A 69,570-nucleotide genomic window follows, 5' to 3' on the forward strand; every position below is an offset into this window, starting at 1 on the left:
GCATGAGCATGATTGGTGAGCTAACCTTCTTCCTAGGGCAAAAAGCTAATCAACTCAAAGGATGACATTCAAATTCATCAACAAAAAAATAAATCAAAGAGCTACTCAAGAAATATGTGATGGAATCAAGCAAACCTCTCCCTACGCCCATTTCTACTACCACCAAGCTAGATGCTAACTCGCTGGTGAAAAGGTCGATAAGACCATGTACAAGGGTATGGTAGGTTCGCAAATGTACTTAACTATATCTCGTCCTGACATTGTTTTTCAGTTAGTTCTTGTGCACAATCACAGACAGACCCTCGAGCTTCACATCTAGATAATGTCAAGCGAATATTTTTCCATCTCAAAGGGATTGACTATATGTTCTTATGGTATTCCAATGGTGGTGAGCTATCTATTTTCGGATACACCGATGAAGATTATGCTGGATATTTGGTCAATTGGGAAAACTCAAGTGGCATGGCACAATTCTTAGGCCCTTGCTTAGTCTCATGGGGATACAAGAAGTAAAACCCATTGCAGTTTCCACAACTGAGGCTGAGTATATCACTACAACTGCTTGTTGTTCACAACTCCTATGGCTTAAGAAGAAGCTAGTCAATTATGGCATCTCGGTAGGTACACTTCAGATCAAATGGGACAACGCTAGCACTATCAACATCTCGAAGAATCCAGTGCATCACTCTAGGACAAAGCACATTGCTGTGTAACATCACTTCTTACGAGATCATGTCGAGTGAAAGCATATTGAGCAAGTTCATGTACCTACAGAAGAGCAAATAGCTAATATCTTTACTAAGGCACTTAACATATTAACCTTTTTACACCTTAGACTTCAGCTAAGTTTTATTCTTCTCAATTACACCATTTCTTCATGCGTTGTAAGCTTTCCCCTCCATTGAGTATGAATTAGAATGCTTTATCTACTTTGGGAACTTTAGCTTAAGTTGTGCTTCATACTTATTCTTGCTTACATGCATTATATACTCCAAAATGTCGACCTAGCTATACTTGTATATTGAATGTAAACTCATACAAGCGACAAATCAACGCTCCCGTCCAAAAAAAATGTCGGCCCTAGCGCCTTTGCCCTAGGCGGTCTCCGTCGGCCTTCTGCCGTCTCAACTCCTCGTTGTTCCCTACCGTTTTTCACCAGCGTCATCCTCCAGAGTTCGTCATCCTGATTGTCAATAATCTCCTCTCGGTTTCCGGCTCCTCTGTTTTCCAATAGCCGGTGTTGGTTCTACTTTTCGTTTCCTTCTTCCTCGATCCGCCAAGTCACAGTCCACTGTCCCTCCTCCGTCGGATTCCTCACGAGTCTGACGTCAAAAGTACGGACACTAGCATTGCGGTGTCGCTGTACCAGGAGGGCGGTATTCTCTTGGTTGGATTCGAGGCGGAGTCCGGTGCTTGGTCGGAGTGTTTTCGTCAGTAAAGTTTCCGTCTTTCTGGTGTTTTTCGTTCCTACATTGCGAATTGAGGGCTCTGGTGGCGGCGGCTGCCACTAGGGTTCGGTGTGCCTGGTTACGTAACGGCCACTCTATGGGCAAGAATAAACGTAAAGGAAAATACTCGGCGTCTCCGGGTTTGTCGTCGGGTTCGTTGAGGGTTCAGCCGGTAAAGACGACGCCGTTGGTGCGACCTCAGCATAATTTGGCTACTGCGGTGGCTTCATCTTCGGCATCTCAGGCTCCGGTTCAGGTTGATGAGCACGCAGGTTTATTTGAGGATCATGGTACGGATGAACTCTGCGACCATGAGTTGTATACGGAAAATTTCCCCAACTGCTGGATCCATCACGACCTGCTGGTACGAGTGACGTCAATGCTAGTGACACTAAGCAAGAGGCTGCCAATCCTGCGTGTTCGGTTACTGTGGGTGAATTGTTGGGATTACACGTCTCGTCGGGTACTCCGCCTTTGTCTTCCAAACCGACTAATTATGCTCCTCCTTTGGTTATTGCTCGTCCTCCTGCAAAGACAGCGCCTTCTTTGACTGCTCCTGTGAGTGTTGTTCCGAATGCTTGGGCCCAGAAATCGAAGAAGATCTTCATGAATTCTGGTTTGGGAGGTAAGCTCTCTTTAATTCCTCCTACCTCGAATCGTGTTGCTATTAGCGTTTTGGATGGTTTGCCTATCGAGAGAGTATGGGGTTGGTCGTTACTTGGTTAGTATGTTGGTTATAATCCTGGTCATCAGATGTTGCTTGAATTGATGCATAGCTGGGGTGTGAAGCCTAAGTATAAGGTTGAGGAAGGATGGTAGATCTTCTCATTTGAGTCTGAGATGGATAGAGATACGGTACTACGTGGGGGACCATATTTCATGTTTGGTAGGCCTATCATCTTGAAGATGATCCCAGAAAAGTTCACGTTTAATCGACGTGACATTACTACTATTCCACTATGGGTTTGGATCTTTGGTTTACCAAAGAACTTTTGGATGAGTGATATTCTTAGTCGGATTGCTTCGCATGTGGGGAAGCCTTTGTTTGTTGATATTGTCACGGACAGCAGGTTGCGGGGGTCTTATGCTCGGGTTCTTGTGGAGGTAAACTTTACTTCTCCTATTTCTAGAGGTGTGACCTTGGATTTTGATGATGGGGAGTCCATTGATGCTACTTTCTTGATTGAAAACGAGCCTAAGTATTGCAAGGACTGTTTTCATTTTGGTCACTCGGATGAGCTATGTCAGTTTAAGGAGAAGCGAGCTGATGTTGGTATGAAGGGCAAGCGTAAGGAACAAGGTCCGAAGGCAGCTACTTTGGCTGTGCTAAAGGATCCTATTCCTGCTTCGGCACCGACCCACCCTTCTGAGACTACCGATCCTTCTGCTAGTGTTGATGTTGTGCCTGAGAGGAGTCAGGTTGGTGTTCAGACTGAAAGTTCTCCTAGTGACCCAGCTGGGGTTCAGTTTGAGGGTGTGGGGCCTGTGGTCCAGTCTAAGCTGCCGCATGATATGAGTCAGGTTGATTGCGATTTGGCCCCTACTGATGCGGGCAAGACTACTGCTGTTGTTGATGGTTAGGTATCAGTTGATGGTTTGGCACCTGGGGTGGACCTTCGGTTGGGGGATGTGACTGCTAAGGAGGCGTGTGGACCGTCTGTATCAGGGGAGGAGAGCCATAGGCTTGAGTCCGTCAATGACACAACGGCACCTACGGACTTGGCAGTTGAGCACTCTGCGGACATCCCACCACCTGCTAGCCCTCATAAGGTGGCTTCTATGGCTTTGAGAGAGTCGAGGTTGTTAGATGTTGATATGACTTCTACTACGGTTGTCGGCAACAGGAAGAGGAATCTTAGACGTCCTAGCAGCGTCCGAAAAGAGGTTTCCCAATGAATGCCTTAGCTTGGAATGTGCGAGGGCTTGTCCAAGACCGGAAACAAAATGGTGTGAAGGAGGTGATTCACAAGTTCTTTGCTAAGGTATGTGGTCTTTTTGAGACTAAGTATGGTAGAGGTGACATTACTACTCTTGTTAGGCGTACGGTTCCTGGTTGGGAGTTCACTATGAATTTTCACCTAGACCAGCGCGGTCGTATTCTTGTTGTCTGGGATCTTAGCTATGTTGATTTGGAGATTCTGACTATGTCTACGCAGCATATTGGGTGTCTTGTTACGTGCAAGACTTCTGGTGTACGATATGGTATTTGCTTTGTGTATGGTCTTCATTCTGTTGTGGCCAGGCGGCCACTTTGGGACTATGTTGATCAGCTGTTTGCGGCACATGATGTTCTCTGGCTGCTCATGGGGGATTTTAACTGTGTCATGAATGCGAACGAGAGATTTCATGGTGAGGTTGTTCGTATACCACTACTAAAAAATAGCGTTTTAGCGTCGAAATTTAGCGACAAACGCGGGTTTGCATGCTAAATATGAGAAAGTCCATAATTAGCGTCGAAATTTAACGACAAACCGATTTTCGAAGCTAATTGTTGGTGGGAATCATGGCGGGAAACTTTAGCGTCGAAATTTTCGACGCTAAAATTAGCGTGCAAATATTTCGACGCGAATATCGTCGCTAAACATTAAAAATCCCGATCGAAGATTAGCGTCGAAATGTTCGACGCAAATTCGACGCTAAATGAGTAGTAGCTGGTGACGTGTATTAGTGAAATTTAGCGTCGAAATTTTCGACGCTAAATTTTGACGGTAATGCTGAATTAAAACACCAGATTCAGTCGACTCCCCAGTTGACAGCAGAGAAGTGCGACGGCGAGAAGTGAAATCGGCGACGGCGGAATAAGAGCGGCGACGCGAGAGCTAGGGCGAACGTGCTAGGGCCGAATCAAAGGGACGACTTCAAGGGTACTTCCTCCTCCTTTCTTCTTCCTTCTTTCTTCTTGTTAACTACAAATTGGGGGAAAATTAGGTTTTGATTGAATTAGTTAGATTCGAAGCTTTATGTTCAAATTAGTCTTCTCCTAGCTTTCTACAACGTCATAGTACTCTTGCATGTTGATTTTGACTATGATTTGGAGTGAATTGATGTTATATGAATTATTAAGGTTGAGAAATTGTGAATTTGTGAATGTTTTGAGAATGTTGTTTGAAGTTGTAAACTTACGAATTTGTCGATTTGTGAAATTGGTGGAAATGTGAATTTGTAGAATCAATTGTGATTGGTTGAATTTGGGAATTTGGAAACTAAATTGAATTTGTGAAATTACGAATTTGTCGATATGTGGATTTGGTGGAAATGTGAATGTGTAGAATCAATTGCGATTGGTTGAATTTGGGAATTTGGAAAATAAATTGAATTTGTGAATTTGCAAATTTGTCGACTATAGGAATTTGCGAATTTGTTTATATGAGTTATTTATTGAATTTATTGGTCCATTAATAGAATCTCTATAGTTATATACAGGTTAAGGGGTAATAAAAAAATTCAAAAAATGAGCTTTGATCATAGTTGGATGTATAATAGAATATTAGGAGATGGCATGCTCTCATTAGAGTTCGTAAGTCATCTTGACAAGTTCGTTGAATTTGCTATGCAACATCCTGAGTGTATGGACGGCGATCGGATGAAGTGTCCATGTAGTAAGACTACATGTCAGAATACGTTTTATCGAAGCGTCGATGAAGTGAAGTTACACGTCATGACTAATGGGTTTGTGCGAGAGTATTTTGTATGGATTCATCATGGTGAGAATGGTGTGCAACAACCGTCTGAAGATTTCGAGTATGGAAATGTGGAATACAATTCAGTTCAGAGAATTATATGTTATTTTTTATGCGTTACTGTAAAATTACAGATGAGAGCACAACCCAGTAGTAGAGGTAGGGGTAGACAGACCCCTCACACCGACGAACCTGTAGAAGAGGTTAACGCAGAAGGAGGGGAAGGTACACAAAACCCTGTCACCGACGTATCTGTTCATGAGGAGCCACGTTCACGAGTACCATGCTAGAGGACGCATATTTATCCTCAGGGGTACGTCAATGTGTAATCTTATTTAACATTAATTAATTATTTGAGCCGACTTATAGTTTTTAATGCACACAGAAACCGTCTTCATGATTCTCGGAATCATGATTCTGGGACGGTATCGAGGCATATGCTTTGAATATTCAGACAACGGTGGTATCTCGAAGGCCACCAATGGAAGGGTCTTAGTCACGACCAAATTGGTTTCTACTTTGAGGAACTGAAGGTAATTATCATATTTTCTATTATATTAATGTCTTGTTATTCTAACTTGTTTGTTTACCTTGTTCAGAAATACTTTTGGTGGGACCAGTGCTTTAGTGACCAATTCATTAGAAGCGTCTTCGAAAAGCATGCTGCTATACGGTATTCAGACACATTAACTAAAATGAGGAAAAATAACAAGAAATGTGCGACCGTTCCCGATACGATTTGGCAAGCCTGGCAGAGACAATGGACAACACCAGAAGCACAACAGCTGTCAATCACCTACCGTGCAAATAGACGAAGCGCTCCAACAGGACAAGATGGTCCAGTGAAGCATACCGGAGGGTCTCGGTCTGCTTATAAGCTCAAAAAAGTTTTGGTATGATTGAAAAATATTCTTACATAGAATCTCTTAAGTTTTATTAGTAATCAATTGTTTTTTGTGATAGGCTAAGGAGCTTGGACGGGAGCCGACTCTCCCTGAGCTTCATGTGCGCATGCACACGAAGAAAGACGATCACGCTCATTTCATTGACAAGAAATCCAAAGATGTTCATGTAAGTCAATTCTAATTTATATTGGTTTTGATTTCCTTGAAGGAAAGACATTTCTATTGTGATTGTGTGTTGCATTTGGGCATTTTGTGTATGTGATAAATGTTATGAATGGTGGGTAGCGTTTACAGGTTTGCAGGTCACTGTTGAAAATTGGGTAATGTTCGTAATATAGGGGAAGTGCTGTCAAATTTTTAAAAAATATTTAATGTACATTTATTTAATGTGCATTTCTTGAATTGCAGGATCGATTTCAGGCTGAGCGTGCTCTTGCTGAACAGTCTCAACGCACTGGCGAGGTCGAGGGTAGCTCAACATCAGTAGCGGTAGACGATAATGAGTTGTTCTTGTCTCTGGATGGAGTGAAGGGGCACCGTATTTACGGGATAGGCACAGCGTCTTCATCATATCAGTTATCCTCTCATCAGCGTCGTCGTGCCTCCACCAGCCACTCACAAGAGAAAGAAGGACAGACAAGCATGGACGAGCGCCTTAAGGAGATGAGGGAGAAGATGAGGGCGGAGGTGCAGGCGGAGGTGCAGGCGACGAGGGAGGCTATGCAGGAGCAGATGAGAGAGTTCCAATCCCGCTATGAAATGCAAGCGGAGGCCCAAGCTAGACTCCAGGCTACACTTCAGGGGCACATAGCGCATTTGATGTCCACATTGCCCCCCGAGCATCGTCCAAGAGATCAGAATGAGGACCATGACGTTCCAGATCAGAGTTACAAGTGATAGATATGGTTCGAACTTGTCGGTTACTCGAAACAATTACTTGTGGGATTATGTTTTTTATTCGAACAACTATTCCTTAATTACTATTCACTTTTATAATGTCTACATCCTTTCAGTATTAAATAGGTTTAACAGGAAAATAAATATATATAAATCTGAATTTGTGAAAAAACCTAAAATTAGCGTCAAAATGGGTCAATTAGCGTCGAAAATTCCGACGCTATTTCGACGCTAAAATTGATTTGCGACAGGGGTGTTACCGACAGACCGTTAGCGTCGAAAATTCGACGCTAACGGTTTTAGCGTCGAAATACGGGAGATTAGCGTCGAAATATTTCGACGCTAATCTCCTGTTTTTTAGTAGTGTACCTAAGTGTAGAGATATGATTGATGCATGTAGGCGACATGGGCTGACAGATGCTCCTACGTCTAGTACTTCACTCTATACCTGGACTAATGGGACTGTCTGGAGTAAGCTTGATAGAGTTCTAGTTCATCCTGGTTGGGTTTCTACTGAGCATTATGTTAGGGTTGAATACCCAGATGTAGGTATCCTTTCGGATCACAAGCCTTGTGTTGTTACTCTCAGACGACCTGAGTTTTGTGGACGTATGTACTTCAAGTTCTTTAGCATGTGGGATGATCATCCGCAGTTTATTGAGGTGGTCTCAAATGGTTGGGTGCATCCTCCTCAGGGCACTTGCCAGTTCAGACTTGCCAAACTCCTCAAGAGCTTGAAGTACCCTCTGAAGTGCCTGAATAAGGCTGAGTTCGTGCTGCTGCGGCTATCTCTACATTTGATGTTGCTTTAGAGGATCTCAGACAGGGTCCGGATGTTCCGGAATTGATTCAGGCTACTTCTGATGCACGTGTGGCTGCTTCTCGGCTCTCTGCTGCTGAAGCTAGTTTTCTTGGGCAGCAGGCGAAAGCCAGATATGTTCTTTTGAGTGATCAGTGTACGAGGTACTTTTATAGCCTGTTGAAGGCTAATGCTCGGAAGAGCTACATTGCTTCAGTGATTGACAGGACTGGTATGCCTACTACTACTATTTCTGCGGTTGCGGTTGAGTTCCTTGCTTTTTACCAGTGGTTATTTGGGACTGCTCCATCTGTGTTTGCCCTTGGTCCTCGACTGTCTGCTGAAGCGAGTGATTCCTTGGGTGTTGAAGTCTCAGTTGATGAGATTAGAGCTGCTCTTTGGTCTATTGGTGATGAGAAGGCCCCGGGCCCTGATGGTTCAATGCGAGGTTCTTCAAGGCCTCATGGGAGATTACTGGGCCTGATGTGTGTGCAGCTGTGAAGGAGTTCTTTATCAGTGGACGACTTCTGAAACAAATCAATCACACTGTTATTTCTCTTGTTCCGAAGGTGGATTCCCCATGCAGAGTTGAGCACTACCGACCGATTGCATGCTGCAATGTTGTCTACAAGCTGATCTCAAAGATCATGACTACTCGGCTTGCCAGAGTTCTTGGTACTCTCATTGACCCAGCCCAAAGCGCTTTTGTGGAGGGGCGGCTGATGCGTGAGAATATTTTTCTCTTCCAAGAATTGCTGAGGAGATACTCAATCACGAAAGATACCAGACGGTGTTTCCTGAATGTAGACATTGCCAAGGCATATGATACTTTGTCTTGGGATTTCCTTTGGTTCACTTTGCGTCATCTGGGTCTGCCTGCTCAGTTTTGTGCATGGACTATGGAGTGTGTCACTACTGCTACTTATTCGATCAAGGTCAACCGTGGTCTTCATGGTTTTTTCCCTGGTCGACGAGGATTACGGCAGGGCGATCCTCTCTCTCCTCTGTTATTTGTGTTGTGTATGGAGATGTTCAGTAGATTGACGCGCAGGGATACTGCTGTTCCAGAGTTTGGTTACCATCAGCACTGCACAGGTATTGAGCTCACTCATTTGATCTTTGCTGATGATGTCGTTTTGTTCTGTTGGGGGGATGCTCCTTTTGTCTCCATCCTCAGTGACTGTCTGAGGAAGTTTGGGGATATGTCTGGCTTATGGGTTAGTGCGGCAAAGTCCTCTATGTTTTTGGCTTCGGTACCGGATGATGAAGTGGGTACTTTACGTGCTATTACGGGTTTTTGCGAGGGTACGTTTCCTTTTAGGTACCTTGGTATCCCGATCAGTTCGCACAACCTTCGGGTTATGGACTATAAGCCACTTCTGGATAGGATCAATGGGTATCTTAGTGCTTGGGAGAGGAGGAGTTTGTCCTTTGCTGGTCGTCGTGAGCTTTTGGCTTCTGTGATTCAGGGTGTTGAGGGTTTCTGGTTGTCTACTCTTCATGTGCCTGCAGGAGTTCTTTCAGCGCTGATCACCCTTTGCAGGAATTTTCTATGGCGTTGGCCGCGAGTTAGCTGGAGTAATGTCTGCTATCCGAGACAGGAGGGGGGTCTGGGCCTGCGGGATTTGGCTGTCTAGAACAGCTGCTTCCTCCTGAAGCATTATTATCATATTTCTGAGGGGCGGGAGAGTCTTTGGGTTCGTTGGATTCACCACAAATTCCTGCGTGCTGATAGCCCAAGCACTTGGGTAGCTCATCGACGAGATTCCTTTCTGATCAAGGGGATTCTGGCAACTAGAGATAGAGTTGTTTAGATGGCTGATAGAGAGTTGGAGGTTGAGGAGACTCTTGATAGTTGGTGTACTGTTGGCAGGTTCCGTGTCTCGGCTGCGTATGATGCGCTCCGGGAGAGGAAACTGAGTGTGGCTTGGAAGGCTGAGGTCTGGCCCAAGCATAACACTCCTAGGCATTCGTTCAATTTGTGGTTGGTTGTGCTCGGACGGTTATCTACCTATGACAGATTGTTCTTTCTTGACGTTGATCTGTGTTGTTGTCTTTGTGAGTCGGCATATGAGTCTCATTCACACCTCTTCTTTGAGTGTTCGGTTGTTCTGAGCGTCTGGCAAGCAGTATGCACCCGGTTTTACATTCCTCACTCTTGCACTTCTATCGATAGTACTATGGTCTGGTTGTGCGCGCATGCACATGGTGGAGGAGTTCTTGCTAGGGCTCAGACCTTTGCGTTTTCGGCGATGGTTTACTTGGTTTGGCAGGCACGGAATGCGCTTGTTTTTTAGCACAACCGGATTCCGGTTGAGGTCATTGTTAGGCAGATTAGCATTCATGTTTTTAGACTTTTTTATGACATGTTTCCTATTACCATGGTTGTTTCAGCACTTGGACACTAGTTTGTTGATTATTTAGCACAGTATGGATAGCCTGTGTGTTATGCCATGTGTTCTCTTGGACTGTCTGTGATTTGAATTCCCCATTTTTGGGGACATACCATTAATATTATTTACATTTTAACAAAAAAAAGAATGTAAACTCATTACTCTCTTCGACATCAATTGCATACTCTTATTTCTACCCAAATAGAGAATGATGATCGTATTCTATCCATATTAAAAGCCCTTAGATATGATCCACTCCTACGGTGTCCTAAGCCAGACCTTAATGTCACTAGTACAAAGTCTTTAAAATACGCATAATAGAAAACGGTAGATAAAAATGTGTTGTCTTATGACTCTAAAAAAACGCGGACAACGGTTTTTTTGATACTCATTGTCTTTGGTGTAGAGTACTCACAACGCTTATTAGAGACCCGTTGTCTTAGATGACTTCTATATATCACACAATGGGTATTCAAGCATTTGTTATCTATCTAGTGGAGTATATGACAACCATCCTAATCAACCATTGTCTATATATAAACATACACAAGTATACATAAACATATGTTATCTATTGATAAACATAGACAACTATACATAAACAACCGTTGTTTATAGATAAATATACACAACTATACATAAACAACCGTTGTTAAATTTAAATCTGAAGCTTGTTTGTTAGATTATGCTTTTCGTTTATGGTAGTCTTATCTATGGTAGCTCTCTTTGATGTTCTATTTTGGCATATGCTGTGAAATTAAGCTTAGCATATGGAAAAACTAGACCAACTAACTCTTTGTTGTATCTGACCTAATGTTTTTTTTAAATTGGCTTCATCAAGGTTGGTTATCTTGGTTTTTAATGATTGATGGCTACCTCTTAGTGCTTATTTGTTCAGTTTTGAGTATAGATTTGTTGTTTCATGGAAGTTCGGGATGAACTAACTGTATTTGATGTTGATCACAATGTTTATAATAGTATAATTGCTGAGAATATCTTATCCATTATGCCAATGATGTAGGCGAACCTTTGTTACAACTCCATGAAAGATGGAAACAGAAATAGCAAGGACAAATATGTAGCAGTTAAAGAATGTGAAAGTATAGTGTAGCAGAGATAAGAAGACACTATTGACAAGACTGAACTCATATCAGACTGTCACACTCTAGAGTTAACTCCCTTTAGATATGCTCATTTTCATCAATTTGATGTACATTTACGAGATTGGAAGAAATCATTTTCTCATCACTACTTCCTTCACAATTAGGACTTAAAGTAGGATCCAAAATCCAAACATGCCTTTTTTTACACAATCCATGTTTAAATACAATCCTTATTGAACAAGAGAAGGATTAATCTGAGGGCTTTCTTTGACAATGTTTATTTAGGGGAATGACGTTGGCACATAGCACAGATCATGAATATACTTCCACACACCTGAGCAGGAGAAAGCAGCATGGGAATCCTTGGAGAAGCAACAACAAATTCTTAACAGGAAGATAGTCATTGAGATTCTTCCTGCTAAAAAGTTCTACAAAGCTGAAGAATATCACCAACAATATCTTGCAAAGGGTGGCTGGTTTGAATCCAAACAATTCACTGAAAAAGGTTTTAATGACCCAGTTCTCTACTATGGCTAGTAAGATTCCCTTCACAACTTTATTTCTTCCATGGATTTGCTCCGCAATATGATGATGCTTGAAACCCTTGTGTATATTGTGTAAATCCTACTTGTTAAGTTGTTGCCACTTGGTGTTACTCTGTAATGTCTTGAATAGATGTTGGTGCCAATAATGTGCTTAATTCCTAAAAACTCAATGAAGATGAAATCTGTTTCATATATAAGAACATGAACTGACATCTTTTTGTAAGCATAAGTTTTTTTGTTGTTTATGTTACATGTGTTTCCCGTTAATTTTAATAGAGCATATCAGTGTGAATTTGAAAGATTATAGCTTGTTTAAAAGCTCTGCTATACTTGTTCTAATTTACTATCTCATTTTAGGGAAGCTGTTTTTCTGTACACAAGTCATTGAAATAGTCTTTTTTATGTTCATGCTCTACCTATCTATATACTACTTGCAAAAAGTTATTCAACTCTGATTTTGAAAACTATTTTTCTACAGTAGGAGAAATCAAATTTTTTACTGATTTGTTTGAAATATAATGGCCTTATCCAATGCGTGGATTATGTTTGCTTGAACCTGTGGATCATGGATAAGCATTTAGTGCATCCTACTTGTTCGTCTATGGTAGAGGCTTTGCAGGTCTATCATCTGAATGGCTTGTGCTATGAAGCCAAGAATAATGCATTTTATCTGTCTCTTTCCCCATATTTGGAGGATTATATGATAACATAAATCGACTAGATTTTATTTTATTTTTTGTGGTTCAATAAATTGACAATTAGTAAAGTTGTTCAATGTTCTGCATCCAACAATCAAAAAGATGCTGACACAAGCCCCTCTTTACTTTCACTATAAAACCTGCTTGTTGCAGTATAAATAGTAAGGTGAAACTTTACTTTCACTTTATCTGCATAAATGGGTACCTATATGTACAATTTTAGTTCCATTTTTCCTGCTGCGTGTTTAAAAATCTATCTCTAAATTCTAGTTAGCTTTGACACATGGGCCAGAGAACATCAAATCTCTTACTCATAGTTTTTTTTGCTGCCTTCATCACAACTGGATACATTAATGGGATATTTTGTGTTGGACTATGCAAAATAAAGAATCTTCAGTTAACTATTTTTCTCCCTCTTACTAATAGCTTTTTTTTAAAATATATCTCTGAATTCTAGTTAGCTTTGACGCATGGGTCAAAGAACGTCAAACCTCAAATGAAGCTGGCAGATGAACGCGGAAATTCCTGTTTTGAGGTACACTTGACTAGATTTCGGCACTTTGTTGCCTTTCTCCATTCTAGCTTTATTTACATTTTTTGTTAGACTTATCTTGCTAAATTGAAGATAGGTTACCATAACTTGTTATAGTCAAATGTGTAAGTATATCCCATGGTAAAAACTATCTTCTAGTATGTTTTTACTTGCATTACTTGGAATACTGGAGCTGTTGTTATATGACGCCATTCTGGGGCATATTTTCTTCTGCATTTGTTGAATGATCTAGTGTTGTGCCTCTACATGTTGCAGCTAGATTTAGAAATTCTAAAAACAAAATGATAAATATGCAAAACTTGTTTTGTTTGTTCAATTATAGGTCTGCTGATTAGAGTAATAAGCATCTGGTCTAGGTTTGTTGGGTTAGCCATTAGCTTATATATATATAATCAGATTTGGCAATTTGTGATTTTTATTCTGATTTGCTGAATTAAGTCATCTTCAGGTCCTGTATGATACTTTTCTCCTGTACGATATGCACGTACTCATACTTGATTGTTGAATGTTCTAAATAAGCATTTGTCATGTTAATGTATAAATCCAATTTCTATCACATAATAGAATAATCTTTTTCCTTTTTGCTCATATATCTCGAGCTAAAGATATACTATATGAACTCTATGTGTGATCTCTGTAACAACATCAAGTTTGGTCACACATTGAAGAATGTTGCATATCACCTTTCTTTTAAAAGATTGAAATTTAGAACGTTATTGCATTGCACTACTAAGTTTTTAAATAATATACTTTATTCTAATTCTCCATTAGTTACATATGGTACTTTATGTGTGATCTTCCCTAAGCGGTTAGAGCTCTTAATTTCAAGTTTGGGTATTCAGATGATTGAAGTTGGCTTGTGTTATATATTTCTATACTAACATGATCACTGAGACTAAATACTATATTAAACTTCTGTAACAGGTTGTTAAGATTTTCATTCAGAAATACTGCACAACTGAAGGAAATCTGTCCTCCCATCACTGCTAAACAACCCCATATATCTGTGCAGCGCTTGCTGCATATATTTGTTGTAAATATACCTTTAAATGGGTGGTGATGGTGGAGCATTGAGCTCTTCGGGTCATTCTGTCAGAGTTGGTACTGCAACATCACTCGATATTCATCCATTGCTACAATGTCTACAATTAGATTCAATTTCATTTGGAAGCCAAAAGTATAGCCCAAGAGAAATAAAGAGAGTTTTGGGATATATTGGAAATGCATCAGAGAACCTTACACATCAAATCAAATTGATGAAATTCGTGAAGAGTGGATTTAGTTTGTAGAGAAATATATTAAATGTAAGCATTTATGCTGGAATATTCAACTTTATCTTCATACTTGAAATATATGTACATCTTCTAATATTGAATATATGTTTTTTGTTGTGTAGGTAGCCAAGTCTTCAAACTACTTATGTGGAATGGATGCGACTCATATGGATTGAATTATATAGATTGGCATAACATTATATATTTATATTCTATTAATTTTTTTACACATTTTATAGTTTAGCTAGCAGTTCTTTTATTTCATTTATGAACAAATTAGTGATCATAAAACTTGCATAGACAACGATTAATTAACTCATTGTCTAATATATTGGATTATTATATTGTGTTTTGACAACAATTATTAATGAATCAAAGATAGCAGAATCCACAATGACAACTGATGTCCATGTTAGAAAAATCATAATAGACAATGGTTGCAAAAATCATAATAGACAATGGTTACAAAAATCGTAATAGACAACGGTTTCACAAATCATAGTAGACAACAGTTTTGTTTTCAAAAAAATAATAGACAACTGTTATGAATCTATATATATTATATTTATTTTGACAATAGACAACACAATCTTAAACTAGAAAATTAAACTTTAATTTAAGTCTTTGATAAGACAATGGTTTGATCATATTTTAGACAACTGGTGTAACCCTTGTCTAAGAGAACCGTTGTTAAAAGATGAACCGTTATCTTTGCATAGACAACCCTGGATATAACAACGGTTTGGAAACAGTTGTCTATCCTTGATTTCCACCGTTGTCTTTAACGTTTTTTGTACTAGTGTGTAATGCTTTCTAGTCCCTATATCTCTACATTGGAAGTATTTATTACGGTATCAAAAACCCTAAATACCTCTCTATATGCACATACTTGTTATATGATCATTATTGAGTGTGAGTGCGTAATGTCTCTATATGAAATGTGCATTTTCCCTCTTACTTGTGCTTTAAAATTCATATTCGCACTGTTCAATTGCAACACATCCCAAGTGTGATCTTATGACTTCTCATTATGGTAAGTTAATTGGTCTGGTTAAGCTTTGAAAAGCGTGTGTAGTGTGGCTTCAGAAAAAGCACATTGGTTTGCGCTTTGAGGCAATCTCAGTGGGTTTGTAGCCATTGGAATGTGAATTGCTTTAAGTGTATATGTGATGGTGATTTGACAACTTCAGTGATTATTGTCGAGTGAGATCAGTCACTAATTTCGAGCCGTTGGGATGTGATGAGATGTGAGCGACACTTTTTGCTATAAATATCGAGGTTGAGTGGATCTTTCCCTTTACCTTGCCTTTTGTCTCTCTCATCTAATCTCTCTCCCATCTTTGTATTGCTTACCTGGTATTATCTCTATCGCTATTTTCTCTTGCTCATCAATTTCCTACCCACACATCACCAACCATCTAAGCAAATCTCCATGACCTTCGACAAGGATACCTTAAATAAGTTCTTGGATTTCCAAGAAGCTTAGAACAAGAACTCACAACCTCATCTGCTCCTCAAATCTCTTCCCGAGCTACACCACCACCCACTCCCCAAACCAAAACCCTAACTACAACTCCAGAAACACCGGCCATCAAAGATGTCCTAGCTGAGTCTACTGCTTCGACACCTCAAAAGCTCCTCAAACCCGTTACTGAGGTGGTCAAAATGGTGGTCGCCGACCTCGCACTTGTCCAGCCCGAGGAGTTGCAAACTTTGGTAAAGATGCTTGAATCCCCGTCCTCTCATATTGAAGTCACCGGTCAAGACGAGATGCCCTCACCGAAGTCAAAGAAAATCATCTCCGGCTCCGGAGAGAACATTCCTAGCTCCAGGCGCTCCAAGAACATTATATTTGCCGACGATGAAGAAGAAGATGAAGAATTTGATCCCCTTATTCATGAGCATCAAGAAGAGCGACATGAGGAATCTCTCAACACCAAGAAGGGCGTTAAGCGCACTCAGGAAGCCATTGAAGAGGTAGAGGAGAGTGAGGACGAGGAAGATCTCGCTCATGCTTTAGCAGTAGTCCACGAAGCGAAGCGAAGGAAGAGTAAGCGCTCAACAAGTAAGTCCTCTAACATCTCTTCCATTCTAACTATTCCATATGGTATTGCAAAGCGAGAGGTAGTTGGGCCCTTGATCGTCGCTAACGACACCCTTACCGCTCTGGAGAAAGAATTCGAGGTGAAGAAGTTTTTCTAGTTGCTAGAGATTCAGGGCTGGCACGGGATCGAGACCGTCCCAACTCAGGCCGACCCAGACATGATTCGATGCTTCTACACCACCCTCACTGCAGTCCCTACAGTCGATGAGCATCTCGCTGATCTGGTCTATGTTATCTGGAAAGGCCAGATTGAGTATTTCTTGGTCAAAGAATTTTCCAGAATTATTGGGCTCAAGAGCTTGATGGGCTTCATTAAGGTGCTGAAGAAAAATTGGCCAAAGAATTATAGGTACATCAAGCAGGTTGTCTTTGGAAAAAATGTGCCACCCACTCTGAAGACCGACTCGCTGTCGTTGTACAAGCAACTGCTTCATCTCTTCATTGCCAGGAACATCATGTCACGCTACCAAAATCTCTATACAATCACCATTACTGATTGTTTTTTAATGGAGCGATCTTTGTCCAACAAGCCAATCAACATTGTCAAAATAATGTTCACCCACATGCCCATCTATCGAGCTTCCACTTATCATTACCTATATTTCCCTCATATTGTCAAGAAGTTGATGCTCGAAGCCAAGATCTATGAGCCGACCAAGGAGATTGTGTTTGATTCAGTCTTATCTTGCGAGATGGTCTCTGAGATGATCGCTTTAGCAAAGGCAAAGGCCGTAGTTGTTGAGGAGAAGCGACAGAAGCAACCCAAGGGTCTTACCTACGAGAATGAACCAGAAACTTCTTCCCAGTCTATCTACAGGGTTGAGAAGGCTATTCAAGCTCACATCTAAGTCATGGGTAAGAAAATTAATAGTCTTGAATCTCGCTTGGCGAAATTGACTCAGTAAGAAAATTAATAGTCTTGAATCTCGCTTGGCGAAATTGACTCAGCTTTTGGAATCGCTTGTGACTATTTTGTGAAGTCGGTGATTTGGGTTGTTGTTTATTTGTGCTTTTGCGATTTTTTCTTCCAAGTTATGCTAGAATTGCAAAGAATCCATTTACTATAAGGTGTAAAGATATTATTAATGATATAATATGCTTTTGATGATTTGAGTAATTTGTTTTCTTCTTGGTTACAGTTTAGCTTGACTGGTCCTACTGCTTTTTGTGCATGTTTGTTGAGTTGAGATTGCTTGTGCATCTTTTCTACATTTCCCTTTGTATAAGTAAAAGTGATTTTATCGGTGATGTGAAAAGGTGGAAGTGAACAGGTGCATATCTGTTAACGTTGAGCTGCGAATTCAGACCCGTCTTGGTTTAAGGGGGGACAAAGGTAATTTAATAAGTGTTTCTAAGTGTAAGTATATAGCTTATATGCTTAACTGAGTATATTGATCAAGCTCGATATGTTATTGAGCTTAACTGAGTTCATATGCAATGTTTAGTCATGTATAAGTTTGTCATCATCAAAAGGGGGAAATTGTTGGTTAAGGCTAAGTTTGAGCTTAACCATTTCTCTTGTTTTGACAATGAAAAATCTTTGTAATGATCTTTGTGTGTTTTAAGCTTGACAGATTATACTCGAGGAGTTTAGGTCTAGCTTGAAGACAACAAGGTCTAGCTTAATCATTTATGGGTCGAGATTGAGCCTAGTGGAGAAAGCTAGGTCTCGCTAAGGCTATAATAAAGTAGCGCAAAGGTCGCTCTGCGCAACGAGAGAGTCGAGATGCAAAATAATTGAAGTGAAGAAAGTGAGTTCGACCCAGAGATCAACGTCATACATGTGGAAGGATTCCAGTGGTTCGCTTGAAGCGCGCAAAGTATTTACTCATGGAAGAAAGGCCGGTAAGATAGAGTTAAAGAGAAAAGAGGACAACTGGAAGGTTTTTCTACTTCATGAAGGTGCAAACCCGAGGATGGCTAAAATGGAGAAACGCAATGTGCATGGATCGTTGTCGGGGATAGCGGGATCATCAAGCAAAGAAACACAAGCGCATGTATCACCATTGCGCAGAAGCACAAGCGTATAGATTGCTGACTTGGCGTGCTTCTTGGAGAATAAGCTATAGACTCGTGCTTAATTAGAGTTAGTTACGAACTCTATAAATAGATTATGAATAGTGAATGTAACATTCATCTCTCACATCACACATTACATAGAATTCACTATCTTGAGAGAGTCTTCACTTGTAAGAGCTAAGAAGAGTAGCTTTGTTGTTTGAAAGTTGAGCTTTATTGAGAAAGTGAGATAAAACACTAGAGAGATAGAGAGAGCTGGAGTGTGTTATTCTTCACTTTGTAAAAGTTAACTCATTAAGAAATAAAGATTAGTGGTGAGTTCTATCCTAGACTTACTAGAAGTCTAGGGTTCTCACCTTGGAGAAATCTTTGTAAGATTATCTAGCTTTTATTCTTTATTCTTCCTTTCCGCATTTAAGCGTGTAAGCTCGCTATAGCTTAAGCGCTACTTAGAAGATACACGATCTGACAATTTCCTTTATTCTATTGTGGATTTGCATATGGGTTTTTCTCACACTATCATAGGCCTCTAAGTTGGTAGGAGGGCATTTGTCCGAGGATGACATTTCCAACGCTCTTCAAAGGAAGGTGGCTTCTTCAGAGGAAGAGATCGAGCTACTAAGGAACCAAGTTGAACTAAATCAAATATTATTGAGGGGCTTAAACAAACCATAGATGGTGAAAAAGAGATGGAGCAGGTGTAGGGAGAGACCCAGATGGCTCAAGGGGCCATGGAGAAGCTGCAACAAGAGTATGAGACTAACTATCTCAAATTTGACAAAAGCATCGCTGAAGGGAATGCTCGTCTCACGGAGGCCTTGACAGAGTGATCCGAATCAAGCGCATGATGGAGGATATACGAGTGGCTAAGTACAACTTAGATGTTTAGGTGGTCTATATGGTCAACAAGATGAAGACTATTCAGAAGGACATAATATCCCGATATGTCAAAGGCTTTCGTCATCAGCTCCGAATGGAATTCCATGGATGGGATTTCTATCACCTAGGAGGTAGGTTTAGGATCATTTAGATGGTCAAACATTACAAAGTTGAGCCCATAACCCATAACTCCCAGGAACGTTATGACCTGGTCCTACGCTTCACCGCTATCGCCCTCCCAAGGAGTTCACCATAGTGGATGATCCTGAGGACTTCGACCAAATCTTGGAGCTGTGGGAAGAGAATGGTTTAGTCAGTGGTGAGGCCCGAAGGAAAGGAGCAAATGCTACTTCCCTTACGAGTGGGTTTTCCACTACTAGTGGCAGTGAGGGGGTTCTCTAGCTGAAAACTATGGATCATTCTATTGATTCACACTCTAACGTTAATGGCCGTTACAATAAAAGATCGCGTGTGGAGGATGGAGATGCTTCCTTTTTATGGTGGATGATTCATAATCTATTAGATATCAAGGCTATGTGCACGTGATGTAGTGAATTCATATGGTGTATCTAGTGGTTATTAGCCTAGGATTAGTTGAGCTTTTGGTGTCGTTTGAGTGTAATTTTGGAATCCCGTTTTGGAGATTATATTTTATGGATTCGTGGAAGACTCGGAGATAACTTGTCGGAGCAGTGCTTAGTAGATGATGTTTACCGAAGGATTATGATGAAGTACTAAGAAACGGAGACGTTCCGGTCCAGCACTTGCGTCAATTGTCAAGACACCTCGCCAGGACCGCGACCGCGACATGGAAATGCTGTGACGGTGCCATCTGTGTCCACGCCTAGGCATTTCTGCACCTACGTCCAGGCATTTCCGATCCCATGACTGCACCCTCCATGCCCGTGCCCATCCTTTTCCATGCTCGCCCCCAGGTATTACCGCACCCGCACCCAAGTATTTCCACGCACATACCCATGCACTTCCATGAACATGCCCGGGCATTTTCGTGCCCGTGCCCAGGCATTTACGCAAACGCGTCCAGGCATTTCCGTGCCCGCGCTCAAGAGTTTCCGCGCCCACGCCTAGGCGTCGATCGGGACCACAACCAGCCATTTCCACGTTCACGGTTTCTCCTTCCCAATGCCATGAAGTTTTTGCTTCTTTGCGGCCACGCTTTGTTACTTTTGCACCCGTGTCATTCCTTGCCAAGAAAATTTTGCAATGTTGACCCATAAGTCCACCTTCGCCATCCACTTAATCAAAGTCAACAATTTAACATATTCTTTGCATTAATTACATTTCAATGTTTATAGGGCCTTGTTTTAGATGGAGAATATATACCTACTTGCTCTCTTTTCACAATTTTATCTCGTTTCTCTTTCTATGAAGAACTAATCCATCATTGTTTTGCTTGATGATTGAAGACTTCAAATTATTTTAGTTGTGAGTTTTCTACCTTTGTTCTAATCTCTATTTGATTGTTTCAGTTTCTCTTGTTCTTAGGTCTTATTGATTTGTGTTGATTTATCTAGATTGGCGTCCTAGTTATATCAATATTTTCATGTTGCTAGAGTTTCATTATTCGAGTTGAATATCACATCTGTTTGTAGCATCTGTTTGTAACACGCATGATTTGCATGAACTAGTTTTGATTTGCGTGAGGAGTACAAGAGTTTTTTGTGGATCAAAGAGCTATCAGCCATGTCAATCGATGTCCTTGATCGGATTCTCTCTGTGCATGTTCCGTCTCCTCAAGAACAGGTTAGTACCTAAGATGTATATCATTTTCTTTCAGAATATTGGCTTATGGAGGATGTTGTTTGCTTACCAGCCCTAAGTGGCTATCACATTCGGGTTCAATTTGATTCCGTAGTTTCTATTAGTTTTTTTTGTCGACTCCTCCACTTTGATGTCTATAGCCGTGCTTATTGCAAACGAATCCTTCATCGTGTTGATGATATTCTTTGTGAGCATGCCTTGTGATTTGATGTTGTTAAACCAAAATCTGTGGCTAGTGATACTCCTGAAGTGGCAAGTGTTGGTTCTTTTCCTGATGCGAAGGTGCCACATGATACGCTTATGAATCATGAGCAAGCGTCGTCTCTATTGGTATTCGAGGTTGAACCAATTTCTACAACAGAGCCATTGGTTTTTCCTGTCCATCAAGTGTTTGATGAAATGCCTTGCAAGGAAATTAGGCCAAAGGCTGACTTTGTAGCTGACCTAGTCGATTTAAACGACCAATCAGTCATTTCTTGTTGATGCAAGTGAGTTTTATGGATGCTTTCATCCTTCCAAAGGGGGTTGACATGTCTGTTATTGGAATGGTAAGTAAGGAATTGATCGTTGTTAACCATGAGTTTACAATTGTTGCTTATTTTGCGCTTATTGATGTTGCTACACATGATGATATGAAGGTCTTCCAGGGAGACATGACTATTAATCCCAAGGGGATTGTGAGTTGATCTCATGGTGATGACTTCCTTCAGTCTTTCATTACCAGTGCTGAATTGTCGTATGGTTATTATGTTATACCATTTATTCTTGATCTTGGTCGTTTTGTTGTTGAGTACTCGACTACCATTATTGCCTACGAGTTTGTCGGTTGATTTTCTACGAATGCTTGTGGTCGGTTTCGTGGGAACGTTGCTAGATTATACACCTTTTTGTTTTGACCTAGGATGAGAGGGTCCAATTCGAGCTATTTTAGGATTACTGTACTGCTACAGATTTACTGTCCAAATTCAAGGAAATATGGGAATTGTGTGAAGGTGTTCCTGCTCAACTATTTCATGCGATCTACTCTACTATTGCTTATGACAATGACGTCACTCCGTATCTACTCCCGCACTAACCGATTATTAACACGAGGACATGTCAAAGCCAATAAGTGAATAATGATAGGTATCCAGACGTCCCATTAATGCTAGTGCAAGACGAATAGTCTTTTGGAGTAATTGAGCGCTTTTTAAAAATATTTTGAGATTTACAAGAAGTCTAGAAATAATTGTCTTTTGAGATTCATGTTTTCGTTTTAGAATTAATTACGTCTTTTGTATTCTTATTAATTATCTTTGTCAGTTTTAGAACATGTGTTCTCATCTTGCATGATGGACCGGTTCGCTAGAATAAGGCCCAACAGGCCAAACGCTAGTTCCTTTCTTTAGGCTATATATATCCACCCTTGTTGAACTTTTAATCGGGTTAAGCTTAAAGGATAATTTGTGTAGTGAGATAATCTGCTCTTTTATCCCTAAACTTTTACTCCCAAAAAGCCCTAATTTTTCCTTCCCTTATCCCTAGTCATTGCCCATTCCCTTTCTTCCACCGTTCATTCGCAACCACCAAGGCCGGCCACATGCCAACACTGTCCTTCCCCGCACGCCATTCCCCCTCTTGGTGCACCCCTCTCACACATCTGCAAGCTTGCACACAGTCATTTTGCATGGTCTCCAGCCCATCCAGGCAACCACACCAACATCCTCCCATCCATAATCAGTCCCATCCCAAGACCATTCATCCGTTGTTTCATGGGAAAGCCTCACATCCGTCTAGATCCGGGCTCTTGTGGTCATCCCAAGGGAAATTTCATATCACTTATCTTGTGTATTCCATCATGGTCCATCTTGCACTCAAGATCCACGCCAACGGTCGAGTGGTATGCCAAAGGGGGACCGACTTCATACTCATATCCAGCGCTATGAGGGAGGCGTCGTGAGGCCATTTTACTTCGGGTAGGTCCAAGACGGGTCTGGTGGGCTAGATAACACTTGGCTTATCATTGTCATGAACCAGGAGAAGGGGCAATGGTTGGAGATGGGGAGACTATTGTACTTTTCACCCAAAAGAAGGGGAGAGCCCATGCGCCTTAAGGTGATGGACGAGTGGCACAAAACAATGACCTTGAACCACATGGGCTATCAGATGTCCCAAGTGTCCATTTTCCTTGAATCTCCTCCTCCCCCGGTCGTCTCCGAGATGTTTCGGGGATCGAAGCTTGATATTCTTATGCTTGCGCTGGTATTCTCCCACACTCCCTTTTTTCCCGTGAGCTTGGTTTACCTTGGTCATCAATGAGGAGGGGAGTGTGGTATGATTAAATATTTTGCTATCTTTTTCTATGACTTATGATTTGGACTATTGATGGGCGACATCTAGTATGGTGTAAGAAGTGATTGTTAGCGTCATTTATAGGCAAATTGGCCATGAATTCAAGCATATCAATGTATTCTGGACCTCGCAGGGCACATGTGTTAAACACGAGGATTACAAACATTCGGGAGAAGAACAAAGAGAAGATGACTGAAGGACTAAGCAAGATCGCACACACAATAAGACGCAACCACGACGGAGAAACCTGGCCTAGGGCGCGAACGTGTCACGATGTCTTCAAGGCTGCGCCACGCCCCATTGGCATGACCGCGCCCAGTGTAGGTTGGTTCCGAGACTTTCTTTTTTTGCGGGAGTTTTTTGTGCCTTACCTAGTTTTGGAAGGAGCTTCGGGCTGGCTTATTTAGGAGTTGTTTCTAGGATTTCTAGCATTTATAAATAGGGATTAAAGCTTTGCCTCCTTCCCATGCTTAATTTCTATTTTAGTTTAGGTAGTTTAGAGAGGATTTGCTTTGTTCACCAGGTTGAAGTCTGCGAATGATTGGATTTTTAAGACTTCTACCTTCGTTCTATGTTATAATACTAAGTTGTTTCATTTCTCTTGCTATATATTTCCATGGAATGTGATTTATCTATCTAGCTTGGCCACCTAGGTTGTTTAAGTCTAATTCATACTGCTAGGTCTGACTTGTCCGAGTTGGAGAGTCTTATCGTCAAGTAGCGAACCAATGCATGACCTAGTTGGGATTACTATTGTGTTGAGATTTGATGATGTGTTAAATATTGGCCCTGAGCCAATGGTACTGCATGTTCCTATCTACCTGAACGCATCGCTGCCTAGGTATTAAATCTTGATAGTTTCAGGGTTGTATTTAGGTAAAGGTTTATAGGACTAGTTGGACTATTAACTATATAAGAACAAAGATTGAGACAACCATAATATATAAATTGTAGAATGAACCGAAATAGTAATTAAGAAGTCAATGATCAAACCAATCATTCTGTTGTGTGGATACTCATTGAATAAGGTATTTTCTCTATTATTTTCCTTCACTCAATTAGTAGTTTATTGTCAATCCAATATCCCCCTTTATTATTATTAAGTTGTTCTTTCATTACACAAGAATGAAGTACATGAATCCATGTGGGATTCAACCCTTACTTTCCGCTTTTCTTGTGTAGAGTAGTGTAGTTAGGAAATATTATTTTGACATGGCTAAACGACGCTCGTCAAATCTGGCGCCATTGTCGGCGAGTCAAAACTTCTTTTCTTGTGTTTTGGTTTGATTAACTTTGGTGTTGGACATTGTATGGTCAACACACGTTCTATTAACGCATTTACCTACTGAATTTCTCAGGGGATATGGATGAAGTCGAGCCCACAACTCTAACCAAGGCACTGCTCGGGAGGCAACCTGAGAAAAGAGGTATTTTTCCACTTCCATCTATCTTCTATCTTTTTTCTATATTTCACAATAAGGACATTGTGTACTTTAAGTGTGGGGTAGGGGAACTATATCTCACCTATCCTTGTTTTTTGAAATTTTGAATCTTTTTGAATTTTTAGAGTCGGCTATTTGTATTTTCCCCTGTTTGATGCTTTGTGGATTCTTATAATGGTGTGCTGATTTCATATCTTTCTACTATGCCTTTGATTGTTTGATTGTTGATATTGCAATTGTGTATGATGATGATATGATTGACCAAATTAAGTACTTTTACTTGAGTATATGGATTATGATTATGCATTAGGACCAATACTGAGATTGCATGTTCACCATCTCATCTCTAGTTTTGTCAAATTATTTTGCTTTCATCCGTTTTCATTACAATATGCATAGAAAGAAGAGGACCCGGACTATAAGACGGGTGGCCCTATTACCTGAATAAATGATTTTAAAAATAACTCACATGGACCTTCAAACGGACATGGTTGATGCCTAAATAAGAGTTGGCCCGGACCGTAAGACGGAAGAGCCTGATGCTTAATAAGTGATTATAAATTGAAAAGTCAATAGGAAGAAAATGAGCAATAAAAAGTTGCATGTGATATTACTTGAGTTGAGTTATGGTTTTTGTATACTTTTGAGGGTGTTGGAGCTCAGGAATTCTTCTCATAGATTATGAAGCATGTTAGGACAAGAACGAGTCATTTATTTGATCTTGCATTATCGTCCTCCATATACTATTTAGATAAAGACATCTCTTACACAATTTATAGATTCATTGTTGGGCACCTACGTAGGATAAACATAGATCAAGTTTGGGGAATGATTGATGTCATGCCACAAGAGGGATATGAAATGTATGCGAAAGGGGATTGGCCGAGGGACACGAAGGTTAGTGTCGTTTGCACTGTGTCAGGAGACTCGAGGGCCATATTAACCGGGGGCGTGACGGTTGTCCATATGACCACCACCAACAGAATCGCCCATTATCTCATGCTGTCCAACATAACCCACAAAGAACAAAAGAAGAGTGAACTGCTCATTCAAGACTTACTTCTTATGGAGAAATTGCTCGTAAACAAGATGATCAGCCTCCCAAAAATCATGATGCGACATATGGGACACATCCGAAGCACAAAGTCACATGGTTTTCTTTTCCCGTATGTCGTCAGAAAAATCCTCGAATACCATGGAGTTTACAGAGAAACAAAGGGGGACCAGACTTTCAGCAAGGAGCTGAGTGAATCCACGTTGAAGAAAATGCTATTCCAAATGGGCGAGCAATGGTGGGGATGGGTTCCTGAGTCCAAAGGGAAGGGATAAGTGAAGATTGAGGAATCATAGGATATTCAGGAAGTGCTCCAAGATCTTCCCAAACGGGTTGATGTTCAGACACGTCTCCTATAGTTGTGCAAACTAACAGCTTTGCTCGTCGAACAGATACGCATGCTCAATAGAAAGGTTTCAGCTCTCCATGACAACTACCAATCCTCCACTGATGATATTTTTGGCTCAGACTGATCACTCCCACGCGCATGTCCTGGCCCCAAACACCATTCTAGCCTCATTCTTCGTTACTTTCTTTTGATGTTCTTTTGCGTACATTTTTCTATGACTTCATGCTTGCTACCTTAAAATGATCTTTTCTGTGCTTGTGAACTATGTTTTGACAGTTCCAGTTCGGTCGACACTTATGCATATCTTGTGTTTGGCAATTTGTGTTGATTGTGTTTTGCTTATTTGCGTAATTACTGGTATATTGCTTTTTGATGATGCCAAAAGGGGGAAGGATTAGTTAGGATAATTGATAGGAGCTTATTATATGGTGTTAACTAGCGACTATTAGCTTAGGATTAGTGGTGTTTAGGTGCTTATTTAGTGGTATTCCCGGAATCCGGTATGGTGTTCATTTATGGATTTGTGGGGTGCTCATAAGCGGTATTTTGTGGTCTTATTATGGAGATCCCGTTTGTACCACTTTAAGTGCATTTGGGACGGAGCTAGAGAGAAGGATAGCACACCTACACCCATGGAGAAGCCAAGAGGTGAAGCCGAGCTGCCTCGAAGCTTGTAGAAGACCAAAGACCAGTTCGAGAGAAGGCCTCACGACCGAGAGGAGGTGTCACGACCGAGATCCAGCCGCAGAGAAGATGTCTCGACCGAGACCCTGATGTCACGATCGAGACTTAGCCTCAGTAGACATGTCTTGACCGAGACCATCTTATCTCGACCGCGACTTCCGCCGAACCTGAGAACTGGAGCCAGATCGCGATCGCGACTACGGATACGGACCGGCCCAATTGAAGGTTTAAGTCCGAGATTTGATCTGTTTTTCCCTATTTTATTATTTCTTTCTAGTTATTTTATTTCCCTTTCACTAGGAACTATATAAACCCTTAGATATTAGGTTAGATTAGTTCAATTTCACAATTCATCCTTAGAAATTCAGCAGCCAAGAAGAAAGCTCCCACCTTTGTGCCACTTTCACCTTCACCCCTGGTTAGTTTCATCCATAATTATGTATTGCTTTCAATTGGCTATGTCTGGCTAAGATCCTACTAGTTAACTCTTAGGTTGAGGCCATTATTCTAGGAATGTTTGTGAGAATTCTTATGTTATTGTTCTAAGTTTAATTCAGGATTGTTTTATGATCTCTTGTGCTTTATTGTCTATTTATTGATCTTGATTTTATCTAGGTTGCAAACTAGGTTGATTATTATTCATTCATATTGCTAGGCTTGATAATTCAATTTGAAAAGTCTTGTCTTTTAGGTAGCAATCAGAATTTGCATAGACTATTTGCGAGTGCTTATTTTGTAGAGATTATAAACCTATGTCGAGTATCGGTGATTTGCCAATGGTATTGCATAGGCCTACTTATCTTTGATCTTTATGTTGTTGCGCTTTTGAACCTTAGGATTTCTTTGGTTATTGCTTACAACAAGGGTTTCTAGGACTATTTGGACTAGTTGCTATTTATGAACAAAGAGTAGGACAACCGGATTAGATAATTAAGAATATAGGATTAATAGAATTCAATGATCAACTTTCCATAAGAATAATGCGTTGATGCTAAAAGAGTGAGCTTTCCATCATAATAGTTTACAAATCCAACATTTATCGTTTTATTATTGTTACTTTAGATTACAACATTCAAAACCCCATAGTTACTACTAGGTAATACGAAAGAAATAGACTATCGTTGTGGCTCTCTTGGGATTCGACTCCGACTTACCACTTTACTAGTGGATTGTTTAGTTGGATTATCTTTGATAGGAACAACGACCGTTTTACGCGTGTCAATAACATTTTGATGGGGGGTGACCTACTAGAGAATCCATGAGTGTTTAACGTAGGGGGAACTAAGTAGATGCTAGAGTGAACCTTGTCAATATTAGTCAATATATGCTTAGGTTTTATTTAAAAAGTTAAGAGGGTTTGTCACCATCAAAAGGGGGAATTTGTTAGAGTTCCTAGTTTTGATTGTGACAAACACTCGACTAAGAAAGTGAAATGAGGATAGTATTGCAAATATCATTCAAAGGAAGTGGACCTAGACTCAGGGAAGCATGATGTGAAGCGAGAGGTACATGGAAGCAAGTTGGGAAGTGAGAGGTACAGGGAAGCAAGTTGGGAGGCGAGAGGTACAGGGGAGCGTGAAGGATATGTAGGAAGCAAGAAATGGAACGACAGATGAGTTCCAGAAATAGGAGGAAGCCAGAGACGGAAAAGTGCGTGAAGTGATTAAGGAATATATGCGAGAAAGTTAGTTAAGAAGATCTTAACTAACTAGATACGACAACACGAGGATAAGAGATATAGATCGGATAGAAGGTAGAATAATATAGGTTGTTAAGATAGGATATTATTGTTGTAACCAATAATATTATATCGAATAAATTAATTAGAGAATCTACGGAGTAATCATTAGTTTATGAGATATAATATTGCTGGAAAAAGATCTCGCAAATCTTGATATAAATAGAGAGATGATTAGAGATTAATGTGTGCGAAGAAGATAAAAAACACAAGGGTTAGATTAAGAACAGAGTGAACGATATTGTAAGGTTGTGTTCGGGTGCGAGCGAGAGGAGTGATTTGTGTGTGTAATCCGAGCTCTCTTTTGTAACAAAACACATCAATAAAGTATCGTTTGAAAATCTTTCTAGTGAAGAACTAGAAGGTAGTGGTTCTACTCAATATAGTTTTGTTGAGGTTTCCACTCTAAATCGGTGTGTCTAAAATACAAGTGTTTGATCTAATTCCGCTGCAACGACTTCAGGAAAAGAAACTCTTCCTTCCTTGAGACAAAACCGACGATACGATCCAACAATCCCCTTCTAGTAAGGGTGTACCATAATCTTTAGTAGAGATTGGCTGCTAAAATTCCTTCATATTTACTACGAGGCGAACCGGATAGTGGATCACCTGAACCGGATAGTGGATCACCTTGCTTATATTGTTTTTGAATTTCCTCTTGGTATTCATGTATTAGATTGTCCACGGAACAGTGTGGTCTCCTTCCTTCGGTATGTCCTTCGAAAGAAGAAGAAAAAAGCGGTTGAGAAGTATGAGAAAAGTCCACGTACAAGAAAAGCCAGAGGGAGAGTGGAACTTTCATGGAGACTTGAACCTTTCTTGTACGACTAACCATTTCTTCGTTGCTACAATTACAATAACAATCCCTTTCTATTTCATTTCATTTTCCAAATAATTAATAACAATAAAAAGAAAACCCTTGCAAAACAAAATTTGGCCAAAGGTAAAATCGGATATATAGCCCTATAAAGGGATAGAGAGATACAAAACAATGTCAAAACAAAGCACATATGGAGGGAAAACAACCCCCCAAGTTGTGACAATCCAACAAGAGAAAACAAATCAAAACATCAAGATCATAGTGCAGCTATACGAGCAGGGCGAAAGACAACCCCGGGCCTCATTAAAACCCCTTGCTGGAAAAACCCAGGCCCAGTGGGAAAACCCCAACAAGAGGAAAAAGAGATACCTCTGCACCGAAACCAATACAGCAAGGTTCAGAACCATATTACATAGACAGATCATCATATCAAACGAATAATAATCATCTGCAGAGACTCAAAACGCCCTCACAATCTCACAAGGGAAGCGCGCATATAGGAGGCGAAACACATGAATCTGGATCATACGTGTAACCACAGCAGCCGGAATCCTAGTGCGCTCAAAGATCCACTCATTTCTGGCCCACCAGATGTGGTAGACCGTAGCAGAAAGAGCATATACCCGCGCGCGACGCCTGCAGCTCGATCCCGACGAAAGAGTCCGCAACCACACAAGAGTGTCAGCAATATGAACAGCCGTGTCCGGAATCCCAAATCGTAAACGTGTTTCCCTCCAAATAGCCGCAGTGAAGGGACACTCAAAGAAAAGATGGTCGTGAGTCTCAAGATTAGCATCACAAAATCTACAACCATGATCATCATCCAAGAATAAGAGTCGATCATATGTGGATAGTCTTCCCATAGCAACCAGCCAAAGGATAAAACTGTGCCGGGGAGTACCATGTACCGGCCACACCTCTCTCCTCCAAGGAACCTCCTCAAATTTATCTCTGATCTCCTCATATGCTCTACTCATATAGAATCTCCCATCAAGACACCATGAAGATAAAAAGTCCGCAAAAGAACGATCTTCGTCCAGTCTCTACAACACATCATCTCGGGCTCTCAGAATAGCACGAATCAAGGATGAAGGCCGTCCCTGTGCAGACCAACTCACCACATCAGTGTTACTCAGATATCTATCATAGACCCATCTAATCCAAATCGAATCCTTCCTCTCAACAATACGCCACAACTGCTTCATCATGAAAACCTGTTCCAAGTAGCAAGATCCAGAAGCCCCAAACCGCCCTCAGATAAAGGAGAACAAACCGTCACCTATTTAACCAAAGGACGCTTCCAGAGGAAGTTCCAACAAAGACGGATCAACTGCATGATAACACCTTTAGGAACCGGTAGAACAAAGAGCCAGAATCCCTCAACCCCCTGTAGCACAGCAGAGATCAACTCCTTCCTACCAGCAAAGGAGATATGCTTCTTTACCCAGGTGCTAAGATACTTAGCAATCCGGTCCAGAAGCGGAGCGTAGTGCGAGATAGTGAGCGTATGCGGGTGAATGGGTATACCCAGATACCTAAAAGGAAAAGTACCAGGACTAAAACCAATGGAGTGAACGATATCAGAAGCCTCTCTATTCTCCCCATCATCAGTCACCGATCCTAGATACACAGAGGACTTGCCCCTATTGACATGGAGCCCAGACCAACTACCAAACTCAGTAAGACACCCCATAAGGATCTGATCCGAAGCAAGATTTCCTTTGCAGAACAGAACGATGTCATCAGCAAACATGAGATGTACTGTATGTACTGTAGTTTCTTTTAAAAAAGAAGAAGATAAGCCATAAACCCAACTTCTGCTTTTCTCCTTCATTTTTAGTTCCCTGCCCACCAAATTTCTCTCTCTCCATAATTAATTCTTCTTTCTGCTGCGTCGAATTTCAGGTGATTCAGTGTTCTTGCTCTTCAATTTCCATGTACTCTGTCGTGTTTCCAAGTTTAATTTTCAAGTGCATGTTTGGATATATAGGACGACAGGTCAGATTAAGGTCTAGTTTGATTATGGAGACAAGTATTGAAGCCAGAGCGTTCAAGTCCAGCAGTTTGGTCTCCGAGGTAGCTTTCAAACCGGTCAACGCAAACCTGCTCGGACTCCGTGAAGATCAGTTGTTTCTCTCATCAGTCGTCGATGACTTCTCCGTCGACGTATTCTTTGACCTCGACGGTTTGTCCGAAGAAGAAGACAAGAGATCCTCCTCCTCCTCTTCTTCTTCTTCTTCTTCCACGTCGCATGATCAAATAGACGAGGGAAGCTCCTTCTCCGCGGCCAATTTTTCCGACAATTACTCGGTCGCCGACGGCCTAGCCATCCTGGTAAGGCAGAAGCCATAACTTTTAATTTACATGCTTATTCAATTTTAAAATATTTCCATTTATTATGTAAATATCAGAATTCATACATTTACTTCTCTTCTTCCTAATTCCATTTGCATGTTACCACGTGTACAATTTTGCTGGGCTACGATGTATAAGTTGAATTTTGAGACTATAACTTTTTTAGTATTATTCAATTAAAAATAAAAAGTCGAATTTTATTTTTGGGCAGGCCGAAGATATGAAGGAGCTTGAATTGTGGTCGCATTTGATGGACGATATTTTTGCGTGCCTGGTCAGTAACCTTACGTCATACCCATTCCAAACCGGGTCCAGTATCAACCAAAAACTAAACCGGTTCTTGTCGATGCAACCTGGTTTTCGCCTCCGGTTCTCACAAGGCCCAGAAGCAAACGACCCAGATCCATCTCCGGTTCTTGGTCTTCCTGCTCTCTACTCGAGCCTGAGTTCTCTTTCTCAACATTTGAACCCGACCAAGATCGTGTAACCGAATCGGGCCTCACCAAAACCAAAGTCAAAGGGATGCAGAGAAAATCAGCGGCTATAGAGGATGGGCCGGCCCAACAGAGGAAGTGCACACACTGTCAGGTTCAGAAGACTCCTCAATGGCGAACCGGACCGCTGGGTCCAAAAACCCTTTGCAATGCATGTGGGGTCCGGTTCAACACGGGCTGTCTATTTCCTGAGTATAGGCCGGCTTGCAACCCCACATTTTCTATCGAGGTTCATTACAATAGCCACTGTAAGGTGGTGGAGATGAGAAACTGAAAGGTGTCTGGATCCACCAGGTCCGGTTTAGCTCCCACAATTTTGAGTTGTTGAACGGAGGCAAAAGTGGTGAACCGGTTTTGGTCGGTATGCAATGAAATTCTTTGACTCAGTGGAGGTTTTTGGTGTTGATAGGTGGAGTAGTTGTAACAAATTCTTCGGGTGTTAGTAATTTGCTGAGGTATTAGTTATGTTCGTGCTAGTAATTTTCTGTACCAATCAAGGTTATTAAAATCGGGATTTTAGGATCGGATCACAACGTAAAATCGGATCCTAGAATCGTAAGATTTTAAGGATTAATAAAAGACTATTTTATATTCATCTATAAGCATTGTACTACAAAAATTCAACTAAAATTTGAAGTCTAAAAATTAAATCTACAAGCATTACTTCAAAGCGATAAATATTCGTTGAATATCAAGTCATGTATACTAAACTATATTTAAAATTTTGGATTCACAAAATTTATATATGGGACTTAATGTTTAGACAATCGCATTTAGGGTTGTTTTAGCTCTTGCGCACACATGAGTAAAATTTCTATGATTTTTATCTAGTATTGAATGTACATATAGAGTGATTTTAATCATGCAAAAGATAAAAAGTGAAATAATTGGGCTTTCAAATAGGCGTTAGTTTCTCATCATAGTTCAACGTTAGGATCGTACATGGATCGTAAAATCATAAGATCCTACTGATATTATGAGATCCGATAAGATCCAAAGTAAGATTTTAACATGAATAGATTCTAATGATAGATCCGGATCAAAGATCAATGTTGAATCGTAAAATCGTAAGATTTTAAGATCCGGATCTAGATTTTAATAACCATGGTACCAATTATGTAGCTTTAGTGTATATTTCAGTGACCATTGTAGAAGATTATGAAGTATATTGATTATTGTAAAGGTCATTCCAACGTACGAACAAATCTATTACTATCATAATAATTTAAGTACGTTTTATTTGTCTTTTTTACTATTTTTCAACGGATACGGGTCTTTTCTTTAACATTTCTAGTTTACAGTAAAACAAAAGATAGAATGATTCAAGTAAGAACAATTGAAAAAGAACAAGAATCGTATGTTTTAACATGATCCTAACCTAAGACGGGCACTTATTCTTGTGTAATGTGCATTAATTTGAATCGACTCAATTGTGAATTTAGTGGCTTGATTTGAATGTTCATGATAGACTTGTTAATCCTAAATCAATACAGGCTCTTACTTGAAAAATAAATCAATACACAATGGGGGTAGGGTGTTGAATAAGTCAACTATTATAAAATATTATTAAAAAGGGTGATTTTTACTCTTTCTCGATTATTATTATTTAATATTGTACTAATTTATTATTAATTAAGTAGGTATAGATACTATAAAATTGGGGTTCTACTTTTATAATTATCCATATCTTTTACAACAACATAATTATTAATATAATAACATAATGATAAGAATATTGTGAAAAAACAATTCCATGCATTAATGTTCAAACATGTAATATACTCAAATTATATTAAGATCTTCAAATAATTTCTACTCATAACTCTAAAAAATTGCAAAGTAGAATTGATTGTGAGTGAAAATTAGTTTGGAAGAAACAAATCCTTTTGATGATTGCCATGGGAAGCAACAATCAAAGAAAAATTGCCTTCTTTAAAATATGAACATGAATCTAGTATCTGAAAGTATAAGTATCATCTGTGAAAATACATATTGTGCGTCCAAAAAATGTTAAGTTAATAATTTCAGCTTCAACAATATGATTTTCAAAGAGAATAACTATGAAAAATGTATCATTACATGTCTAATAAAATTTTGACAAATAGGCGAAGATGAGTCAGTGAAATTTTGTAAGCGGAGAAGGGAGAGAATAATAGAACCGATAAATAAATAGAGAGTTTAAAATACTTGTTACAGTATAGATTTTATTCTCAACTAATAAGAGTCAAGAAAAAAAAAGAGTTTGTAGAAAATAAAATTTTATTTACTGAGTATAAAGCCCACGATTGAATCAAACAATCGCCATTTGGCTTAGTCAAATAATCATGTGATTGACAAAGATTGACCCTTTATTAGCCTCAATATCACTCGTACGAAAGACTTAGTAAACCCTTATAAGATACTACGAAGACTCGGTAACTCCTTAACCATATTTTATGATATTCGATCAGCTTCAACATCGATGATAAGTATGTTCGTAGGAATAATGAAACTATTCATATCCCCTTAAATACAGTATTGGCTTCTGGCGCACTTATAACTGGAACTAATATCAATTGGCTTATATCATTGCGTGTTAGAGTATTTTGATTAATGGATAAGTTTTGGCTGCAAATACCTAACTATAATTATTAGATGAAAGCAAAGACCGCGTACTTGCAACTCACTTCTACGCTCTCCTCGACCGGTTCAGCCGCACGTTGTACTTGCCCACCGTCACCACCTTTTTATAAATCATGATTGCCGCATTGACGTCCAACGATTCGGACGATGACATCTAGCCAGGAATACTTCCAAGTCAAAATTCTTAAATCGATTTTGTGGGTGTTTATATAGAATAACAGACTATTTAATACACAAACATAAACCCTAATTCTCTGAAATCCTAATCGTATAAAATCTTAGTTGAATTGTTGAAAGAGAAGATAGGCAGACTAGTATCCAAATCCCAACACCTTCCTCGTTCTTAGCTTCAACACTAGGTCAACGACCATATGCATTATGCATGCTTAGCTTATGACAATAAGGGACTTTGAAACATAAACGAAGTCGATTACCTATGTAGATTTGTAGTTGTTTCTTCATCAATGAACTCAAATAATGCTCGTCGAATTCATTCATAAGTGCAAACATACATGTCAAGTAACATGCACATTTCAACACAGTGACGTGTATGTTTCTATCCAATGATGTGAACAATTTGAACAGAAGGACATGCACATATATCACTGTTATACACTTTTGTTTTTACATGTACCAAAATGCAGATTCACATGCATACTTAATTTTTTGTATTTTTGTACTCAATGATGTACACAATTTAAACACATAATTGTTTTCAGATGCACGAAAATGTGGATTTGACATGTACAAACAACAACGTGCATATTTTATACACAACGACATGCACACGCATACCTCTTACGAGCACTTTTGCTTTTGTATGTACAATAACTCTACTACATTATACGCATAATCTATTTTCAGGATTTAATCCGAACGACTTGTTTTAGTAAATCCGACACCTAAATCATTTTATTTTTGACGTCCACTCTCATTGGAATCATATTGTTATGTAATTTGAAATATCCCAAATTTAAAACGGTCTTATATTTAAAATATCTAGTTTTATACTCTTTATTCAAAAGAATCTAATTATATTTTTTCTTATCTAAATTTAATTTTATTAAATTCATTTTCTCTTTTTCTTTGAACATGATGGCCTTTTGATTGTAAGCTTGGACACGAGTATGTTTACGATTTTTCAACATGTCATATGCTAGAGCTGAAAGGTTCAAACTATTTCTAGATGGTCCACGCAAACGAATCTTCCATAAACCTAGTAGCAAAGCATAAGAAATGAACGGTTTTCAAAGACAAAGTAAGAGACTTTTTTCCTGTGAAAACTACCTGAAGGACCATAACTCGTTAACTTGTAAGAGTTTAATAAAATAACAAAAATTAATAAATATAAAATATATATATATTATATAAACTTAAATTAAAAAATATATAACAAATACTTAAAGAAACTAATTTAATATTTCTATGAAATTTGTAAAACCTCCCTAGGCTAATTTTGTTAATAAAATATAATGTTTATTTACCAAATAAGTAAGTATAGTAATTCATTTAGTTTTGTTTAGTGTTTTAGTTAATTTTTTTGAATTCACAAGGCTAGTTGAAATAAGAACTAGACTTTTAGATCCAAAAATGAGCCTCCTTCAAAAAATACAAAAATAGGTTGAAATTAATAAAATTGAACAATTATATAGACTCGTTCTATAGTCTATTCCGAGTCTACGAGCTTATGACGCTCTCAACACTTGTGTACATATTCAGAGGCAATGATGACGATACATATATACTGAATATGATTGACGAGGTAGCAAAAGATTGTCCAGTTCTAGATTACGCAAGGATTAAAAAAACAGTAGTTACAAATCTTATCTTAGTGCCAGAAGCTTGTCGCTGGAAGACAGCAGCAGTGCGAGCTTTTGTGAGCATAACTGCACTCTAAGCTGCACATGATTTCATTTCATATTAACAAAACATGACCATGTTTTGAATACCAAATTCAAGTAAGAACATTACCTTAATTATTACTCAACTAATCATCAGACTTCACAGTCGCAACGAGTTATCAGGCTGTACCACGGATTTTCTGATATGCAATAAAATTAGAGGTGCAAATTCACATATGTATGTAAAACAGAAGCGGATGAAGAAGCAACCTTTCTTCCGGAAGAATTTAAAACTGATTAAGAAGATGCTGAAACGTTTCACCATTAGGTATGCATCCACCCATAATCATTCTCTGATACACAGCATACGCTTGCTCCGGATTCCCAGAAACCCGATAAGCACGAATCAAAGCATTGTACGTAAACACATTAGGCTTAAGACCGCTTAACTCTATCTCTTCATACAATTTACTGGCTTCTTCAATCATCCCAACGTTCCCCAAATGAAGTATCATATAATTATACGTATACAAATCAGGAGTAAACCCTCTCTTCTTCAAGTCCTCGAAAAGAAAAAGCGCTTCATCCACTCTCTGAAACTTCCCAAACCCATTAATCATAAGATTATAACAAACCAAATCACGATCAAGGCCTTTAGATTCAATCTCCTGAAAGTAACGCCAAGCATCATCAACCTTCCCAGCCATACACAAACAATGAATTAAAATCGAGTACGATTTAATATCCGGCCTTATTCCCTCCCTAATCATCTCCTTAAACAAATCAGCGGCGCTTTCGACGTCGCCTGATTTACCAAATCCATTAATAAGGATCTTATATATAACAACGTCGTGTTCGCATCCATAATCACACATCTGAACGAAGAACATCTTCGCTTCCTCCAATCTTCCGGATTTCACAAGCCCGTCTATCAGAGGCCCGTACGTAAAACGGGTCGGAGAAAAGTCGCCACTCACAAGATTATAATACATATCTACAGCTTCGTCCAAACGGCCGGAATTCACAAGCCCAGATATGACTATATTATGCGTGAAAGCATTTCGAGTTTTCATTTCCTTGTAAAGGCGGAGAAATTCATCCATCCGTCCGGATTTTCCTAGGTTATCGAGAAGCAAATTGTACGTCCAAACATCCGGTGCACAGTTTCTTTTCATCTCTTCGAATACCTCAAATGCCGTTTCGGTTAAGTGGATATCCAGAAGACCTTCAATCAAAGGGTTGTACGTTTCAAGTGTTAGCTGAACTCCGAATTCTCTTGCCTTGATGAGCAAGTCGTATGCTTTGAGAGCCCTTTTATGTCTTGATAAAACCCTACACAGAGGTACGAGAACGGAGTCTTGTTTGCAAACTCCGTGCTGTATAAGAGCGTCGGCGAATGAAATCGCGAGTTCCATTTCGGATTCAACCAAAACCCCACTCATTAAATCTTCCCAAAAGGATCTACTGAATGATAACCTACACAAACTGACGAGCTTCCAAGCATCATTAAGCCTTGAATCCTTCACCATACAAGGAAGAAGAGTACATAAAGTAACGGAATCAGGACGAACAACTTTCCTCATATGATGGAACATCAAAAAGGCTTCGTAGCCTCTATTATCTTTCACAAGACCGTATATTACAGTGTTGTAAGTGACGACATCTGGATAGCAGCTACTTGAAACCATGTCATAAAGCATCTTCAAGGCCAAATCCAGCTCACTATTTTTACAAAGACAGTCAAGAACTGTGTTAAACGTAACGGTATCTGGAAGACAACCTTTTTTCGTCATTGCAGAGAATAACTCAATCGCCTCTGAAACTCTTCCTTCTCTTCCCAATCCAGCTAGTAACAAGGTGTAGGTAACAACGGTTGGAGATACTTTAAAATCATTCATTCTATTGAACATACTCCACGCTTCTGCAACTCTATCAGCTTTATATAGCGCGTCAACTAACGAATTGATCACCAACACATCAGGATAACACCCATTTTCAATCATTTGATAAGAGTAATCTCACAGCTTCATCTACTTTCCCCTGCCTTACTGTAACATTTCATCATCATGTTATACGTTATAGAGTCTGGAGCAATACCACTTATCTGAAGCCCTTTAAAAACTTCTTTTGCTTCCTCAAGTCTCCCTGCTTTCGCTAGACTGTACAAACAAGCGTTACAAGCAATAACATTAGGAACAATTCCTTTTGCTTTCATCCTCTCAAACATATCAAGAGCTTTACTCGATGCTCCACACTTTCCATAATAGTCTATGAACAGAACGTAGCTATAAGCAGTAGGTTGAATCCCCACAAAAGGTAAACTGTCGAACAGAGCTAATGCATCGGTTAATCTATTCACTCTGAGAAGCCTACCTATAATGCAGTTGTAAGTATGAAGATTAGGCGAAATCTCTTGCTTCTGCATTGTTTCTAGCTGCTCAAATGCTTCATCAACTTTCCCAGATTTGCATAAAGCATCAATCAGTATCGTACAAGTAACAACATCAGCATTATATCCGTCAGCTTCCATTTCAGTACAAAGCTCCCTCACATTTTCCAAGTCCCCATGGTCACTGAATTTATCCATCAAGGTAATATATGTTACTCTATCAGGCTTTTGGCTTGTGGATTTCATCTTGATAAACAAGGATTTAGCATCAGCGAGTTTTCCAGAATTACATAACGCATCTATTAGAACTGTATATGTAACGACATCAGGCCCACAACCCTCAGAATCCATTCTTTTTAAGATCTCATAAGCCTTATCAATCTTTCCAGCTCTGCCAAGAACTCTGATACAAATGGTGAATGTATAAATATTTGGCTTTAAGCCCAGATTTTCCATCTCCTTTAACAAATCCATTACTGTTTCGGTATCCCTTCTCTTCCCTAATGCAACCATAAGTGCTGAATAGGTCTTGAGACTGGGCTTATGCCCTTCAGAGATCATCCTTCTGTATACATCCAAAGCCTCCCTGTAAAATCCAGATTGAATAAGCAAATGTATTAAGCCATTGTAGGAATAAGCGTTCAACACAAGGCCATTACTCCTCATTCTATCGAGTCCCAATACAGCCTGACGTATACCGCCCTTCACATCAAATGCTTTGAAAATGGTCAAGTACGTGGTTAAATTCCTGTTGATGATTTTCTTTTGCATCAGATCAAACACAAATGCCATGTCGGTGGTCTTTCTTTCTGCCCTCAAGACTTCAAGCATATAATTGCAAGTTTCTGTGGTGTGAAATACATCAGACATCTTTCCAACTGACTGGAAATGTTCAAAAGCATCATTTGGGTCTGAAATTGACTTCAGTATCCTCATAACATCCTGTGATGAGATAACCTTCATTCGCTTCCTACCACTTTCCAACAGGACCTGATTTTGACATTTCAATACACATAAATATTTCACCTATATGCATAAAAAAGTACTGCGGCAAACAAACACAGCATCACAGACCAATGAAATTCCCTGCTAAGCCCAAGTATAGGAAGAGAAAAAGATCCAAGTTTAAGTCACTGGGATGATTGCTATTGTTTCAAAATAATAAACTTGTCTGAACTTAACGCGTAAGAAAATGGTACAAAGTTCATATGTTTCACATTATTTGCAGAACAAGTATTTTCCTATTAAATTGATATAGAGTGACATATTCTGGCATAGAAAACACACTTGTCAATTCTGCTCTATGGAAAGGTTCAAACTCCAAATCTGTACACTAATTATTTATTTCTTACGAGTTATAAGTGACGAGAGAAGCCATACTTCAATAATCAATGCATGTAGAAGAGTGTATGCAAGCTATGTACTAAATTGCTTGAAGAGAAACCATGAGCAAAACAACTATTCAGAAATTTCAAGCATAGCAAATTAGCAATACGTAGCCCAAACAGAAAATAAAATTATCAAAGTTCAGAAGGTAATCAATTGGTCAATCATACACCATATCGAACAAGAATGTACATAGAACTTCACCTTCGATGATAGACCTTCTTTTTCATTATTTTCCTTTCTCCTCCCACATAAACTGTACACAAGTACAGGCCGTATTGCCATCCTTGATCTTTTACAATTCCATGAGAAGTATTGTGTCCCAAAGTGATCACTTCGTGGTCTTAGCTTACCTGCAAAGCGTAGGAGAGAGTTTGATTCAGAACTCTTCTTCCTCACAATTACATAAGCAAAGAAGATATCATAATATACTGCCACATCAGAGAAACATTCGAAATGTAACCCGTAGAATGTAAAACAAAAAATTGTTTCAGCTATAAACAGTAACTACTTTAACAAGTGGAAACAACATGCCAGGAAATTGGAAGTGGAAACAGTTCTAAAGCACTAGAAAGGAAAAGGTAAGACCTCGCCGGAGTGGTGTATTGAAATCTGAATGTGCGGAAGAAAAAGAGAAGAACGAGAGAGACGAATTGAGTAAGGTGAAAATATCTCTCTGACTTGTGTAAGAAGAAGTTACACAGTATTTATAACAGAAGGAAGGAAACTAACATCAGCTTCCTAACAAACATTGAACTAACTACATGAGTTATGCTAACATACAGTGCTAACATATACTAACATATACTAACACCCCCCCTCAAGCTGGAGGATGTTCTTGCATCCCAAGCTTGGGAAACAAAGCTTGAAGGCGAACACCAGGCAAAGTCTTGGTCAAGAAATCTGCAAGCTGAACGGAAGTAGGCACATGAGACAAAGAAATGAGGCCCTCTAGGAGCTGCTCTCGTGCATAATGACAGTCCAATTCTATGTGCTTAGTACGCTCGTGGAACACAGGATTACGAGCAATGTAGATTGCAGATTGATTATCACAGCGAACTGGAATCGGAGTAACACCAGAGATACCAAGCTCATCTAACAACCTGCTAAGCCAAGCCAATTCAGTGCAAACTCGACGAAGAGATCTATACTCTGCCTCAGCAGAAGAAAGGGAAACACTTTGTTGTTTCTTAGACTTCCAGGATAACAAGGAACCACCAAAGAAGATCACAAAACCACTGACTGACTTTCTGGATATTGGACAAGAAGCCCAGTCTGCATCACAGTAGGCCAACAATCTTGTATCTGGAAGAGAGTTGAGGAGAAGAGCCTTAGAACGTGTGCCACGAACATAAGCAAGCACATGTTAAGCTGCTTGCCAATGGGGCTCATGAGGAGACTGATTAAACTGGCTCAAGAACTGAACAGCAAAGGCCAAGTCTGGCCTTGTGTTAACCAAGAAATTCAGCTTGCCAATGAGACGACGATAAATGGAGGGATCAGAAATCAAATCACCTTGATCAGGTAGGAGTTTAGTCCTCAAATCCAAAGGACTAGCCACATCCTTGATAGCTGAGACATCAAATTCTTCCAGCATATCAGCAATGAACCTTCTTTGACTGAGCAAAAACCCTTGAGAAGTGGGTATAAACTCAATCCCAAGAAACAAATGTAAACCTCCAAGATCCTTGATTTTGAAAGTCTCATGGAGAGACTGTTTGAGAGCAACCATAGCTAATGAATCAGTCCCTGTGATGAGGATGTCATCAACATAAACAGCCACAAAGATCATACTGTCACCATATTTTTTTGTAAACAAGGAATAGTCATTTAAACTCTGCACATAGCCATGTCCACGAAGAAACTGAGAGAGTTTAGCATACCACTGACGAGATGCCTGTTTAAGTCCATAGAGTGACTTCCTCAACCTACAAACAGACTGCTCATTGGTGACAGCAAGACCTGGAGGCAAAGTCATATAAACCTCCTCATCCAACTCTCCATGAAGGAAAGCATTATTCACATCAAGCTGAAAGATCTCCCAGTTTCTCTTCAAAGCTACATATACAAGAGTCCTCACTGTGGTCATCTTAACAACTGGTGAAAAAGTCTCAGTGTAGTCTATACCTTCTTGCTGCGTGAAGCCTCTTACCACCAACCTTGCTTTATATCTTTCCACAGTTCCATCTGCTTTCCTCTTAATTTTGTAGACCCACCTACAACCTATGGCTTTCTTATCTGTAGGTAATGGGACTATATCCCAAGTATGGTTCAAATCCAAGGCCTGGAATTCAGCTGTCATAGCATCTTGCCAAACACTGAATTTACAAGCTTGAGCATAGGAATAAGGTTCAGTTTCTGGTTTAAATGACAAGGCTGGCACATCCTGAGAAAACTGAATAGTAGAAGTTAAAGTATGACAACAACAACCATGATTTGTGAAAGCAACATCGCATTCATAGTCTGACAAATAACCAGGAGGTTTAGTAGCTCTAACTGGTCTCCCTGGAGGACTAGAAACTGATACTGGCAGAACATCAGTAACAGGAGGAATGGAAGTAGAAGAAACCTCCTCAGGCTCATCATCAAGGAAAGGAGATGACACCTTATCAAGAGGTTGTGCAGTAGGAAGAACTTGTGTTGGACTGTAAGGAAACACAAGCTCATGAAACTTCACATCTCTAGACAGCAACACTTGCTTGCTTTCCAAATTGAACACCTTGTATGCCTTTTTTCCAAAAGGATACCCCAAAAATATGCAAGGAACAGCCCTTGCTGAGAACTTGTCCCTGCCTGACTGCAAAGTAGAAACATAACAGAGACACCCAAAGACTCTAAGATGAGTGTATGAAGGTGGCTTATGATAGAGAATCTCAAAAGGAGTCCTGTTTTTCAAAACCTTGGAAGGGAGTCTATTGATGATATGTGCAGCAGTCAAAACACTCTCACCCCAGAACAGCTTAGGCAAATGAGAATGAAACAACAAGGACCTTGCTACTTCCAACAAATGTCTGTGCTTCCTCTCAACAATTCCATTCTGTTGAGGGGTTGCCACACAAGAAGTTTGGTGCTCTATGCCCAGTTCAGCCAGATAGTTGGAATTCTCTGTACTTGACCCTAATTCAAAGGCATTATCACTTCTGATGATCTTCACAGTACGGTCAAATTGTGTTGAAACCATCTTAATGAAACTCTTAAGCAATCCAAAGGAATTGCTCTTGCTTGCCATAAGATGCACCCAAGTAGTGCGAGAGAAATCATCAACAATGGTCAAAACATATCTATTACCATTAAAAGTAGTTTGTTTATATGGCCCCCAAACATCCACATGAATCAATTCAAAAGGAAGAGATGTGGTAATTGTACTTAAGGGAAAAGAAGGTCTTGTTTGTCTAGACTTAGCACAAACATTACAACTATCCAGATCACCAAAGGAAATATCTGAACAATCAACAAAACTCAAGGTCTTAAGCTTGTAAAGAGGAAGATGTCCTAATCTCGAATGCCAAACCTTAGCATCACACTTATTCAAAGAAACTGTAGCTGCAACTTGATCCAAGTGCTCCTTAATTCCAGCTTGACTGTGCAGCAGATATAAATTCTTGTAGGCTTTACCAATCTCCAGTCTCTTCATCATAAAAGGAGCCTGAAGCAAGCATTTGTCAGGAGTAAACAACACTTTGCAAAACAAATCTCTGACCAGTTTCCCTACTGACAGCAAATTACATCTAAACTTTGGAACCAATAGCACATCAGTAAGCATCAATTCTGGCAATATTCTCACTGATCCAGACTGATTAACAGACACATTACTCCCATTTGGCAAACTGATAGTAAAAGGAGATGTCAAAGCAATCACAGAACTGAAGAGACTAATATCACAAGCCATATGGCAGCTGGCGCCACTGTCAAGAATCCAGGTGCTCTTATCAAAAACATGTGACATAAAGGAGGAATTACCTGCAAATCCAGCAAAGTCATCAGTATCATGAGTGGATGATTTCTGTCCTGAAGTAGAAGCAAGGCTGAGTAGACGAGCTATCTGCTCTGAAGTAAGGTCTGTCAAGGCTGCAGATCCTGCAAATTTTCCCTCAACCTTCTTCTTATCCCTATAACGTTCAGGAAATCCATGAAGAAAGAAACATCTGTCAACTGTGTGGTTAGACTTCTTGCAATTGGTACAAAACGAAGACTTCTTCTCAGCTTTTGCCTTTGAAAAACCAGGTTTGCTAACCACCACATTCATAGCTGCACTTTCATTGACAGGCATAGTCACAGCTTGCATTTCTCTCTGCTTTTCCTCTTGAAGCAGCATAGCATAAGCCTGTGCAACACTTGGTAGAGGTTTCATTAGCAAGATGTTACCCCCAGCTGAAGTGTACACATCATTCAATCCCATCAAGAAGTGAATCAGACGCTCATCGTCCTCAAACTTACAAAATTCCTTCACAGAACCACAAGTACAGACTGGAAATTTGCGCAAACTATGTAATTCATCCCAAAGTATCTTCATACTAGTGTAGTAAGAAGAGATAGAACATGTTCCTTGTGTCAGCGCGTTCAATTCCTTCTTGACGGAGTATAACTGAGCTCCACTAAGCTGTCCAAATCTAGTGTTAAGCTCCTCCCAGATCTCGCTGGCAGTCTCGCAATAGAGAACGTTGCGCCTGATTTCCTTGGACAAGCTGTTTAACATCCAAGCTCGGATCATGTCGTTGCATCGCGACCAGCGTGGAAGAGTAGGATCATCCGATGTAGGTTCCGGCAGCTTTCAGTTGATGAATCCGAGCTTATTCTTCGCAGATAAAGCAATCTTCATGCTCATTCGCCAGTCACTAAAGTTTGATCCATCAAAGACATCTGAGATTATCGACAATCCAGGATGATCGCCGGTGAGAAGCCACAAAGGATCATTGTTCTGGCCAGAAGCTGCTTCTGTTGATTGATCAGAAGGTTTGCCCGTTGTCATCTCGAATCGAAGAGGAAAGAAACCCCGTCGGGAATCAATTCAGATCGAAATTAACACCTCGGTGCTCTGATACCATGAAATCTGAATGTGCGGAAGAAAAAGAGAAGAACGAGAGAGACGAATTGAGTAAGGTGAAAATATCTCTCTGACTTGTGTAAGAAGAAGTTACACAGTATTTATAACAGAAGGAAGGAAACTAACATCAGCTTCCTAACAAACATTGAACTAACTATACGAGTTATGCTAACATACACTGCTAACATATACTAACATATACTAACATGTATTGCATGTCGGAGAATCGAAAAAACACGGGCGGGAGATTAGGGGAGCAGTGGCTGCGGGCGGCGTCGAGCAATGACTGCGTGGTAGTCTCGGAGAAGAAGGAGGGGTTCAGATAAGGGGTATTGATTTGCAACCAAGCCATCAAAAGAAAAATGGAGGAGATAGCCGAAGTGGCTATGCTGCGATTCGAATGGGAGGTTAGGAGGAGTTGCAGAAGGGGAAAATATCAGAGGGGTTTTTGTAAACCCAACCAGCCATTTCCACGCTCACGGTTTCTCCTTCCCAATGCCGTGAAGTTTTCGCTCCTTTGCGGCCACGCTTCGTTATTTTTGCACCCGTCTCATTCCTTGCCAAGAAAATTTTGCAATGTTGACCCATAAGTCCACCTTCGTCATCCACTTAATCAAAGTCAACATCTTTTTTGCATTAGTTACGCTTCAATGTTTATAAGCCCTTGTTTTAGATGGAGAATATATACCTACTTGCTCTCTTTTCATTAATTTTATCTTTGTTTTTTTGTCTATGAAGAACTAATTCATCATTGTTTTGTTTGATGATTGAAGCTTTCAAATTATTTTAGTTGTGAACTTTCTACCTTTGTTCTAATTCCTGTTTGATTGTTTCAGTTTCTCTTGTTCTTAGATCTTATTGATTTGTGTTGATTTATCTAGATTGGTGTCCTAGTTATATTAATAATTTTCATGTTGCTAGAGTTTGATTATTCGAGTTGAATATCACATCTATTTGTAGCACGCATGATTTGCATGAACTAGTTGTGATTGCTTATTGTCTAGAAAATTGATTGTGTGTCAAGTATCTGACTTGTTATCCATGATATTGCATGCACCTATCTATTCCTGAGCGTATTACTATTGATTCATTGATAGTTTTAGGGTTATATTTTAATAAGAGTTATTAGGACTAGTTGGACTAATAACTATATTAGAACATTGATTAAGATAGCAATTGGATTAATTGAACTTACGGTTACTAGATTTCTATTATCAACCTGATTATCTATTGGAAGAACTAATCCATCATTTTTTTGCTTGACGACTGAAGCATTCAGATTATTTTGGTTGTAAGATTTCTACCTTGTTCTATTTCTTATTTGATTGTTTCAGTTTCTCTTATTCTTAGATCTTATTGATTTGTGTTGATTTATCTAGATTGGCCTTCTAGGTCTATCAATATTTTTCATATTGCTAGGGTTTGATTATTCGAGTTGAATATCATATTTATTCGTAGCAAACATGATTTGCATGAACTAGTTGTGATTGCCTATTGTATAGAGATTTGATTGTGTGTCAAGTATCCGATTAGTTGTCCATGATAATGCATGCATCTATCTATTCCTGAGCATGTCGCTATTGACTTATTGAATCTTGATAGTTTTAGGGTATTATTTCAATAAGGTTTATTAGGAGTACTTGGACTAATAACTTTATTAGCACATGGATTAGGAAAAAAACTAGATTGATTGAACTTAGGGTTAGAAGATTTCTGTGATCAACCTGATTATCAATTGTGTGGATATCTGATAAGTGAAACGCCTTTCTCTATTTTTAATCCATTCATACACATTTTAGTTGTTACGCATTCCAAACAAAACCCCATTTTGATTACTTAAGTTGATCACTTATTTGTGACGAAATAAATAACTTGACTCTCTTGAGATTCGATCCGTACTTGTGCGCTATATTACTATAGTTTAGTATTTTGGAATTTCTTGATTAGGCATAGCAACTTAAATCTTGTCAACGCGCTTGTGTTTCAGGACATGGTTAATTTGCGTGAGGAGTGCAGGAGTTTTATGTGGATCAAAGAGCTATCAGCCATGTCAGTCGATGTCCTTGATCGGATTCTCTCCGTGCGTGTTCCGTCTCCTCAAGAACAGGTTAGTACCTAAGATGTATATCGCTTTCTTTCATAATATTGACTCGTGGAGGATGTTGTTTGCTTACCCGCCCTAAGTGGCTATCACTTTTGGGTTCAATTTGATTCCGTAGTTTCTATTAGTTTTTTTGTCGACTCCTCCACTTTGATGTCTATAGCCGTGCTTATTGCAAACGGATCCTTCATCGTGTTGATGATATTCTTTGTGAGCATGCCTTGTGATTTGATGTTGTTAAACCAAAATCTGTGGCTAGTGATACTCCTGAAGTGGCAAGTGTTGGTTCTTTTCCTGATGCGAAGGTGCCACATGATACGCTTATGAATCATGAGCAAGCGTCGTCTGTATTGGTATTCGAGGTTGAACCAATTTCTACAACAGAGCCATTGGTTTTTCCTGTCCATCAAGTGTTTGATGAAATGCCTTGCAAGGAAATCAGGCCCAAGGCTGACTTTGTAGCTGACCTAGTCAATTTAAACGACCAATCGGTCATTTCTTGTTGATGCAAGTGAGTTTTATGGATGCTTTCAGCCTTCCAAAGGGGGTTGACATGTCTGTTATTGGCATGGTAAGTAAGGAATTGATCGTTTTTAACCATGAGTTTACAATTGTTGCTTATTTTGCGCTTATTGATGTTGCTACACATGATGATATGAAGGTCTTCCAGGGAGACATGACTATTAATCCCAAGGGGATTGTGAGTTGATCCTCGAGGCTTCATGGTGATGACTTCCTTCGGTCTTTCATTACTAGTGATGAATTGTCGTATGGTTATTATGTTATACCATTTATTCTTGATCTTGGTCGTTTTTTTGTTACTCGACTACCGTTATTGCCTACGAGTTTGTAGGTCGATTTTCTACGAGTGCTTGTGGTCGGTTTCGTGGGAATGTTGATGGATTACACACCTTTTTGTTTTGACCTAGGATGAGAAGGTTGCGAATGGGTCCAATTGGAGCTATTTTGGGATTATTGTACTGCTACAGATTTACTGTCCAAATTCAAGGAAATGTGGGACAGGTGTGAAGGTGTTCCTGCTCAACTATTTCTTGCGATCTACTCTACTATTGCTTATGACAATGCCGTCACTCCGTATCTACTCCCGGACTAACCGATTATTAACACGAGGACATGTCAAAGCCAATAAGTGGATAATGATAGGTATCAAGACGAATAGTCTTTTGGAGTAATTGAGCGCCTTTTAAAAAATCTTTTGAGATTTCCAAGCAGTCTAGAAATAATTGTCTTTTGAGATTCATGTTTTTGTTTTAGAATTAATTACGTCTTTTTTATTCTTATTAATTATCTTTGTCAGTTTTAGAACATGTGTTCTCATCTTGCATGATGGGCCGGTTCGCTAGGATAAGGCCCAACAAGCCAAACGTTAGTTCCTTTCTTTAGGCTATATATATCCACCCTTGTTGAACTTTTAACTGGGTTAATCTTAAAGGATAATTTGTGTAGTGATATAATCTGCTCTTTTATCCCTAAACTTTTACTCCCAAAAAGCCCTAATTTTTCCTTCCCTTATCCCTAGTCGTTGCCCATTCCCTTTCTTCCACCGTTAATTCCCAACCACCAGGGCTGACCACCTGCCGACACTGTCCTTCCCCCTCTTGGTGCACCCCTCTCGCACATTCGTAAGCTTGCACACAGTCATTTTGCATGGTCTCTTTCCCATCCACGCAACCACACCACCATCCTCCCATTCATAATCAGTCCCATCCCAAGACGATTCATCCGTTGTTTCATGGGAAAGCCTCACATCCGTCTAGATCTGGGCTCTTGTGGTCATCCCAAGGGCAATTTCATATCACTTATCTTGTGTATTCCATCATGGTCCATCTTGCACTCAAGATCCACGCCAACGGTCGAGTGGTATGCCAAAGGGGGACCGACTTCATACTTATATCCAGCGCTATGAGGAGGCGTCGTGAGGCCTTTTTACTTCGGGTAGGTCCAAGATGGGTTTGGTGGGCTAGATGCCAATTGGCTTATCATCGCTGTGAACCAGGAGAAGGGGCAGCGGTTGGAGATGGGGAGACTATTGTACTTTTCACCCAAAAGAAGGGGAGAGCCCATGCGCCTTAAGGTGATGGACGAGTGGCACAAAACAATGACCTTAGCCCACATGGGCTATTAGATGTCCCAAGTGTCCGTTTTCCTTGAATCTCCTCCCCCCGGTCGTCTCCGAGATGTTTCGGGGATCGAAGCTTGATATTCTTTGCACTGTTATTTTTCCACTCTCCCTTTTTTCCCCGTGAGCTTGGTTTACCTTGGTCATCAATGAGGAGGGGAGTGTGGTATGATTAAATATTTTGCTATCTTTTTCTATGACTTATCATTTGGAATATTGATGGGCGACATCTAGTATGGTGTAACAAGTGGTCGTTAGCGTCATTTATAGGTGAATTGTCCATGAATTGAAGCATATCATTGTATTCCGTAACTCGCAGGGCACATGTGTTAAACAAGAGGATTACAAACATTTGGGGAGAAGAACAAAGAGAAGATGACCGAAGGACAAAGCAAGATTGCACGCACAATAAGACGCAACCACGACGGAGAAACCTGGCCTAGGGCGCGAACGTGTCACGATGTCTTCAAGGCGGCGAGACCACGCCCCATTGGCATGACCGCACCCAGTGTAGGTTGGTTCCGAGACTTTCTTTTTTTGGGCCTTTTACCTAGTTTTGGAAGGAGCTTCGGGCTGGGCTTTTTAGGAGTTGTTTCTAGGATTTCTAGCATTTATAAATAGGGATTAGAGCTTTGCCTCCTTCCCATGCTTAATTTCTAGTTTAGTTTAGGTAGTTTAAAGAGGATTTGCTTTGTTCACCGGGTTGAAGTCTGCGGATGATTGGATTTTTAAGACTTCTACCTTGGTTCTTTGTTATATTACGGAGTTGTTTCATTTCTCTTGCTATATATTTCCATTGAATGTGATTTATCTATCTAGCTTGGCCACCTAGGTTGTTTAAGTCTAATTTATACTGCTAGGTCTGACTTGTCCGAGTTGGAGAGTCTTATCGTCGGGTAGCGAATCAATGCATGACCTAGTTGGGATCGCTATTGTGTTGAGATTTGATGATGTGTTAAATATTGGCCCTGAGCCAATGGTACTGCATGTTCCTATCTATTCCTGAACGCGTTGCTACCTAGGTATTAAATCTTGATAGTTTCATAGTTGTATTTAGGTAAAGGTTTATAGGACTAGTTGGACTATTAACTATATAAGAACAAGGATTAGGACAACCATAATATATAAATTGTAGAATGAACCCGAATAGTAATTAAGAAGTCAATGATCAAACCAATCATTCTATTGTGTGGATACTCGTTGAATAAGGTATTTTCTCTATTGTTTTCCTTCACTCAATTACTAGTTTAGTGTCAATTCAATATCCCCCTTTATTATTATTAAGTTGTTCTTATTAATTACACAAGAATGAAATACATGAATCCATGTGGGATTCAACCCTTACTTGCCGCTTTTCTTGTGTAGAGTAGTGTAGTTAGGAAATATTATTTTGACAGGGCTAAACGACGCTCGTCAAATTTGGCGTCGTTGTCGGGGAGTCAAAACTTCTTCTTGTGTTTTGGTTTGATTAACTTTGGTGTTGGACATTGTATGGTCAAAACCCGTGCTATTAACGCATTTACGTGTTGAATTTGCAAGGGATATGGATAAAGTCAAGCCCACAACCCTAACCAAGGCGCTGCTCGGTGAGGCAACCTGAGAAAAGAGGTATTTTTCCACTTCCATTTATCTTTTATCTTTTTTCTCTATTTCACAATAAGGACATTGTGTACTTTAAGTGTGGGGTAGGGGAACTATATCTTACCTATCCTTGTTTTTTGAAATTTTGAATCTTTTTGAATTTTTAGAGTCGACTATTGTATTTCCCCCTATTTGATGCTTTGTGGATTCTTATAATGGTGTTGATTTCATATCTTTCTACTATGCCTTTGATTGTTGATATTGCAATTGCGTATGATGATGATATGATTGACCAAATTGGGGACTTTGACTTGAGTATATGGATTATGATTAGGATGCATTAGGACCAATACTGAAATTGCATGTTCACCATCTCATCTCTAGTTTTGTCATATTATTTTGCTTTCGTCCTTTTTCATTACAATATACATAGAAAGAAGACGACCCGGACTGTAAGACGGGTGGCCCTGTAACCTGAATAAATGATTTTAAAAAGAACTCACCTGGACCGTAAAACGGACAGGGTCGATGCCTAAATAAGAGTTGGCCCGGACCGTAAGACGGACGAGCCCGATGCTTAATAAGTGATTATAAATTGAAAAGTTAATAGGATGAAAATTAGCAATAAAAATTTGCATGTGATATTACTTGAGTTGAGCTGTGGTTTTTGTATACTTTTGAGGGTGTTGGAGCTCGTGAATTCTTCTCATAGATTATAAAGCATGTTAGGACAAGAACGAGTCATTTATTTGATCTTGCATTATCGTCCTTCATATGCTATTTAGATAAAGACATCTTTTACACAGTTTATAGATTCATTGTTGGGCACCTGCGTAGGATAAACATAGCTCGAGTATGGGGAATGATTGATGTCATTGTTAGAGTTAGTTTTGAGTTTCATTGAGTATTGCATTGTATTTAGTAGAGTCAGAGTCTACTCTCGTGCTATGATGATTGTAGGTACATAGGAGCTAAATCATTGATTTGACGACCACTACTGTCAAGTCCTCCATACTCACTGAGATCGCCAAGTAGTTAGTTGCAGCTTACTCGAGGACGAGCAAGGTTTAAGTGTGAGGGTGTGATGGACGACATCTAGTATGGCGTAACAAGTGGTAATTAGCGTCACTTATAGGCGAATTCGCCATGAATTGGAGCATATCACTGTATTCCAGACCTTGCAGGGGAAAGGGGTTAAACACGATGGTTACAGACATTCGGGAGAAGAACAAAGAGAAGATGGCCAAAGGACGAAGCAAGATCGCGCGCACAATAAGACGCGGCCATGCCGGAGCAACCTGGCCTAGAGCGCGACCGCGCCACGAGGTCTGCAAGGCGGCGTGACCGCACCCACATTAGCGCGATTGCGCCTGGTGTAGGTTGGTTCCGAGACTTTCTTTTGTTACGGGATTCGTTTGGACCTTTACCTAGTTTCAGAAGGAGATTCGGGCTAGACTTTTTAGGAGTTATTTCTAGGATTTCTAGCTTTTATAAAAAGGGATGAGAGCTTTGCCTCCTTTCCATGCTTAATTTCTAGTTTTAGTTTAGGTAGTTTAGAGCAGATTTGCTTTGTTCACTAGGTTGAAGTTTGCGGATGATTGATTTGTAAGACATCTACCTTGGTTCTATGTTATATTACTAATTTGTTTCATTTATCTTGCTCTATATTGCCATTGAATGTGATTTAACTATCTAGGTTGGCTACCTAGGTTGTTTATGTCTTATTCATACCGCTAGGTCCGACTTGTCCGAGTTGGAGAGTCTTATCATCGGGTAGCGAATCAATGCATGACCTAATTGGGATTGCTATTGTGTTGAGATTTGATGATGTGTTAAATATCGACCCTGAGCCAATGGTACTGCATGTTCATGTCTATTCCTGAACGCATTGTTGTCTAGGTATTAAATCTGATAGTTTCAGGATTGTATTTAGGTAAGGGTTAATAGGACTAGTTGGACTATTAACTATATAAGAACAAGGATTAGGACAAACATAATATATACTACCTCCATATTGTTTTATAAGTCGTTTGAAGACTATATCCTTGTTCCTCTATATCACTAGTAGAAAAAACACTTGTTGAGGCTCCCTTTTAGAGGCGGACCTAAATAAAAACGCCTCAAAAAAAACTTATTGAGGCATACATAATATTATACGCCTCAAAAAGTATCCGGAAAATTATTTCTGGAAGATTTTATAGAGGCGGGCCAAGAAGAGCCCGCCTCTATAAGCACTTATTGAGGCGGGCCAAGAAAGCCCGCCTCAATAATTTTTTTTTCGATCCGGGCTGAGTATTAGAGGCGGGCTGAAATGCCCGCCTCTTGTAATCCCTTTTGAGGCGGGCGCAACACGACCCGCCTCTTTTAACTCTTGTTGACGCGGGCGTATAAAGGCCCGCCTCAACAAATCGTGCTCTTCCGAGGCATGAGGCGTGCTGATTATTAGAGGCGGGCATTTAGCCCGCCTCTTTTAATACTTTTTGAGGCGGGCCGAATAGAGCCCGCCTCGTTTAATACTTGTTGAGGCGGGCCTTTATACGTCCGCCTCAACTAATTCTTTTAATTGTACCGCGCAGCCGCCTAGTTCATTTTCGTTCCACATCGTCTTCTTCACTTCCGCTCGTCTTCCATCCTCTTCGTTCCGCTATTCCGCCATTTTCATCACTTCATCTTCTTCGTTCGCCCTCCTCTCCGTTCGTCTCCGAGAGCGTCTTCGTCTCCGCGCGTTTGCCCTCCAACAGCCCCGCGTTCGCCCTCCAACACTACACCCGCGTTCGCCCTCTAACAGACCCGCGGGTCTTCGTTCTCATTTCGTCTCCAACAGACCCGCGTGCGTTCTCGTCTTCGCCGGTAAGTAATCTATTTACGTTCGCCCTCTAACAGACCCGCATTCTATCCCCAATTTGTGCATTTTTTTGTGTTTATAGTTTGTGCATTCAAGGTGTTTGATGAAATGCCTCTATGAAAATATACCCCTAATTCATATACTATCTTTCATCCTAGTCAAATCTAAACAACTAATACTAACAACTTGTGCATTTAAATGTTTAAATCTATCCGAATTTGTGTATTTTTTGTGTTTATAGCTTGTGCCTTGAAGGTGTTTAATGAAATGCCCCAATGACAATATGAAAAGTATACACCTAATTCATATACTATTTTTTGTGGATATAGCTTGTGCATTGAAGGAGTTTATTGAGGCGTTGTCTTGAAGGATCGATATTGAATCAAGGTAATACTTCTACCCTAATTTCTTAGGCCCTTGGCGGGATAGATTTCATAATTTAGGCCCTTGGCAGGATAGTTGAGTTTGTATTTTTTCTTGCTTAGTTGCATATTATTATCTATTAAATTAGGCCCTTGACGGGATAGAATTCATAATTTAGGCCCTTGGCGGGATAGTTATTAGAAATGATATTAAATCTTCCTCTTCTTGCAATTATTACTAGAAATGAGTCGTCCTTGGATGTACGGTGACCATACTACGACACAATACTTGAGTGGGGTTGAGGAGTTTATTAGATGTGCTTTAGCACACCAACGTAGTACGAAAGCAGAAAAAATCTATTGTCCTTGCCGTGATTGTAAGAATATAAGGCGGTTAGATGATATTGATGAGATTGAGGATCATTTATTTCATCGTGGTTTCAAAGAAGATTATCATGTTCATGGTGAGAAAATACCTGATTGTCCAAGTTCTAGTGTCAATGAGTTTGATGTTCGGGTAGACACTGATGATAGTGATGATGATATTGCTGAGAATAATGAGATGGATGATGACCAAGAAGATGATGAAATAAATGGGATGATGGATGGGGTGAGAGATCACTTGAACGGACAACCTCAGATGTTCGAACAGGTATCAAAGGCTGCAGAGACTCCCTTGTATCCTGGGTGTACAAAATTTAGCAAGTTAGAGGCTGTGTCAATACTTTACAACTTGAAATGTGCTTCTGGTTGGACTGATGGAAGTTTCAACACCTTATTGGAATGGTTAGGTAATTTTTACCAGAAGGCAATGAGATGCCTATCTCTACTTATTACGCCAGAAAATTGATGTGTCCCTTAGGCTTAGATGTAGTCAAGATAGATGCTTGCCCAAATGATTGTATGCTTTACAGAAATGAACATGAAAAATCTGATGAGTGTCCAAAGTGCGGTGCATCTCGTTACAAGCGTAAAGGGGTAAATTCGGCTAAGAGGGGCCCAACAGCTAAAGTTATGTGGTATCTTCCAATAATACCTAGGTTTCAGCGTTTGTTTTCGATAAAGAAGGAAGCCAAAAATCTGAGATGGCATGCGGAAGGGAGAAAGAAAGATGGACAGCTTAGACATCCTTCTGATTCTCCTCAATGGAGAAATATTGATAAGAAATATTCTGAATTTGGTGATGAGGTTAGGAATCTGAGACTTGCTTTATGTACAGATGGTGTGAGTCCGTATGGTACGCTAAGCAGCCAACATAGCACTTGGCCGATTCTTCTAGCGATTTATAATCTTCCTCCATGGTTGTGTATGAAGCGCAAGTATATCATGTTATCACTCCTCATCTCCGGGCCTAAGCAACCTGGGAATGACATAGATGTGTATCTTGCTCCACTTGTTGATGATTTGAAATTATTGTGGAATGAAGGTGTCCCAATGTTCGATGCATACACCAACTCAAACTTTACCTTGCGAGCTATGGTTTTTTGTACCATAAATGATTTTCCGGCATATGGAAACTTGTCTGGGTACAAAACCAAAGGAGAACAAGCATGCCCTGTATGTGAAGAGGATATGAAACCCGCCAACTTGAGAAATTACAAGAAAAATGTGTATCTAGATTACCGGAAGTTCCTTAGTCGATATCACCCTTACCGTAAAAAGAAGAAGGAGTTCAATGGGTACACCGAGGAAGGAGTAGCTCGTACACCTTTGACAGGATCACAGGTTTATGAACGGATTAAAAATGTTGACACTAAATATGGCAAGTTCTTCAAGTCCAAATCTAAAAAGGGTGTTTTATGGAAGAAAGTGTCTATACTATGGGATCTACCTTATTGGAAAGATTTTTCGGTCAGGCATTGTCTCGATGTGATGCACATTGAAAAGAATGTTTGTGATGCCATAATTGGGACTTTGCTAAATATACCCGGAAAGACGAAAGACAATCAGAACGTTCGTTTTGATATGAAGGAGAGGAATATTCGACCAGATTTGTGGCCGGTAGTAAACCCGGATGGTAAAAGGACTTTTCTGCCTCCGGCTTGTTACACAATGTCAAGAAAGGAGAAAAAGGTGTTTTGTGAGTGCTTACATGGCATTAAGGTTCCATCGGAGTATTCGTCAAATGTAAAACGTCTAGTTTCTCTTTCGGACCTTCGGTTGATTGGTATGAAGTCTCATGATTGTCATGTATTGCTTAATGTTTTCTTACCGATAGCACTTCGTGGGATATTGCCGAAACACGTGAGACATGTTATAACAAAGTTGTGCGTCTTTTTCAGTTCGATATGTGCTAAGGTTATTGATCCGGAAAAATTGGATGCTCTCCACGTTGATATTGTTGAAACTTTGTGTCGATTTGAAATGTACTTTCCGCCGTCTTTCTTTGATATAATGGTGCACTTAATTGTTCATTTGGTTCGAGAAATCAATTTATGTGGTCCGGTATATTTAAGATGGATGTATCGTTTTGAGAGATTTTTTGGCAGTTTAAAGGGCAAAGTAAAGAATCAGGCGAATCCAGAGGGTAGTATCATTCGTGGAGTCCTTCATGAAGAGATATCTCAATACGCAGCTGAGTTTTTGTCAAGGCTTCATCCAATAGGTCTTCCAAAATCTCGTCATACAGGGAGGCTTGAAGGAGAGGGAGTAATTGGTAAAAAAGTAATATCTCCTCCATCTGAAAGGAAGAGTAAGGCACATCTTTGCGTGTTGTAGCATCTTACAGAGGTGAATCCTTACATAGAAAAGCATTACACTGAATTGCAGGACAAGAATCCGAAATTGAATGAAAGAGCTTTGATGCGGGATCATATCGGACATTTGTTGATTGGTTTAAGAAGGAAGTAGCTGAGGAACTTAGGAAAGAACATGACGTTTCTAATACGGTCAAGTGGTTATCTCGGGGTGCTCGACTATGTGTTCGGTCTTACGAAGGATATGATATCAATGGGTTCACATTCTACACTAGAAGGGAAGATGAAAAGAGTGTGGTGCAGAATAGTGGAGTGAAGGTTATTGCATCATCTAGGGTCTATGCGAGCGCTAAGGACAAAAGACCGGTTGATGCGACACAATCATATTATGGTGTTATCGAAGAAATTTGGGAGCTTGATTATAACAATTTTACAATCCATGTTTTCCGGTGCAAGTGGGTCAACAACCCTAACGGGGTGAAGCAAGATGAAATTTATCCGGGTTTGACATTGGTAAACTTTGACCGATTAAGTGATAGTGACGATCCATTCATCCTAGCATCACAAGCTAAGCAGATTTTTTATGTGGTAGACAATGTTGATCCTAGATGGCGTGTAGTTGCCCAAGGTAAAAGACATATTCTTGGTATTGATGATGTTGTGGATGAAGATGCGTATGACGAGTATGACGATACACCCTTGTTATCAACTGTTGTTCAACCATTACCCGAGGAGGAAGATATAAATAATACTAATCATATCCGTACAGATCATAGGGAGGAATATGGGTTACAAATCATGAATGAATAAGATAAGGTGGAATCATATACTAACCATTAGCCTGTTTTCTTATATCTACTCATGAAATCATGATCTAATTATATTTTTTTTACTTTGTTGCAGGAATTCTTGCGTGGGATGGCTGATGAAAGAGAAAATGTTATTTGTCCTATTCAAGGTGATCCCGAATCACAAGGTGTTAGCGCAATTACACAGATTCATAAAGGGCGTGGTCCGTCAAAAGGTGTTCAAGTAAAACAACCTATGCACCTTGAGTATAAAGCGTTTAATGTCCCAGATGGCCAATGGTCAAAACAATACGGAAAGCAAGTTGGGAGTTGTTCTCAAAGAATAAATATTAACGAGAAAGAATACCGAAAGATAGATGAGCAGACGAGGCGAGGGTTTTGGGAGGAGACCAAGGTATAATGTCTTTATAAATTACACCTTGAATATATACTGTATTAACTATCATTAACTTATTGTACAAATTCACAGCTTATGTTCCGCATCATTGCTGATGTGGCTAAATCAAGGGAAAAATATTTCCATTCATGTGTGGCAAAACGCTTTAGAGATTTTAAGAGCAAGTTGGTAGCTCGATGGATAACTAAGACATTCAAGCCGTCGAAGTATCCTACAAACAAGATGCCTTGGGATGTCTACCACCATATTTCAGAGGCTGATTGGTTATCTTTTGTTCAAGAATATCACAAGCCAGAGTCATTAGTAATAATGTTATTTCCTTTTAGTGCTACTTCGTTATAGGCCAGAGTCATTGATAATAATGTTTCTAACTCATTGGTGATAATGCTCTTGACTTTTGACAGGCTCGTAGTGCGAAAGCAAAGGCAAGTGCAGCCCAGAACAAGAATCCTCATCGCACCGGCCAGGCGGGTTATATTAGAAAACGGCATGAGTGGATAAAAGAAGGACAACTCCCAGAGGAAGCACCTATATCTCTGTCAAGTAGCTCCTCAGTGAACTCATCGGTTCCTAGAGCTAGAAAATACAGATCAAAGGAATGGGTTTTGGCTCATCAAGTTCGAACCGCGGATGGAAAGTGGGAAGTTAGCCCAAATGATAAGGATGTCGTAGAAATTGCAAGAAAAATTGTAAGTAGTGCTTTGCAATGAATATGTACTTAAATTTACTTGTAAATATGAACTAATTTATACTTTTTAATTGGCATCATAGGAGGAGTATAACGAAGAAGAAGAAAAAGGAAACCTTATGTTTGAGGATGATGAGGATGCCCTCACCAAAGCCATTGAGAAAAAGGATCATCGTGGTCGTGTCAAGGGAATAGGTTGAACTGTGGGTTATAGAGTTGCTTTCGGTCCAAGACAAAGAAGATGTTCTAGTGAAGCTTCTTCAGATCTAATCGAATCGATCAGAGCTGAAGTTAGAAAGGAGTTTGAAGGTGAGTTAGATAAAAGGGTGGCTGAGGCCCTACAAAAGCAAATAAGCTCCATGCTACACATAAATCAACCACACTTCACTTCTACTACCGGTCTGACACCTAATGTTGATGCACCCTATACCACTTGTCATGATTCCACACCGCAACCACGTGAGCTGAAGGTATGACTGATGCAGCAATTTTATCATGAAATATTTATGTCCAAATACATCTTATAACATGAATTAAAATACCTCTTATGCAGGAAAGGACTCCATGCCATCTTGCCCTTGAGGATAATGATTCTAGTAACAAAGTGCTCGTAGCGGATGGTATGGTACAACCCACAAATGATGCATCGTCCCAGCACTTTACACCGATGAAGCCTGATCACTACAAAGTCCAAGTTGATTTTGTTTATGATGGACATCATGATGATATTCTTCCGGTGCCTACGGGTGATGGTTTCACTAACTTAGGCGGTGCTCAGGGAAGCTTCGTGCAATGGCCGATCCGCTTAGTGATTTTCAAAGACGACGAGGTAAGAAGTCCAAGTCATTTCTCTAACTTAGGCGGTGCCTACGGGTGATGGTTTCACTTACTCACTCTTGCTCAACTTGATTTCAAATATATATAGGACTATACTACTCCACGCCCAACAAAGAAGTCCAAGTCATTTCTCTCAAAAAAGGTGGATGACAGCGCCAAAAATACAAAGGTAAGTCAATTTAGGCCCTTGGCGGGATAGTTGCATATTATTATCAATTTAGGCCCTTGGCGGGGTAGAATTCATAATTTAGGCCCTTGGCGGGATAGATTTCATAAATTAGGCCCTTGGCGGGATAGTTATATTGAATGATATTACATCTTCCTTGTTTGTACTCAATGAGTCTCAGTCCAACAAAGAAGTGGTTGGTAGCTGTGATAAAAAACGGAAGAATCAGCTGCAAAAAAGAAAGAAAGAAGAAAACGAAGCAATTCAAGGTCATGTCCAATCGTGCAAGTGGTTACAATTTGTTATGTCTTCGGCGCCGGGAGATATATATGATAATACTCCCATCCCATTGGATGCCTCAGTTTGGAATTATGTGACGACAAATCCACAAACATATGTCACTGCATCCGATGTAGAAGAATTCCATAAGGGGATTGCTTAAATGTTTTGGTGATTCAAGTCTACATGATGTAAATATTAATCTTTATCTTTTAATTGTCATCTATCAATCTTAATCTTTTTCTGTAATTGTTCAACTTCCATTCTTAATTGTTTTTCCTTTAAATGTGCAGCTATTTATTGGACAATCACAAACATGCATTTGAAAATGCTGGAATTGGATTCATCTGTCCTGAGATGATGTCAAGCACTAGAATCAAGGCCGACTCATCTGTTCCAGCAACTTACTTGCAACGTGTACTCATTGCTAACAGTGCCAAATTGTTTTTGCTCCCATATAATCAAGAGTAAGTGTTTTCAATAAGTTTCATATATAATTAGTATTTTAAGCAATCATTAATTTTTATCAATTTACGTTTAAATGATGCATCAATCATTGGATTCTGTACGTGATAGACCTATTTAGAGGACAGGTCTATCTTTTCGATTCTCTGAAAGATCCAGGCAGTAGAAAGACTGATGCATCTCGAGTATTGAATTTGTAAGATATTTGACTTCGAAAACCGCCTTTTATTATTCTCCAAGTTCCTCTTTTCGTAACCCCCCAAGATAAAACTTATTTTTCGGAAGAGGGTCAGAGGGATACTTGGCCCATTACTGGGGCCGAGTATCCGCCCGAGTAGTAAGCCACCGCGCGAGGGGGCAGAGGGAAACTCGGTCCACAACTCGGGCGGATACTCGTCCGAGTAATGGGTCGAGTATCCCTCTGACCTCTTCCTTCCTTTTGCTTTTCCTTTTGCCCTTCTTTGCTCGGTTCCTTTCTTGCTTATGAATTAGTTCTTTTTGGAATACTAACAACATCATGACTGTATTGCGTGGATTTTCTAGGGCGTTTCAAGTGTTTAGGTATCAAGGTGGAAAATGCAATAAATCATTGGGAAAACGTAAGACGTTTAGAGTCATTGATATAGAGGTACATATAACATTTTAAACGCTAGCTTTAGGTTTGTTTATCTATAATTGAAGGCCTTGTATCTAGCTAAGACAACCTCCTTATTTTGTGTAATTAGTGCGCTCAACAAAGAGGCGTAACCGAGTGTGGCTATTATGTCATGAAGTTCATGTTAGAGATTGTCACGAGATTCGATGACTCTGATGATTACCGACTAGATAAGGTATGTAACTAATTAACTATACATTGATGTTTTTGAGTTTTTTATCAATAATTTATGTGTTTCTTATGAAGCTATATACTAAGAGGACGACATCATATACTGTTGAAGAAATGGATGTAGTTCGTGAGCAATGGGCAGAATATTTTACATCGACATATCTATCATCGGATTGAACTTATTCGTACTTGTAAACTGTTGTTGAGAATTTAACTGTACTCTGGTCAAACCTGTTGTATAAAAGTACATTCTTCTATAAATTTGTGTGTGGTTATTTCAGCCGATTCTAAGAGCAGGTAGGGGCCAGCTTACTGTTTTGTTGCGGCTTTTTTTTCCTATTTATAGAGGCGGGCATCCTTAAGCCCGACTCTAAAACATCCGCAACAAGTGCCTCTGAAGGCACTTGTTGCGGCGGGCTTAAAGCGGACCGCCTCAACAAGTGCCTTCGAAAGCACTTGTTGAGGCACCTTTAGAGGCGGGCCTAACGAGGCCCGCCTCTAAAGGCACTTGTTGAGGCGGGCTTAAGGTCGCCCGCCTCAACAAGTGCGGCCTTTTTAGCGGCAAACAAATGGCCGGCCCTCCTCAACAAGCACCTGTTGAGGCGCACACTGGGCCGACCCGCCTCAACAAGTGCCCAATGTGGCACTTGTTGAGGCACCATTAGAGACGGGCCTATATAGGCCCGCCTCTAATGGTACTTTGTTGAGGCGGGCTTAAGGCCGTCCGCCTCAACAAATTCGGCCTTTTTGCGGTGAACAAAGGCCTGGCCCGGCTCAACAAGCACCTGTTGAGGCGCACACTGGGCCGGCCCGCCTCAACAAGTGTCCAATGAGGCACTTGTTGAGGCCCTTTTAGAGGCGGGCCTCTATAGGCCCGCCTATAAAAGGGGTCTTTTTTTTGAGGCGTATTTAGCCCGCCTCTAAAAGTGTTCCCACTTGTTGCAGCCCCCCATTTGTTGTGAACGGTATACGCCTCAACAAGTGTCAAAATGCCCGCTTCTAAAAGGGTTTTTTCCACTAGTGTATAGACATTTTAACCCCCTTTAATTACAAATTTCCATTTCCAAGATCATTCATTTATTAGTGCACGCCCTTCTCTCTCATTCTTCCAATCAGTGTGTGTTGCTTATCATAATGTCTGTAAAAGACTTAAATAGTGAGGTAACGATACAGATTTTGTGGGTAGAAGTGATTTCAAATGTCATTTAATTGCTTCTTAAAATTGGTGCATTAGTGTTAAATGGCTTATAAAATAAAATGGAGGAGTAAATTGTAAAAATGAACTCGAATAGTAATTAAGAAGTCAATGACTAAACCAAACCATTCCGTTGTGTGGATACTCGAGGTATTTTCTCTATTGCTTTCCTTCACTCAATTAGTAGTTTAACGTCAATCAAATACCCCCCCCCCCCTTTATTATTATTATTAAGTTGATCTTATTAATTACACAAGAATTGAATACCTGACTCCTTGTGGGATTCGACCCGGTACTGGCCGCATTACTTGTGTGAGTAACTAGTTAGGAAATATTATTTTGATATGGCTAAACGACGCTCGTCAACTATTTGGACGTATATGTGTGTATTGTATCGGTGTTTTCTCTAAACTCTATGACTTATGTTGTAATGTTGGTGTATGAGAACTTGAATCTCTACCGTATTATGGATATGCTAATGCTTTTGGATTTTCTTATTAATCTCGTAGTTACGACACTGGAAACTAGGAGAAAAAGTTTTAGATTACTTAACTTCTAGACTTAGGGTGCATAAGTACGGTCTCCTTACGTTTGGGGATGTTTGAGCTACAAAAGGAAAGTTCTATTAAATCTAAAAATATTAGATTGCTACCTAGACAGTTGCAATTCCATGTCCTACCCAGGTAGATGGTATTGGTTCCCTGGTAGGTATACTTTCTCTCTCGAACTGTCTTGACATTTGATTCCCTCGTGGTGCCATGAGTGTTTTTTCTTTGCCGGGTGGGGCTAGGCGAAGGGGTTTTTCCATTTATTTTCTTCTAGCTTGTGTCTATGTGGTGCCTTCTGTACTAATCTTCCCACATGTGGCTGACAAGTGGAGTATTTTTTATGGCATTTCCTTCACGTGTTACGTTCTTCACGTGATGGAGCCTCATGGTAGGGGTATTTCTTTCTTGTCCTTCCTTCGTGAGACATTTCCTTTACCGGGTGAAGTGTCAGTAGTGGGGTAATTCTCTTCTTCCTTCCTAGAAATCAAGTGTGGCAGGATGTGTGGAGTATACAATAAGTAAACCTACAAGCCTACAAGGCTCAACCATTTACCTTTATGTGGTGCGTTCTTCACCAAATGATGTATCACTGATGGGGTATTTCTCTTCGTCCTTCCTACCATATCAAGTGTGGCAAGGTGTGTGGAGTAACAAAAAAGTAAATCCATAGGTCAATGTGGCTCGAACGTGTACCTTTGTGGGGTGCATTCTTCACCGGATGGATCCTCGATTGTGGGGTACTTCTCCTTAATTTGATCATCTACTTTTCCAGATGTATTATAAGATTGATACTAGAGCACTAGTAACATTATGTAGGGGGTGTTACAATGGGATATTGTACCTTTCACTTGAGGTATGTGTAGAATTTTTTGTAACCGCATGACATTATATGAATTTTGATGACGTTCCTCGCTTGGTCTTCTAGCCGGTAGGATCTTGGGACTATCTCCTTTTGCATGACATAGGTCCTCCCCATCTAGGATCTAACTTGCCCCCTTCCGTCTTTCTGAGGACTAGAGCACCTTTCTTCAAGTCCCTGGACTTCTCCTTCTTGTTGTAGTATTGGGCGATTTTATTCTTGTACTTTTCCTCTCGGATTTGGGCTACATCTCCGATCTCTTCTCGCAATTGTAGTTCTAGTTGCATCATGTGGTTATTACTACCTTCTAACTAGTTTTAGATTCTTTTTCTTGGAAAAATATGCTCAATGGGAACGACAACCTCTACACCGTAGGTTAGGGAAAGGGGTTTCTTGGTGCCTGCTTTGGATGTGGCTCGATTGACCCATAGGACTAGGGCAAAGTTTCCACGCATTTTCCTTGTGTCTTGTCTAGGAGACGCTTCAGTGAAGGATCTTCCCATTCGCGTTCTCCACCTACATGTTAGTTTCAAGATGGGACACTGGCACAAACCTGATTTGAATGCATAGGTCTTCGTAGAATGATACTAGCTCCTCGGTATTGAATTAGGGGCCTTGATCAGTTATTATCACCTGGAGAATATCGAACCAGCAAATGATGTTTTTCCATAAGAATTTCTTCACTTGTTTTACAATGGTCGAAGCCAGGAATATGGCCTCAATCTACTTGATAAAGTAGTCAATCATGAGAAATACATATTGAAGTTGGTTGGGTGCTTTAGGGAAAGGGCCTAATAGGTCCATGTCCCATTATAAAAAGGCATGGGGCTCTCATCACTTGCATCTCAACTCTTGGTTGATGGAAAGCAGAGGCATGAATTTGGCATGCTTTACCGGTTCGGGTTACTCGCGGGCCATCTTCTCTCATAGTACCTCAATAATAGCCAATCCTTAGAGCTCTCTGGACTAACACCTCCACCCCGAATGGTTGAGGCATATTTCGGCATGTATCTATAAGAGTAAGGTCTCTTCTTCTTTCTAGGACATACATCTCAAGGAGGGGGCCATGATGCCTTTCTTGTATAATTGGTGTGGTTCAACAAAAAAATCTAGCAACCCAGGTACACATCGTTCGTCATCTGGCACTCGAGTCGGAGTATATTCCTCAGGTGAGATAATCGATTATATGTTGTCTCTAGTCACCCTATGAAAGTACTGATTCAACTACCATGACCTCTTGGTTTATGGCTCTTTCAATTCATGCATCCAACTAGATCTTCCCTGACAAGGAGATGTTTGTTCTTGACGCAAGTTTGACCAACTCGTCGGCGCTCTGGTTTTCGGCACGGGGTATGACAACTAACTTGGTATGGTCTAGCATTTTGATCAACGCCTTAGCGTGGGTGTAGTAGGCGGGTAGATTTCTCGTCTTGGCCTCGTGGTGCCCAGTATATGGTTTACCATCACCTGTGAATCACTATAGCACTTGACTCTGTGTATGCCATTGATTAGGGTGAATTATATTCCTGCTATAGGGGTCTCATACTTGGATTCATTTTTATTAACGAGGAGCTAAGCTTAACTGTGTGCTCAATGGTTTCTCCCCCAGGTGAGACAAGGATAATCCCTGCACCGCTTCCTTCCTCATTATCCGCTTCGTCTATCTAGGGAGTCTAGAAGACATCTGATTTAAGGAGTCCCTCGTTCATGATGTCTCTGAAGCTAGTTTCTATCATGAAATCGGTCAGTGCATGACCTTTACAGATGGACAAGACTTGTACTATATGTCGAACTCAGAGAGCTCGACCACCCACTTAGTAAGTCTCCTGGAGATCTTGGGGTGGTGTACAGGTTTCACAATGGAAGGTTGGTGAGAACACATATGGGGTGGGCTTGGAATTAGGGTTTCATCTTCCAAGTAGTGTTATCAAACTCAGAGCTATCTTCTAGACTGAACGGTAACGGGTTTCTAAGAGTTTGAGAGCTCTACTTATGAAATATACTGGGATCTTGTTCAAGCGGGTGAGCACAATGCTCACATACTTACTCCCTGCTGAGATGTACAACTATAACTCCTTCATGGGTGTAGGGGGTACCAGGTTGGTATAGTACCCGAGTGTTTCTTCACATCCTCAAATGCATCCTAGCATGCGGAGTTCATTCGAAAGCCTAGGGATTCCTCAATGTATTGAAGAACTGGGACTCTTGTCGACCAGCTTGGAGCAGAAGCGACTAAGATAATGATAGATCCTAGAAATAGTTGTACTCCGCGCTGGTTTCTTGGAGAGTTCATGGCCTATATTGCTTCCACTAACGCAAGATTGACATGAATTTTCCCTCAAACTCATAAAGAATCCAAGTAATTTTTCAGCCTTCACCCCGAACATGCACTTATGTGGGTTGAGCTTCATCCCGTGTGCCTTGAGGCCTCAAAGACTCTTTTCAGATCTACCGATTGATCTTCATTGCACCAGCTATTCACCACTATATCATCTACATAAGCTTCCAAGACTGTCCCGAGGAGCGGCTGGAATATCTTATCAACTAGTCTCCGGATAGTAGCATTTGTATTCTTAAGACCAAACGACATCACCGCTTAGCAGAATGTACCCCTCTCCATGATAAAGGAGGTGTTTTCTTGATCAGGCACACTCAATTTCACTTGACTATAGCTAGAATAAGAACCAAGGAATCTCAAGGCTTCGTGTACGACTATAGAGTCCACTAATTAATCGATCGTGGGGAGTAGGTAGCTATCATAGGGCAAGCTTTGTTTAGATTTGAGAACTCAACGCATATGTGCCATTTTTCATTAGTCCTTGAGCTCAATGACTACATTTGCTAACCATTTCAAGTACTACGACACTTTGATGAAGTGTACTTTTAATAGCGTATCCACCTTCTCTTGGGCACCTACCGTGCGATCTCTCGCTTGCTTCCTCTTTTTCTCGCAGATAGGTCGGGCTTCGGGTTAAACATTGAGGGAGTGGGACATAAAAGCGAGTGGAGTTCATTTCATATAATAGGCAAGATGTGAGATATTTTGTATCTAGTAAAAATCTCAAACTTAGGATACATTACACACAGTAAATATCCTATTTATATACTTAAAAAATCCTATTATATATCATATGCTATATATATTAAAGAAGTTCGTTTATGTGTCAGCGTGAAATTAAAATATCTGACATAGTGCTCCGACAATAATTTCATTTACAATTCCAATTTTTAAGGATACCATGTCATCAAATATATTATTAAAGTTATTACTTTTCATCATTCGCGTCATCAAATATATTAATTTATATATATTATAAATATTATATATATTAAAAGTATATTTCACAAAAAATTAACCTATTCGGTTGAGATTTGTTTGCCTATATATAATATGTAAATTATAAATATTATATTCGATAAGAGAGTTTATTACAGATGTGATGAGATGATGAATAATTAATAGATAAAATAGTGATACATTGTGAATAGTATTATTATAATCCAAATATTAAATGAAATGGACGACTTCAAATTTAACTTCTATGAAACAAATAAAAATCGCGATTCTATAATGCAAAATCGGAATCACAAATCAAATTATTTTCTTTATTAATCAAAATTTTAAAAAATTGTAACTTCAGACGTAAATTTAATTTACGCAGTTAATATTTATTATTTTGACAATGTTTAATATGAAAGAGTATATTTAATATATTTATAAAATATTTTATTTTGCTGAAAGTTTAAATAATATAAGATAAAATATTTTTGTGCATGGCATGGGACATATGTTTTTTTAGAAGTTTTTTTTTACCTGCTACCGCCTAATGATAAATCGATAGAAATATAAAAAATAGAAATTTATGGTGTCCATAAAAAGATATTCGTGGAACACTTTCCTCCGTAAATATCCTATATATCATTTAAATTATTAAGTTATTTTATATATAATATTATCTGGGATATTTTAATTATTAAGTTATTTTTTAGAAGAATATTTTAAATTAATAATTAAATAGATTAAAATAAAATTATCTTAATAATTTATTCCTACAAATATGAGAGTTTTGTTAAAAAATACAAGAGAAAATAGTAAGACCAATAGGAGTAGGAGATGTAATAATAGATCTAATAAAAAAATTACACCTAATAAATAATTGGCTAAAATTAAGGAGAAAATCAGTAAAATTTAATATATAGGTTGTGTTTATTTTATTAGATTTTATTGATCGTATAAATAAATATCACTATAACAAGAGATTATAGGAATATTATATGTTCTTAAATAGAAAATTGGTTAAGAATAAGATTTGATAAGATTGGATTAGTACAAAAATAGTATATTCAATTGTAAATTTAATATATATACTAGTCTAAGACCCGCGCCTTGCATGTGAGCGATAACTAGAATATAAAATGATAAATATAGATATATAATTATAAATTATAAAGAGTAGTTATCATTATAGAAAATAACAACATGATTTGTCAAACATAAACAAATTTATATTAGTGTATAAGAAGTTAAGGTTTCAACAATTTAGTAATATAAGATATCAATGTTTCCATAATTTGGAATTCATATTTCCAAAAATTAACATCATTGTATACTTTGTATAAATCTCGGTTGATTGTTAACTTAGTCATAGTATCAGCGACTCTCTGACTAACTTAATATCATAAAAATAACTATATTCTGCTCAAAAAGAAAAAATAAGTTTATAAATTGGTTTGAAGCTTGCAAAAGAAAAACTGACCTTTCACTTTGGTCAAAATGAAAGCTACTTAAACAAATGGGTAAACTTTATGATTTAATGGATAGATCTCATTTTATTATAATAATAATGATATCTTATATATATAGAAATGTTTGATCGTTGTATTGGCTACTGTTATCTTATTCATTTGACAATATCTAAGATTTAAGATTTAATCAATACTATTTGAACATTAATTCCATATATTGCAACTAAAAGATGCCAAAATAAAAAAATCTTCTTATATTAATATGTGGGTGAAAATTATTAATATGTATAATTCTTCAAACTTAGAAGAAGGTTTCAAATTTTTAAAAAAAGTTCCAAAAATTAAAATAGTAAGTAAATCTTGTACCTATTTTTTTTAACTAAGAGATCAAAACATTGGCTT

General features: G+C 39.6%; 2 protein-coding genes across 2 annotated transcripts; one reads left to right on the plus strand and one right to left on the minus strand.

The window, feature by feature from the left end:
- Positions 1 to 37,096: 37,096 nt before the first annotated feature.
- LOC141247874 (uncharacterized) lies at positions 37,097 to 40,869 on the minus strand. The gene is given in 4 exon segments (XM_073669282.1): positions 37,097 to 38,818; positions 38,820 to 38,843; positions 38,845 to 40,188; positions 40,789 to 40,869. Coding segments are annotated over 4 exon segments (3,171 nt in total).
- Positions 40,870 to 54,901: 14,032 nt separating this feature from the next.
- Positions 54,902 to 58,163, plus strand: LOC141247875 (uncharacterized). Its single transcript, XM_073669283.1, is given in 4 exon segments — positions 54,902 to 55,436; positions 55,439 to 55,892; positions 56,004 to 57,321; positions 57,453 to 58,163. Coding segments are annotated over 4 exon segments (3,018 nt in total).
- The last annotated feature ends 11,407 nt before the right edge of the window (positions 58,164 to 69,570 follow it).

Source organism: Phyllobates terribilis, unplaced genomic scaffold (genome assembly GCF_046119375.1).
Source record: "Phyllobates terribilis strain yellow unplaced genomic scaffold, ASM4611937v1 Scaffold_3409__1_contigs__length_79518, whole genome shotgun sequence".
Taxonomy (NCBI): Eukaryota; Metazoa; Chordata; class Amphibia; order Anura; family Dendrobatidae; genus Phyllobates; species Phyllobates terribilis.